This window comes from Triticum aestivum, chromosome 1D (genome assembly GCF_018294505.1).
Source record: "Triticum aestivum cultivar Chinese Spring chromosome 1D, IWGSC CS RefSeq v2.1, whole genome shotgun sequence".
Lineage (NCBI taxonomy): Eukaryota > Viridiplantae > Streptophyta > Magnoliopsida > Poales > Poaceae > Triticum > Triticum aestivum.
The window spans coordinates 294398734-294470822 of NC_057796.1; the positions used below are offsets into that span (position 1 = coordinate 294398734).

Consider the following 72089-nt stretch of genomic DNA (forward strand, 5'->3'; position numbering starts at 1 on the left):
CTGGCCATGGCCCGGCTCATAACGGAGCCTTTCACGCAACAGACCAAGACAGAGCGCGGCAAGAGGCGGAGCAGGTGCCTCAGTTGACGGCTTACCAGACACCCCCGGCTTATCCGACGACTTCCGTCGACGTGGGTATCCCTACGAGGACTGGAGGTGTCCCTTGTTTAGTGCCGGCTCTCCGCAATGAACGTCTACCCAAGGACTTCAAAGGGCCTAGGAAGGTGCCTAATTACACGGCTGATTTACAACCCGGAGCCTGGATCGAGAGTTACGAGATGGCCATGGAATTGCTGGAGGTCAGTGAAGCGGCGATGGCCAAGTACTTCACCATGATGTTAGATGGGACTGCCCGCACTTGGTTGAAAGGGCTACCACCGAATTCCATCGGGTCTTGGGCTGAGCTGAAAGCCCGGTTCATCCAAAACTTCAAAGATACCTGTAGGCAGTCTATGTCAATTGTGGATTTGACTAACTGTAAACAGCAGGAGGGTGAGTCTACGACACATTGGGTTCGCCGAGTCAAAGAGATAATACATTCATCTGATAAGATGGATGCCGGCTCTGCACTCTTAATGTTGGAGCAGAATTGTCGTTTCCTGCCCCTGAAGATGAAACTCGGGCGGCTTAAGCGCGACTGCAATGACATGGGTATGCTGATGGCGGCTCTCGTCAAGTACACCGACTCTGATAGTACCAAGGACCCCGCTTCAGATGATGAAAGGACAGGGAAGGGAAAGAAGAACGGCAATGGCAAGGGTCCTCAGCATAACCCGGGGAACCAAGGAGGTGGCAAGCGTAAGGCCGACGGCAGCCTAGAGTTCGTGGCCAACGCCAGCTCACAGGGTAATAACCAGCGACGCAAGGGGAGGCCACCTCCCCGAGCCGGCGGGTCAGGCCCGACGCTGGAGCAGCTGTTGAATGAGCCTTGTCCAAGGCATGGCTCTAGGGAGAAGCCAGCTACTCATCTATGGAAGGATTGCGCAATCATGAAGGCCTTTAAGAATTCCAATGCCTTTAATGGCAACAATGGCCCGGGCGGCGGCTCAGGCGCTGGCGGTTTTCATGGCCCGGGCGGCGGCTCAAATTCTAATCCTCAGAACGGTCAAGGGGGCTTTAATCAGCAGTCTGGCCAGGGTCATCAACAGCAGCAGGGGGTTATCAGACCAATCCAAAGCAGCTTAATGGTGGACAGTATCACGTATTTACCACCAGTCTGTGTAAGCGAGATCAGAAGCTTCATAAGAGGGCTGTGAATGCTATTGAGCCGGCGGTTCCACGCTATTTAAGATGGTCTGAGCAGCCTATTGTGTGGAGTAGGGAGGATCACCCTCCCCGGGTTGATAATCCGGGTCACTTGGCCCTGGTGGTGGTCCCTTAGGTGGGAGGATATAAGTTCACTAAGGTGCTCATGGATGGAGGCAGCAGCATCAACATCCTCTATTATGAGACTTTCCGTCGTATGGGGTTGATTGATAAGAACCTCAGCCAGTCCAATACTATTTTCCATGGTGTGGTGCCTGGTAAGTCGGCTTATCCAGTTGGTAAGATCGAGTTGGAAGTGGCCTTTGGAGACGAGTACAACTACAGGGTGGAAAAATTGACCTTTGAGGTGGTCAAGATAAGAAGTCCGTATCATGCCATATTTGGGCGGCCGGCTTACGCCAAGTTCATGGCACGGCCGTGTTACGTGTATTTGCAGCTTAAGATGCCGGGTCACAATGGGACCATCACGGTTCATGGCAGCCGGAAGGTGGCCTTGGAGTGTGAGGAAGGCGATGCGGCTTATGCAGAATCTGTTTGTGCAACAGAGGAGTTGAAATTTTACAAGGACAATGTTGACCCAACAGATATGACCTCTCTGAAAAAGCCGACTACGGAGCATGAGCCGGCAATGAAATTTAAGTCGGCTGATGAGACTAAACTTGTTGATTTCGTTCCAGGTGACTCATCTCAGCAGTTTAGCATCAGTGCTAATTTGGATCCGAAATAGGAAAGCGCGCTCATCGAGTTCATCCGTGAGAACAGGGACATCTTTGCATGGAAACCTTCTGACATGCCAGGTGTACCTAGAGAACTCGCTGAGCACACTCTCAATGTTGATCCGAAATTTAAGCCGGTCAGGCAATTCCTTCGGCGGTTTAATGAAGAGAGGCGGAAAGCCATTGGTGAAGAGGTGGCCCGGCTCTTGGCGGCCGGTTTTATTGTTGAAGTCTTTCACCCAGAGTGGTTAGCTAACCCGGTGCTCGTGCTCAAGAAGAATGGCACCTGGCGGATGTGTGTGGACTACACGGACTTAAACAAGGCATGTCCGGCTGATCCTTTTGCCCTTCCCCGTATTGATCAAATCATTGATGCTACGGCGGGTTGCGAGCGCTTAAGTTTCTTGGATGCTTATTCTGGATACCATCAGATTAAAATGGCAGTTAAGGACCAGGAGAAGACGGCGTTCATCACTCCCTTTGGAGCCTTCTGTTATGTGTCTATGCCTTTTGGACTCAAGAGTGCACAGGCGACTTATCAGCGTTGCGTGCAGAACTGTCTTCATAACCAGATTGGGCGCAATGTTCATGCCTATGTGGATGATATTGTGGTTAAGTCCAGGGAGAAGGAAACCTTGATAGATGATCTGAGGGAAACCTTTGATAATCTCCGGGTCTACAAGATGATGCTTAACCCGGCCAAGTGTGTTTTTGGTGTTCCTGCAGGCAAGCTCTTGGGTTTCTTGGTTTCTAACAGAGGCATTGAAGCTAACCCGGAGAAGATCAAGGCAATCACCTCTCTGGCTAAGCCGGCGTGTATAAACGACGTCCAGCGCCTGGCGGGTCGTATCGCTGCTTTAAGCCGGTTTATAAGCCGTTTGGGTGAGAAGGCCATGCCATTGTACCAGTTGATGAAGAAAACTGATGACTTTGTCTGGAATGATGCTGCTAATACTGCTTTTGAGGATTTGAAGAGACAGCTGGCAGAGCCCCCAGTCCTTGCTGCTCCGGTTGACAAAGAGCCCTTATTACTGTATGTAGCTGCTAACACACGAGCCGTCAGTGTGGCTGTGGTGGTGGAGCGCAAGGAAGAGGGTAAGGAGCATCCGGTTCAGCGGCCGGTTTATTACGTCAGTGAACTGCTCATCGAGTCCAAACAGCGGTATCCACATTGGCAGAAGCTTGTTTATGGTGTATTCATGGCAAGCCGGAAGCTTAAGCATTATTTCCAGGGTCACCCTATCACTGTGGTTAGTTCTGCTCCCCTTGGAGATATCATCCAAAACAGAGAAGCCACAGGGAGAGTGGCTAAGTGGGCTATAGAGCTCGGGCCTCATGGTCTGAAATACGTACCACGCACTGCTGTTAAATCTCAAGCCTTGGTGGATTTCATCAACGATTGGACAGAGCTACAAGTGCCTGAAGAAAAGCCAGATAACACATATTGGACTATTCACTTCGATGGGTCCAGGCAATTGGAGGGCTCGGGGGCTGGAGTTGTATTGGCTTCCCCCAAGGGTGACAAGTTTCATTATGTGCTACGGTTGATGTTTCCTTGCACTAACAATGCGGCTGAGTACGAGGCTTTGCTCCATGGTCTTCGGATGGCTAAGGAGATGAGCTTGAGCCGGGTAAGGTGCTTCGGCGACTCAGACTTAGTGGCTCAACAAGTATCAGGCAAGTGGGATTCCAAGGACCCTCTCATGGCGGCTTATCGCCGTGAAGTTGATGCCATTGCTGGACACTTTCAGGGTTACCAAGTAGAGCACATCGATCGCAGGAAGAACGAGGCGGCTGATGCATTAAGCCGGCTGGGCTCTCAGCGAAAACCGGTGCCGCCTAATACTTTCCTGGACGTCTTGCATAACCCTTCTGTTAAGGTACCTACAGAGGAAGACTTGGCTGTCCCTGACCCGGAGGCACAGTTGGTGGCGGCTCTCCACATCACCCCGGACTGGACGGTGCCATACTTGGCTTACATGACCCGGGGAGATTTGCCTGAGGATGAAACTTTGGCCAGACAAATAACCCGGCGGTCTAAGTCAATGGTTGTTATCAATGGTGAGCTGCATCGCCGCAGTGTTACGGGAGCGTTCCAGCGTTGTGTCTCCCCTGAGGAAGGTCAAGAAATCTTGCGTGAGATTCACGAAGGGGATTGTGGCCATCATGCCGGCTCAAAATCCCTTGTGGCCAAGGCTTTTCGTCATGGTTTTTATTGGCTGACGGCTCATGCTGATGCGGAGGACTTGGTCAGTAAATGTGATGGTTGCCAGAGGTTCTCGCGACGGGCTCATGTGCCGGCTCAGGAGCTGAGGATGATACCAATCACTTGGCCATTTGCGGTCTGGGGGCTTGATATGGTTGGGCCTTTTAAAAGGTCCAAGGATAAGAAGACCCACCTCTTGGTGGCAGTTGACAAGTTCACAAAGTGGGTTGAAGCAGAGCCAGTTAGCAAGTGTGACGCAGCCACGGCGGTTCAGTTCATGAAAAGGGTGATATTTCGCTTTGGTTTTCCACACAGCATTATAACTGACAATGGACCAATCTGTCTAAAGGCGCCATGGAGGAGTTTTGTCAACGAGAGCATATTCGACTTGATGTTTCATCAGTGGCTCACCCTCAATCCAATGGTCAAGCTGAGAGAGCTAATCAGGAGATTCTGAAGGCATCAAGCCCCGGCTTTTGGTCCCTTTGCAACGGACGCCGGGTTGTTGGGTGGAGGAGTTACCCTCCGTGTTATGGAGCATCAATACTACTCCTAACCGATCTACGGGTTACACGCCTTTCTTCATGGTTTATGGAGCGGAAGCAGTCCTCCCCAGTGACATCCGTCATGACTCGCCTCGAGTGGCGGCTTATGTTGAGGCGGATAATGAACAGGCGCGCCAAGATGCTCTTGACTTGTTGGACGAACAGCGTGATGTGGCAGCAGCTCGCTCAGCGATTTACCAACAAGACCTGCGCCGTTATCACAGTCGCCGGGTTAAGTCCCGGGTCTTCCAGGAAGGTGATCTGGTGCTCCGGCTCATCCAAGATCAAACAGATGCACACAAGCTATCCCCGCCTTGGGAAGGGCCCTTTGTGGTCAGCAAGAACTTGCACAACGGGTCATACTACCTTATTGACGTTCGGGAGCATAAGATTCACGAAAGTCGGAGGAAGAGACCCGTCGGCCGTGGAACATAGCTCAGCTTCGGCCTTATTACACTTGAGCCACCGGCTCTCATAATGTACATATTTCTATAGCCATGTATATATTATGATAAGCAATAAAGCAGGACCTCTGTCCTTTTTTCTCCTCCAAAGGTAAATGTGTTGTTTCCATTACAAGATCACATGGTAACTTGGAGGTGGATCCGGCTTATGATCGTATTCGAATCTAGCCGTACGCAATATAATCACTTGGGGGCTTCCTGTTCAAACATAGGTCGTATTCGAACCAAAGAGAACATAGCTGTCGATACCCATTTGATTGGCAAAGTGCCGAGCTCATTGGGGAGTTTTCTTTGATCATATTTGAATCATAGCTCAACCCCCTTTGGGAACCGACGTGGATCGTATTCGAATCAGCGTCGTTAAACAACTCTTAAGGTCATTTGGGGGCTTCCTGTTCAAACATGGGTCGTATTCGAACCAAAGAGAACATAGCTGTCGGTACCCTCTTGATCGGCATCGCCAAACCCACTGGGGGCTATATGATCGCATTCGAATCTTAGCTTAACCCCTTTGGGACGGGTCTCTGGTCGTATTCGAACCGGAAGCCCCTAAGTTTTGATTTTCTGATTTACAACAAGTTCTTCTGGTTGTATCAACAGTGTACACGGCGGTTCTTATTCCGCCGACTTAACTTTGATTCACAGTGTTAGTCACACACAATCAGCATTATCAAGACTGGTAAACCGGAGTTGAGGTACCAACCTTATTATCCGGGTTATATAAACCGGAAGTGTACTTGAAGGCCTGTAAGTATGTTATTACGGTTAATCAAGGACATAATTGAGGACCAGTCTTTGGTGACTTAGATTCATATTCCGGGTTATATGTATGAGACTATGATTCTCAGTGCGGTAAGCCGCCTAGAGACTTGTGACTTGTTTTTCTATGCAGGATAGTTAAAGACAGCTATTTGAGCTTAAGGAAAATAAATGATCAATTATGACCCGGAAGAATATAACGAAGCAACTTCAATGGAATTAAGCATTCAACACGTGCACGATGGCACGACAAAGTTAAAATGTTGGTCCTACTCTATTACAAGACTCCCCGAGTCCAAAAGGGTGAAGCATTGTTTAACAAGCCGCCTAAAGAGTCAAGATGCTTGCCGGGTCGAAGCTTCCGGCTCATCCCTCTCCGCTCCTCCGGCTGTTCCCAAGACCTGGAAGGTTGACGATTTCCAGTCAATGCCGCTCAAAGCTTCAAATTGAGCTTCCTCGTCAATTAACCCGGCCGGGTCAATTTCTGGGGCAAAGGTGTGCTTACGAGTCGGCGGGACTAAGCTGATGGCTTCATAACGCGGAGTGGGGATCCTCTGATTCTCTGCGTCGTAGCCCGGCTGGTACTTGGTCAGATCGGTGTCATTCCCAATCAGGGTGGCCACCGGGCGCACGATCTTCACACAGGCAGCAAAGTCCTTTTGGTCGAAGGGGGTGCCGTCTTCCTTCAGCTGGGGTAACCAAGTGCAATGTCAGCCGGGTCTAGCTCTGGAAGGAAAGCCTTGGCCCGGCTCAGAGCAGCTATGGCTCCGGCTCTTGCAGAAGCTCGTCGCAGCTCTTGGAAACGCTGAGGAAGAACGGCAAGCCGGCGAAGTACGTCTGCCAGGTGAGTCGGAACCTCATTGGATAGGGCCACCACGGCCAAGGCGCGCTGTGACCCGGTGTAGAGTTGCTCCACCAGAGTGTACACGGCCTTCAACTTGGTCAGCACATTTTGATTGAGGTTGGCGCTTCTGGGACCTGTTTAACAAAGTAAGATAAGCCGCTGGCAATGATGGGAGTTATGAGACATAAAGACTATAAACTTGTCGAGAGCCGGCGGAATGACTTACCGAAGATTGCGGCGACCATCTGTGACACATGGCGCTTTAAGCCGGAGAGTTCGGCGGTTCTCTCCGTCAGAGTCTTCTCCACCTGTTCGGCCCGGCTTACCAGAGCAGCTTTCTCTTCGACCCAAGTTTTCCTGTCAGCCTCAAACTTCTTCTTCAGCTTCTCTTGAGCAGCAATACTGGATTCAAATTTGGCGTTGGCCTTCCGGGTCTCAGTTTCCTGAGTCTTCAGGCGGTTCTTCAGCTCAGAGATATCAGCCTCAAATTTTTTGCAAGCAGCCTGCACAATTTCTGGGTTATAGTATGAACAATTATTATGCAATTTTAAAGTCCCAAGCACTTTCCAAGCAAAGACACTTGGCACTTGGGGGCTAATGCATGTCGAAAGTTTCTATCTACAAATTACCGGTTCATGGAAGTAAGCCGGAAATTAAGTCTACAACATATTCTATCATAAGTCGTAGACTTGGGGGCTAGTATGGTAAAGATGATTATGCAGTAAGCAGTAGAGTGGTACCTCAGACTTCTGCTGTATCTGCTTCACCATGTCAATCTCCAAGTCCCGGCTGCTGTGCACTTGATTGACATAGCCGGAGATGATCTCTCCAATGCTCAGGTTGGCGTAGTTGGTGATGTCCAGCTTGGCCCGGCGGCGCTCTAGCAACTCTTCCTTCGCAGAGCACTTAGCCAGCGCAGTGGGTCTCCCCGGCTCGACAAACTCCGTCCGGGTGATTACCACGTCCGGGTCATCGGCCGGCTGAGCCGGACTGGAGATGTCCGGGTTGTATTAAGTCTCCATGGCTGGCTCATCAGTTGGAGTGGTGGCTTCAGGAGCAGAGGCAGCTGGCGGCTCTTGAGCTGAAACCTCCGGCTCAGGCAAGACCGGCTCTTCGACCGGCTTATTCTTCTTCGCTCTCTTACTGAGCTTTGCCTGGGCACTGAAAGAACAAAAGGTTAGTAGAAAAGTATGAGTAAAGATAAGCACAACAAGAGATGATCATCATTACCCGGGTACGGTCTTGAAAGCCGGCAGGTTCGATTGCATCGAGTCACCAGAGGAAGGTTAAGTTTCCTGATAGTTTGAATCAGAAGAATTGAGCGGTTGACATGTAACACCCACCAAAGGATGAAATGGATATAAGTTGGAGATAACCTCGGTCCGGCGCTTCCTCGACGCTTCAGGTAAGCCGGAGGAGAGGTCTGCATCTTTGTTGGTCCGGGTGTGCCGCCGGCTCTCATGAATCTGTTGCTTCAAAAGAAATTGAGGATCTTGATAAGCTAAAGGATGTGAAAATCTTACTTTCCGGGTTACTCTTCGGACTTTCAGCCTTGGCAAGGGCTCCGAGTCGGAGGAAAGTGTCATTACCTCTTCAGTCACCGGGTTACTTGCTCCGGTGTCATCCTGTGGATAGTCAAGTTAATAAGGTGGCCAAAAGACAGCAGAAAAGCGGAAACAAAAACAAGAGCCTACAGATTCAGGGGTTTACCTCTGACTCGGAGCTATCGCTTAGCTGAAGCAGCTCGGAGGCAGTAGGCCTGCTTCCCTTCTTGCGAGGAGCGGCTCTCCTGGCGGCTTTCTTAGCCTTCCTGGCCTTCTTGGCCGCCTCATGGTCATATTTGACCTTCCAGAACTTGTCATTAGCCTGAAATATACAACAAAGATTTCTTAAAGTTCAGAGGGAAATTATTCAAAGGAAAACCAAGGTGTTCAGGTCAGGGACTTACCGCCGGAGCCGGGTTAGCTTGGCAGAAGGGATTCAAGCCGGTCCTCCCACAGTCGGCTAGGCTCTCATTCAGGAGAGACTTGGTCATGTCATCCACAACATCTTCAGGAAGATCATTGGGACTGTGCCGCAGAGGGTCATCCTTCCGGCCCGTATAAGCACACATTAAGCCGGGGCGGCGGCTCAAAGGGATCACCCGCCAGGAGATCCAAACCCGGACCAGATCAATGCCGTTGAGGCCGTTGCCCAGGAGAGCCTTGATCTTGTTGATGGTGGGGATCAGAGGTTGACGCTCCGCCTGAGATAGTTTGTCTGGCAGAGGGTGGTTTGGTTCCAGACGCACGGCACGAAAGCCGGGCAAAGGGCTCTCGTCAGCCGGAGACGTGTCCTGGCAATAAAACCACGTCTGGTTCCAGTCCTTTGGATGGCTGGGCGGCTCAGCGTAAGGAAAGAGGCAGTCTCTCCGGCGTTGAATGGAGATTCCACCAAGTTCCAGGCTCGGTCCGTTGGCGCACTCATTCTGGCGGTTCAAATAGAATAGCTTTCTAAAGAGCAGAAGGCTGGGCTCTTCTCCAAGGTAGACTTCGCAGAATACTTGGAAGTTGCATATATTCGACACCGAATTGGGTCCTATGTCTTGTGGCTGCAGATCAAAGAAATTCAGCACATCTCTAAAGAACTTTGAGCCGGGCGGTGCGAAGCCCCGGCTCATGTGATCCGCAAATATCACCACCTCCCCATCCCGTGGTTGCGGTCTCTCCTCTGACGGGTCAGGGGCACGGTAAGACATGACATCCTTCTTGGGCAGATAACCCGTCTTCACGAAGTCCGCTAAGGTTTCGTCAGTAACAGTGGATCTCATCCAGTTGCATGTGATGGGTGCCTTGGGAGCTTTGGGAGGCATGGTGAAAGACGGAAGCCTATGATAAAAGGAAATGTCCGGTTCAATTATAAGCCGGAGGAAGTTTACAGTTCAATGTTTAAAGTGGCGGCTTATGAAAGGGCCTAATGACATATGGTTAAGTGCATCGGGTTATCTAAGCCGCTGGAGGTATCGAGAGTAATTCAAATTATCTGCAGCTTTATCATAAATGAGCCGGAAAATTTTACGGCGCGTGGCTTCTTTAAGCCGGAGATATGAGCCGCCATAGCTAAACAGATGCAATTTTTGACTAAGTGTGGCGCAAACAAGTTTCACAGATCACAGTAATTATTCTGGATCAAACGATCGACTGGAAAGGGAAAGTTTCTAGACCTAAAACAGGCGCAGAAGAAGTTCATAGGTTCGAACGGAGCTTTTATGCAATGAAAAGGGATCTATATACATTGGGAACGGGTGTGAAACAACTACCGCAACAGTTCTATGCAGTCCAAAGATCAAGAAAGGGTGGTAATAATGAAATCTACCAAGAAGCTCGCGATGAACGGCGATGAACACGGGAAGAACAGGAAAGAACCCTAATGCAGATCTATGCTACGGAGTGGCAAGGGCTTACGGGTGCTGGAGAGTTGCGGAGGTCGCTGCCGTTATCTGGTCACGTCAGGTTGATGCAGCGGCCTGAGTTGGTGAAGACAAGAAGACCCGCGGCGGCGGTGGCAGTGGAGCTCGAGCGGGAGCACAGTGGCGAGAGGAAGAAGAAGATGGAGACGACGGGTGACTGGAGGCTCATCGGGCCGGGCTATTTATAAAGGGAGGCTCATAAGTGGGCGCGAGAAACGAGGAGGCCATGGCATGATTATCTCACCACAAAGGCGCCTCGATTTTTGGGATGACCATTAAAGAAAGATCCGTTGGAGATGCGATAGAATAAAAAATTAACTTAATGGAAGATGACGTCACGGCGGGTTACCCGGAATCCAGAAGATGACATCACGACGGGTTATAGCCTTCACACAATTGTAAGCCGGAAGATTTTCTATCGAAAGGATTGAAGATTGACATGAGCCGGCTCAAATCAATCTGGGGCCTAATGTTGAGGATATAAACCTTAGAGTCACCCGCCAGGAGGGGCCGGGTTACTCATAATGGTCATCGCACGAAGCCCGGCGCCAAGCTTGAAGACGGCGGGCCAAAGATGGGCTTAAGACCCGGAGATGGCTTAAGGCCCGTAGTTACAACCGCCATTATGGTAGAACTTGTAGTGTAAGGCAAGAATAGTTGAGAGTCCGAGCCGGACACTCTTATGAGCCGGCCGGGACTCTGAGAGCTGCTGGGCGTCAACCTCTCTATATAAAGGGACGACCCGGCGGCGGTTTAGGGACAAGTAAGATCTCGTCGAGAGCCAGGCATAGCAGTTAAGCTCCCTGGTCATCGAAACCCTAATCAATACCACCTCAACTGGACGTAGGCTTTTACCTTCACCGTAAGGGGCCGAACCAGTATAACCCTCGTGTTCCTTGTCCCGTTTAACCCCTTCAAGCTTCCTAGCTGCGATGGCTCCGCGACTAAGTCCTAGCTCGAGGACATCTGCCGTGACAATTCCACGACAGTACTCCTCCTCTTCTAGGGTCCTCCTCGATGGAGTGCCAGGTCCACCGATCAAACATGGATGTGGTCTGCGATAAGGAGATCCACTATCACCGCTACTGTTTGGCATCGCCATTGATCCCCTACAGCGGCTTCTGAACACCACCACCACAAAGGGCCTACTACACAATATTCGTGGACGGAGGCCCTCTGTGCATACCTCATGCTATGCGGATGACGCGACAGTCTTCATGGCGCCCATCAAGAGGGACATTGATCGGCTCTCTCAGATTTTACACTGCTTTGGCGAGGTCACAGGTCTTGCAACCAACTTTCAGAAGAGTTTGGTCGTACCCATCAGATGCGGCAACATAAGCTTAGCTCCCATCCTTCGTAACCTGCTAGCCAAAAGACCCTCCTTCCCAATGAGATACCTGGGACTCCCACTCTCGGTATGGCAACTGAAAAAAGTGGACTTCCAATTCCTGGAGGACAAGGTGGCAGCTAAGCTCACTCCTTGGGATGGAGGCAACATCAGTGCAATTGGATGCATCGCCCTTGTCAAATCAGTTCTCCTCCCAAGTGTTATACTACATCACACCTCTCATCGTTCCCTTGAGCACCCTACATAGCACCAACAAATTGGAAAGAGATTTCCTCTGTGCTGGCTCGGACAAGACAATAGAGGAGTGAAATGCAAGGTGAATTGGGACTTGGTTTGGAGGTTGTACGAACATGGAGGCCTTGGAGTACTCAACACATACAAGTTTGCGCGAGGTTTGAGACTTAGATGGCCATGGTCTGAATGGAAATAGCCTACGAAGTTGTGGGTTGGCATGGGCAACCCCTGCGATGAACATGACCTCAACCTATTCTACGCATCCACCACCATCACCGTTGGGAACAGAGCATTGATCTTTTTCATTGTGTCATCCTTGCGGTTGTATACCACGACAACCTAAATGCCTGAAGGTAACACGGTGAATTAAGTTTGCTTTGGTCCATGTCCTCTGACACCGCTGAGGTTGTAGAGTGAGGGTAAACACCGGGTGGCATATGAAAAATAAGGTACCATGATACCATTGTATGGCACTGGCACAAATCATGTGTACAATCGAAGCACATACAAGAAAAGAATGAATCATTAGGTAATATCAGGAAGCACCAGGAAGCACAAAATTATGCTATCACAACCGATGTGAGACGGAATAGAAACATGAAAAATTTGAATTCCGAAACAGGAAATGGTTGTCGCGGAGATTTGGATACAAAAATAAAGGAATCATGAGGCAAATTTTGTAGCAAACATTCTGTACAATAGAAACAAATGTATTATCCCTGTAGGAAAAGATTGAAGGAAATGTATGAATTAAACAAGCAAAATTAGCATTGTGTGGCGCAAATCCTGTGTACAATAGAAGCACATGTGAGACTTGATGATGCATGGATGGAATCATGCAGACATGAATTCGTAAATTGGCATGCTTGAAACCAAGATCTAGGTACCAAAAGAGATCAACTACCGCGAGAGTATACTTTCTAGTTTTCTTGGTGCTGGATTCTGTAAAACTCTTCTCAATGAATGAATAGGGCAAAGTTTTTGCCCTCGTTGCGAAAAAATGATGCTATCAATTATAATTTATTCTCCATAAAGATCAAGATGAATTTTGATACTATGATGCTATCTCATCAAATTACTCTCCTACAAGCATCTGTACAAAGACAAGGTAATGAATCTCATGCCCGGATTTCACTGTTTTGAAACAATATGGCAATCTGGCCGTTGTGCAGGGAGTTACCGTTGGAGGAGGTGGAAGCCGCGGGCAATTTGAGAAAATGCCACATCTTTCCTGGGACTTTGCTCGTATAGCACACCTTTCTTTTTATTGGATTATATATCACACCTTTGATCAATAGCTTGAGAAAATACCACAAATTGATTTTTTTTCCTTCTTTTGCACGTCCAGGCAGTCACCTCATATTTGTTAGGACGAATTTGCCCTCAGCTCGTTTCCTGGTCATAAGAGGTGATCACAGAACGAAGCACGGCGCCGCCTCGTTGTGCCCACTCCCGGCGCCGCCGCCTTGCCGTGCGAGGTCCCCGGCGAGCCGCCGGCTCGCCGTGCCTCCTTTCCCGCACCACCACCTTGCCGTTCCTCCTCTCCCACTTGTCGCCCGTACCAGTGCAGCGCGTCCGCCGTCTATACGTAGCTGCTCGTTGCAGTACTGGCTGGTTGGAGAAGTTCTGGCTGTACATGCGGCTGCTCCATCAGTTTGCAGCTGCTCTTCCCATCTCTCAAGAAATGATGTGAGCAATTTCCAGTAGTTATCAATCCTCTCAACTGATTCAAAATGCTTGTCCTTGCACAAAATATGGACCTCCTGCCCACTCCCCCAAACAACTTTGGACCCAATGAGTTCTATCAGTTTTTCAACAGTAAAACATTTCATGTTAACCTCAAACTCCACATCATGCTGGGAAACTTGATGCTCGCTGCCATCGTCAAGCTTTGCGACAAATCGAAGAACTCTAACAATTAGTTTATAAATGACAACGTGCAACTCCGCACCTTCTTCCCTACAAAATTACATGATTTTTCAAATAGAAACAATGCGTAGGCATAAGTATTCGTCAATATGCAGTTGACAATTCACAAAACCCTTCAATTCAAAAACTTAGGTTGATCGACTAACCGTTCCAGAGCTGCGCCCTCTATCTCTAACCGTTCCGGAGCTGCACCCTCTGGCTCCATCTCCGCGAACAACACGTTCTACTCGTACCTGTGAAGCTGCCCGCTAGTTCTCCTCCTCTTCCAGCCTAATCTCCATGGCCTAGGGTTTTTCAGTACACAGTTCAGATCAAATGAGAGAGGGAGGGAGGGAGGGAGGGAGGGGGGAGAGTGAGAGGGAGGGAGAGAGGAACCTGTCAGGGCGGCGGCAGAACCTATGTGCGGACCGTCCGGGAGTACAGGATGCAGGACGAGGCGACGGCAGGATGAATCACGTCGAGGTGGCGGCACGCCTGGAAGGAAGGAAGGAAGGGCGAGGCGTCAGTTCGGGGAAGGAGGCACGGCGAGGTGGCGGCTCGCCATGGCGGAGGCACAGCAAGGTGGCGGCGCTGGGAGGAGAACCGAGGCGGTGGCAGCGGCGCTGTGCTTCGTTCTGTGTCTCGTATCGATCGTTTCGTATGACCAGGAAATAGCTGAGGGCAAATTCGTCCTAGCAAAAATGAAGTGTGGGCCTGGACGTGCAAAAGAAGGAAAAAAATCAATTTGTGGTATTTTGCCAAGCTATTGATCAAAGGTGTGGTATATAATTCAATAAAAAGAAAGGTGTGCTATAGGAGCAAAGTCCCAGGAAAGATGTGGCATTTTCTCAAATTACTCGGAAGCCAGGGAGGGAGGCCGAAGTCGGTGGAGATGCGATCATCAGGTTGATCAAATTGACTGTCGAGTGCAGTCGCTGCACTAAGAGCAACTCCAATGGGGTGACCCATTTCGTCCACCGCCGTCCGTTTGAGTCGGCGCGGACAGAAAAGTCGGTCCAACGCGCCGACCCAAACGGACGCGCGTCCGCTTTTGTCCGCTTGCCGACCCATTCCTGGCTCATTTTTTAGCCGGATTTGTGTCGGTGCAGACACAAGTCAGAAACGCGCGCTCGCCCTCTCTCCTCCCCGGGCCCGCTGGTCGGTGGCACATTGGCCTCTCCACATCCAACAGCACACCCTCGCCCGCCTGCTTCGTCGCCGACGCCGCCGGCCATTTTTCCCAAATAGAAAAAGGATACATAGATAGTTCTAGCGTACACAGATAAAAAAGATCAACTATTCGTCGTTTTCCGACTCTGACTCAGTAATGTCCTCCTCCGACGTCTGAATGTAGGCGTCAGCATGCCGCTCGTCCTCGAAGTCCCACCCCGACGTTTCTCGTAGCTTCAGTTTCAATTGAGCGGCCTGCTTCCGCGCACGCTTGTCCTCCCGATAGGCGGCTCGCTCCGTCCTCCTCGCCTCCCTCTCCGTCCTCCTTTGCTTGTAGAGCTGGCGCTCGTCGACGATGTCCTGCGGGAAGCGTTCGCGCCACACCATCATGGCTTCCACATCCATCTTGACGATGGTGAGGCGACGCTGCCGCCTCCGGTGGACACGACGATCCTCGTCGGTGAAAAGCCGCGGGAGAGGCGCGAGATCCTGCGACCGCTGGCTCGACACGTCGGGAAATTCATCTCCCGACGAGGCCTCAGGAGGCGCCACGCCGCCGCATCGTGCGCGCGGGCCGCCACCTCTGCGGTACCAAAGGTGCCGAGGATGAGGCGTTTCTCATAAACCAGATCTCGGAGGAGAAGGCGCCGGAGTGGCGCTCGCAGACTCCGCGAAAATCCAAAGCACCCAGGCGGCGCATCGACATGGTGGTGCAGAGGCGGCGAGGCTAGTGAGAGGGGACGAGACGAGTGGGCGGCGGACAGAGTGTGGAGGGAGCGCCTTCTTATAACGAGCGCCAGCCACGGCGCGCCAAAACAAGCGCGCGAACCTTTCCCGCGCGCTGGAGCGCCAAACCAGCGCGCGCTAGGCCGATTTTCACCCACGCGCGAACCTTTCTCGCGTGCTGGAGCGCCAAAACTAGAACAACGACATGACTTCTGGCATAATCTAAAGCGCACGCGATCATGAAATGGGTCGATGCGTTGGGCGCACTGCCGATCCAAATCTAAAAGAGAACAGACGCCGAGCGGACAACCGATCCAAACAGACAAAAAACGGATAAAAGCGCCGTCCGTTTAGGACAGCCCCGTTGGAGTTGTTCTAACCATGCGCCCAAGCAAACGAGGACTCGCCGACAGGAAGGAGCCATCGGTGGAACGTGGCCGCCGCGGGGAGGGGTTGGCCTAATCGCCACATGGCCAGGATGTCGGGCAATCGTGGGTTTTTTTTCCGTAACTGTTGGGAATTTGATAATTAAAAGGATATAAAAAATAAGTGCCGTCAGATGGAGAAACAAATCAATGGTCGCCGAGAAGTCTCATTGAACATATAAAGCCTCCTAGAGTACCTGCTAAACCAGCGCCATCGCGGTTTTAAACCGATCCTGCTCGCACGATATGCATCGGTGTCCACTTTCGATGTACCTTCCATCGCTGTGGTGAAAATCTGGGCGTTCGTTTTTGCGTACGCTACGTAATCAGGCCAGAGTTGATGACAGATAGGCCAGCCTTGCCCGCGGGCCAGCGTCGCAGCCACACAGTGTGTGTGTGCCTGTGTTCCGATAGAAAAAAGCAGCGGCGATAGAACGTGGGTTGGCAGGAGCGATCGCGGGTTCGCAGTGCATTTTTACCGTTCTTCTTGCACCCAGCGGCAGCCCTTCCGCTTCAGCCGCGCCGGGCCCATCTGTCGGTCTCGTGGGTGGGCGTCGCTTTTTGTCCTGCTTGCTCCTCTTTCCCCCCAATTCGCTGCCTCCTCTTTCCCCAGTCTCCCCCAATCCCCGCCTCCTCTCCTCCTCCTCAATCCGTTGCCTCTCCCCCAAGCTGCCGCCTCTCCCCTAGGCCGCCGCCCTCTCTCCTTCTCCCCCGTCTTCGGCCCCGCCCTCGCCAACTCCCGACGCTTTGCCGAGTGGAGAACCAGGAAGGAGGAGGGACGTGAAGTGGAGAAGAGGGGGTGCGATGGAGAAGGAGCCAAGCCCGCAGGAGAGCATGGAGCTCCGGCGCGCCCTGCCAGTCGCGGCTGCTCGTGGAGCTCCAGCATGTGCTGCACCATGGAGGCGCTCGTGGAGGTACTCTCACCTTCGGAACCACCTCGATCCGTGTCTGGAACCATCCTGCTCGTCTCCAACTTTTCCAGCTCACCGATGAGGACCTCGTCTCGGCCTCCTACCAGCCCCATCCGTTGGAGCACAACGCTGCCTTCTGCCTCCCCATGCGAGATCCTTGCTCGGGTTCCTTCCTCTCTTGATTAATTTCATTCTATTTCATTTCTAGGGTTTGATGTCGAGGAGGTTCCTACACCAATGGTGACAGCGGGCTCTGCTACAGGTATGCTTATCCTCTCCGCCACTCTTTTCCATCTCTCTCCTAATGATTCATTTTTTTTGTGCTCATGGAGTGCTTGACGAATTGCTTGCAGGAAGCAGGGTCTAATGATGTACAATTTGCAGCTGTTGGTTTAATTGTTCAAATGGGAGCTTCCGTAGGGGCGTGTCCTCAATTCCATTACCTTTCTAGATTATTGTTTCGTGGTTGATGCAATACTCAGTTTGGTGGTTTCCTTTTGTTTTTGCTGCAGAGAGTGGAAGTTTTAGAATGGTGCGGACAGGTTGAGAGCAATAGATGTTTTTTAAGACCTAGGTGAGCACTCCAGGTTCTATGAATTTTTCCTTCACATTACTGCAGTATTTTCATACTTCAAGGAAATATAAATGATATGGTTTCTCTCTCCCAGATTGTTACTACCGAGAATGGAATTCAAGAAGAGATACTTTTGATCTTATCTTATTACCTCTCGTATCTGATAGATAACACAAAGTTATCAGTTTAGTTGGAAAAAGAAAAAGTCCAGATCAATTGTGAGGATATGATCATTGGCATACTTACCCCCGGATGATGCCTCATTTCTTCAGAATTTGAGGCTGTTCTTGATATGCCAGGTAGGTCCGGCTATCGAGTCAATAATTATATTTTGTAGTGTGTGATGATACATTAATAATCACACTTGAATGTGTTACCTAAACCTGTCTTGCTTTTGTATTTCATCCTTCTTTGAACCGTCCAATGACTTGTGCACTATAGATGATAAGTGTGAGGTGTACAGAAACCTGCACCTTGTATTCCTATCTTGCTTTTGTATTATATCCCCCTTTGAACCATCCGACGACTTGTGCACTACAAATGAGAAGTGTGAGGTGTACAGAGACCTGCACTTCATATTTCTTACATTCCTGTTTTATTTAATGTTTGAGCCTCTTTATATTGCTTACATCTGTGATTTATCTAATCACTGAGCAAGTGTGACTGTGTATAATTGAGTTAATAAGCCCAGTTGTTTGAAGAAGCAATTTGCATTCCAGATTTTAGGATTGTACTAATTCTTCTATCCATTTTGATTTGCCCCTGCCATTGTAGAAGTATGAGTGGGTTGACTTTTCTTGATGTGTATTTTATACAACGAGCAACTACCTTGCGCCGTCTTCCAGCCGCCAACAATCCCATGACCCTGCATCAGGTCAGAAAAAATATTCAATAATTATTTCTTATGCAGGGTCATTGGATTGTTGGCTTCAGGCATACTGTACTGTTGGGCTTCAAGCATACTTCAGTTCTAAACTTATTCCGTTTTCCCTTCATTTTCTAAGACTGTACTTTTGGGCATTAAGTAGGAGTAGGTACTTATACTAAGGAGCAGATATGGACATGTTAATTTCACTTATTTTTGGAACGAAGATCTCACTTCATTTATATTAGTCCTTGACGTCTGTGTTCTTTATTGTGCAAAATTGTTCCTTTCTGGGTAGATAAAAGTGCAGATTCCACCAAAGGAAGATTTAGTAGGCTTTCTGTTACATGTTGCTAAAAGTAAATGAATTGCATTCTTTCTGTTTTGGTTCAGGACAATTTGATTTTTGGAGGACAAAGGTTAGACAAGGATGAGAATGGGATACCAGATTACAGCGATGGAGGCTCGGACATGGATCTGCTCATGCTCTCAGCAGGAATACTGGATGTTCTCGAAGCTTTGCCATACACACATGCTACTTTTGGCACTTGCGTGGGCTCCAGTTTGTGTCAATGCAATTTGCATCTGTCAGCGGATTATGGCGATCAGGCTTGGTTATTGGCCTACAGGTATGTTTGTGTATGGATGTCACAAAATTGTTATGCAGAAAATAAGTGCGTAGTACATTTCATAGATACAAGTGATCTTGTTTAGTTTAGTCAGAGCACATGCAAACAAGTAGTTCCCTAGGGTGGAGGCCTTCCACTTGCTTTTGCTAGCTGTATGAAATAGACTGAACCTGAACCTAACTACGATTGGATGTCTAAGCTGAATTGTTGCATCTGTAGACATGGAATTATGGATCACTTTTAGCTCTTAAGAACTACATACTTATGGTCCTATGTAATCCTAATTTATTCAGGCAAGCATCCCAAAAGTTCACTAATGAACAAAGCAACATCACACAGAATCTAAGTTTTAGGCCAGGTTACTGTAATGTATTTTTAAAGATGTACATTAGAGAAATTGTTTAGCCAACAATCCAATTAAATTTACATGCAGCTATATATATTTAATAATCAATCTTTTCCCTTCTCTCTATCTAATTTTAACATTGCACAATGATTTATTCCCTGTTTGTAGCTTACACTGAAATCTAAGCTCGTGTGCATGTATGTATTATGAACCAGCCCTGTCCATTGCCTTACTGGATACATAAGTCTCTCCATTGCTGTTGTCGGATGGGTTTATGTTTGCTGTTATTTTCTGTTTTGGTTAGGAACCAGGTGCTATAATGCACCAATGCTGCTTTCTGATGATGACGGCAATGCCAAACGCACCATCACCTGAGGTAGCTCATGTCTATATCTCATTTACTTATCATGATATGTACCTGGAAGTCATTCATATTGGTTTCTTAGGACCGCCTTCAAGAGCATGCTGAAGAATCACAACAAAAACTCCCCCAGTGATAGTGCCACTCCATGAGACATCCATATCAAACTGAAACTCAATTTCCTCGCATTAGCCAAAGCATGCCATCACATATTCTTTGCTGTTGTTTTGGAACTATTTCAGTATGGGTAAGTTCTTTTTTTAAGTGTACTCTATATGTTGGTGACTTATTTCTTAAATTGATTGTTCTTTTACAAAATTGAGCAAAAAGAAAAGAACAAAGAAAAATTGTTTAGCTAGATAGGCAAAGCCGCTGATGTTTACTTGTTGTTTGTTCTAGACCCTTGATGGGCCATGCTTTTCTCTGCTTTTTGCGTTCCTGGACTGTAAGAAATCTTGCGGATGTGCTCTCTATTTTCCTGTTACTTTCTCCCCCACTCACATTTAAATTTGCTAATATATTAGTTTTCAAACATGACGTATACATATCCAAGGATGAAGAGAAGAAGAAGAATTGGGATTGTCAATTGTGTATTTGCAATTGTACAGATCCGAGGTGCTATACTTATCTGCATTTAAATTTGCTTTTTCTTGGAACTATTGGCATGTAGAGGAGGCTGTGTTTTATTTGGTGGTCCGTTAGGCACATAAGTAACTGATTTTGCCTTTTTCACAAAACAAGCTGAGCTTCTGGTGTATATGGGCCCAGCTCCATGTTTTTATTGCCAAAAAAATCAAGTACAATGTTAAATGTGCTGGTTCACATGCCAATTGGTCCTGTTCTTGAGGCCTTAATCTTACTATCCTATCTGAATATTCCTTTTATGACAATTCATAGGTCTATGCGATTGGCGGGGATGGAACCATGAGAGGAGCAGTGGCGATATTCAAAGAGTTTAAACGGCATGGTTTGAGGATATCCATTACATGGATCCCAAAAACTGTGGACATTGGCATCATAGACAGGTCGTTTGTGTTTCAAACTGCAGTGGAGATTACTTAGCATGCGATCAACCGGCACATGTGGAGGCTGTGAGCGCTGTGAATGGCATTGGTTTTGTCAAACTTACGGGAAGGAGCACATGACACATTACTCTTCATGCCACCCTGAGCAGCCGAGATGTTGACTTCTGTGAATCTTGAGATTGATTTCCACGTTGAAGGGAAGGGAAGCCTGGTTGAGTTCCTGTATGGAAGGATAAAGAAGAAGGGGCATATGTTGTGGTCGTTGTTGCTGAATGCGCTGATCAGGAGTTAATACCCTGGACTGATGACCCAACAGAGTTAACTTAATCTGAACCTCCTCTGTTTCCGCTATATATCCCTATTTTTCTGAACTTAACAACCGAACAGCATTATATATTAGATCAGCACACAAGTGAACTGGAAATCATTTTATTCAGATTGTTGGTACCCTCAGTGTAAAATTATTCCTTATTGGTTGGGGATTTGGAGACGTAGTATCTGGTTGATGAAGGATTTTTTATCTCCTAAGCTCCACACATTCTCTTCCATCGAACACAACCGGCACGGTCAAGTGGTGTAGCAGTTGACGGTCGACAGCTAAAATCAAGGCACCGCCATAATTTAGGCGGAAAGACCACGGCTCTTCCATCTACACCAGGTTTGTTTGTTTCAGCCCTAACATGTTTAGTCATATAGTTGTCGACAAACCCTGACATGATTCTGCTACAACACAGAAGGATTGGGAAAATATTAAATTTGGTGTGAAGACGGTGTTGATTTCTATGATGTTTCGTTCGTGAAGGATGCCAATGTTATTCATGAACTCAAGGACTTCAGGAAAAGTAATGCTTCTGTCATCTATGGAAGTCTTGGAAATCTATAATGGGAGCTTACTCAATATTTAATTTGTTATTTTAATATCCAGGTGCTAATGCGGATATACATTTCATTCTTGAAATCGAGAGGGCTGATTCAACTCCAAACCTGTGGTCAATTATTGCTGCTTCGGATGGGGTAAGGCCCTTAACATTGCCTGTACTGTTAGTTCATTCATGTTAAATCAAGTAGCAACTCCTTCCCACGTGGAAATTACCTTAGGTCGCCTGTTTCATGAGAACTAAGGTCAAGAAATGATTTATTAAGGAGCTTTGGTTGTAACTGAAATTCACTGCAAAACTGCATATGGAAACATACAATATTTTTCTCTCTCTTAACTCACCTCAAAGTAAAGGACTTCTGGAGATAAAATTATTGATTGGTAGGGCCTTGGTTTATTAACTATTATATATTTTTAGAAGCTGAAACCCAAATCATATGTTGTTTTTTCTTTGGGATGAAACAGATCATACGTGTGGCGTCGACTAAGACCGTAGTCTGATCATACAAGGCCTTATTGATTGTTGATTCTACTTCCATAGTCTGATATATTCGAGGGGCAGCCAAGATCAGGCAAGAGGACGATGTTTTGATTGTTTCGACAGAAATTCTACTGGCTGAAGCTCAAAGACCGAAGCCCCTATCCCAGTGTTGAAAACTTCAATCAACCCGTAGCTAAAGCTAGAATCAAGTAGAGGAGTGGCTACTCTGAAAACTCTTGTTCTGATCACTTCCAGGTAATTGTCTAGGATTCGTATCGTCCCTTTCCAGCTATGACGGATGGTATACTGCATACTAATGAGGATAGATGATTTATGTTGATGAACTATTTTAGATAGTGACACCGAAGTGTTATTCTATGGATAGCCTTCAGATGTTCTTTTGCATTTTTCCTGTGCAAAGATATATATTAACGAACAAACAGTGCGTACATGTTACCCTTTTGTCGGCGAAGGCGTATTAGCATGCCTAGCTGCCAAGTATAAATAGTATGTGCATCACTCAGTAATAGAGCATCCTGGTGAAATAGAGTATCTCACAAAAATAAATGCTGATGTGTGCTGATACGTTGCTAAACCTACATGATATGGACTCACTTCTCTTTATTAATTGTTGGTTTACTTCGATGCCCTGCAATGGCACTCCTAGGAATGTTAGAGCAACTCCAACACGCCGACCCAAACTGTCCACGCGTGTTCGTTTGGATCGTAACTAGTACAATTCGCGGCTCGACGCGCCGACACAAACGGACGAGCGTCCGCTCTTTGTCCGTGCGCGACCCATTTCAGACCCAAATTCGGGCCGGATTTGCGTCGGTGCGGACACATAGTGTATGCATGCGACGCCCGCCCTTGTCCAGCCCCTTGGACCACCAGTCGATGGCACATCCACCCCAATTTCCCTTCCTTTCCCAGGAAACCTCCCGCTCGCTTGCTCTCCCGGCCGCTTGCCATGGGTGATTCGCCTCCACCATGAACATGCCCTACACTGTCTGCAAAAAGGTGGCGCCGCCCAAGAAGGTGCTGATGTATGCGCGACGGGTCGTTCCACCAAGAGGGCTGGCCGCCGACATGAACTATGGGCACTGGCATGACCGCTGGCATGAATTTAATGGAAAATAAGTATTTATTAAGTTGGTTCTTAATCAATCTCATATGCATGGTTTAAATACTTGCTCACTCCCGCCTTTTGTGCCATGGGTGCCACGAGTCATCTAGCATGAACAAAGGGCAAGCATATGCTTTCGCCTTCAAATGCACTTTCAAGGGATTGAGCCTGATCGTCTACTCAATATAAGCAAGTTGCAAGAGTCCCTTATTATATAACTTAATATTAGTATAAATGCCTACCAAGACTTCTGTGTTTATCATCCTTTTGGATCTTTTGCAATCCCCTAAGACCATCATGTGCATTTAACTGTCGGTTATTTGTTGCTTAGACTGTTATTTAACTATCACTCTTACAATACTTGGTTTACACTCGGCCTTTGTGCCATTGGCGCAACGGGTCATCTAGTAAAAAGAAAAGATCAGATCAGATTACTGACGTATAGAGTTTCCCATAAATAAACTCCAGTCAGACTACAACTCCAATCAAGTACGTATCCAAGAACGTGTGTGTATTGTTAGACGTGATTTCGGTGCTTCCATGGCCATATATACACATCCCTTTGGCCTCTTCTACTACCGTACTCTCTCACAACAGGCGAACAACCGACGTATTGTGCATCTCTGTTTCGAAACAGAGAACACCCGATCGACGGATTATGGCTGACGAAAAGCAGAACACAGGTAAGCTCGTCCACGGAACTTGTGCTGTAAATTTCCAGGTTATCTCATTCTACAGAATATTTATGGAAAATTGCAGCTTTCATATCTCTAGCACCTATATGAATTGCAACTGGTTTAAATTTGGCTGATCGTCTTCTTTTCATTCTGGAGCTATATTTTGAGTATGCTAAGTTGGTCTCATCAGTTAACAAGTTTGAATTTACGTGGAGATCCATGCAAACATTTTTTTTCTTTTTTTTCTTTTCTAGTTTAATTAAGTCATTTAGACGTGCAATAACTAGAGCAGAGTGTGTGTGCGCGTGTATTGTGTTGTATATTAGTATAAAATAAAACATGAAAAACCAGCGCACCAATATACCCAAAGTAAATGCGAGCGATCGAGTTATGGAAAGAGAAGCCAATGAAGCTGCCCACCATTGTGCAAAACAGGCCACAAGGGAAAGGAGGTGATATCTTTGGATTAAGGCCCTCTTCGGGATCGTCAAGCTCTGCGGAATACGGGGGCGGACAGGGCGCCACTTTGGCGACTCCCGGAAAATATGATGCGGGTCGCTCCGCTCCACCGCTCGAGAAGCGGAGCTGCGGTGTCGGAGAGCTGCCGAACAGGCTCTAATTACATGCTAACCTAGCTGACTGTATTGAGCTTCGCTGTAATTCCCCTGGTATTTTTTTTGACAGTTTGTAATCCCCCTGTTTGAGTAACATAAAGTTCTTGCCGAGCCAAGTTCAAAAAAGAAAAAGAAAGAAGCTCTTGCCGAGCCAGAAACGCGAGCGCCGTCCCCAACCAACCGCCCCCCACCCACAATTCCCGTCGAGCGAGGCGAAGCCGCCGCCGCCGCCTCCTCCACCATCCCCAGCTGCCTCCGTGACCTGATCCACCGCGCCGCCGCCAGCCCTAGCTGCCGCCTTGACCCATGTCCGCCCCGCATACCCCCGCGATCTCCTCTGAACTCCTCTAGGTCTAGGGCATAGCCTCCTCCGGCGCCGCCTGCCCCTGTGCCGAATCAATGGACCGTCATCGTCCTGGTCAGGATGCCCCACCACCACCTCCACCACCTCCTCCTCGTCTGGCCCCCCTTCCAACGCATTGCCAGGTACAATCTCAGCCACCCCAACCGAGCCCCAGTGTGCCTAGCCAGAGAGATACACTTCCTTCTGATTCGGTTGAAATCGGAAAGAGCCCTCAGAGTTATCTTTATGATCCCTCTACTGAATCTCGAGTGATAGTGACACCACAACCAAGACTGGTGTAAGCAAGCGTCGTCATCGATTTCATAATTCGTGCTTTCTGACAAGGGTTTCTGGCAAAATAAACAATTTCTTAACTTCTGTTACTGTATGCTGTTTTTACCAGGGTTTCGAGCACTGGTCGCTTTTCATTGGAGTCACAGTCGGATTTTAGCTCAAATAGGTGCTATATATGTTGGCACGAGGATGGCAAATTTAGTTTGCAAATTTAGATTTTACACATGGCAAATCAAACGTTTTTCATGGCAATCTATGTTGGCGCGAGGATGGCAAATTTAGTCAAATTTAGTTTGCAAGCACGGCAATTTCCTGGCAAAAAAAAAAATGAACTGGGGTGAATTTGCCATGCTCGCCAGCTAAACTTGCCATCCTCGGCAAACATAATTTGCCATGAAAAACGTTCGATTTGCCATGCCTAAAAATCTGATGTTCCCTAGATATCTCATATCTGGGTCCATGTATAATGGGTGAAGTACTACCAAGTAGTCGCTTTATATTTAACAAAAAGATAAAGATTTGTCCATAATTCTCTTGTAAAAACATTGTACTCGTTTATCAATAGGGTGCTTATATGATTGATTATTCTCCTAAAATTGTTCAAAATCATTTGCAATCTGTTTCAGTTGTAATGATGGTAGTGACGATGATGTGGATATTGGAGATCCTTTTCTTACCGATAGATTTGGAAATTTGACAAGTTGGAGGTTGAGTGATTTGGAGGCAGCAGCAGATAATTATCTTGAAAATGAAGAAAGTGAAACAGAGCTAGAAAAAAAAGAAATATTCCAAAAAGGAAATGCTAAAGCGTGATGCTGACCGTAAGAAACAGTGCATGGAATATGCTTTACAGAAATATAACAATGACGAGGATCTTGCTGGGGTTTGTGCTCTTTCCTTATAAATTCATAACTCTTTATTTCGAGCACATTTCCATGTTTTAATCTGAGAAATATTTTCAGGAGATGCGTTTTGTGTTTGATGAAAGTAAAGACAAAGTTATCATTATTGAAGGAAACATGAACTCCTATGAACACTTCAACTTTACAGCTAAGAAGGCTGGTTCCACCGTTCTATTTTTTGCTGAAGTGACCCGAGACAAAGGACAACTGTGTAATGTTCTTTGCTGCAAGCCTTTGGATTCTGATGACAATGGTATGCTTTCTTTATTGTACGTGACTACTAGTCATATAGTAGTGCTATATAATGGGTTGCCTGAAATATGCTGCTTTGCATTTACTAATATGTTAGGAACTGTTATTTGATGAACTGCTTTGCCTCTAGTTTGCATTTCAATCTATTTATATGTACTTGCCGTGCTTGGATTGGATTTGTTAATCTTAAATATGTAAAGCCATACAAAGTGACTCCTTAAGTAGTAGTATTACTATAATTCGATTAATATGAATAGCTGAGCAAGTTTTTGTGTGTAAATTTACTACTGTTGTCTGATGTTTTGTCATGTGGGGATCAACATACAGCAGGTGTGGCGTAGATGGTTAGGTCTCCTAGATCTGTCACCTTACCGGTTGTTGTTTTCATATCTAGTCAGGATTTGTATCTGATTGGTACTCTACATGATTTGTTCTTAGGCAAGAGCCTTACATAACATTGAATCCCTGTGTGTGTCAAAAAAAATAGATACAGTTATGTTTGTATTCGAATTGAGTCTTGCCTTAAGCCATCCTTCACATAAGGAGGCAATCACCATGGTTTGAGTCTGTTATCTTCCGGGTTCTGCTTGCTGGTGATGACACTTCCGCTAGCGTCTGGTCGGTCCTCAAGCTCCTACTAGCGTGGGGTAGGCTCTCAAATGAAGGAGCCTTAACACCATGGCATTGGAGAGCATTATGTCTTGGCTTTGTGTTACAATGATCCGTGGACGTCGCATGGAGCTCTGGCAGAAGTAACAGTAGGGTACCGCCCCTCAGCATCAACAGCAGGTGCAGGAGCGCATCGGCTATTTGGTCACCTGGATGGCACACTTCGGAGTCCATTGCCCAATGTTCCAGTTCACCGTGCACCGGGCTTGAATAAGGCTGTTCCCCTGAATCCAGTTGACCTTTGCACTGTTCCAACATCTCGAGGCAAAAGGGCATTCAAAATACAAATGGTCACGTGTCTCAAGTATCCCCAAGCTGCAAAGAACACAATTAGAAATTTAGAATTGGAGTCTAGGTGCCAATATCCCCTCTGATAATTATAAATATCTGGTGCGCAATCTGTCCATAATCAAAGCCAGGCAAAAACCTTATGCTTGGGCAAGCACTTGCTCTTCCAAATCTTGGGGAAAATTGGGTCTGCTTGAAGACCATCAAACAGAAATTTATAGAAGTTAGCTGCAGGACTTAGCAAAACTAACCCTGAGCCCTGTAGCCTTAGCGAAATCCTCCAAAGTATTCATGAGAATCTGCATCCGACCAGATGAACCATTCATGATAACCAAGGTATCGTCTGCATATTGAACTATAGGAAAATCATGGCCGGGGATGTGAAGAGGAGCAGAGAGATGGCCACTCCTAAAATGATTATGTATCATAGATTATTTTGTTTATTCGTTGGAAGCATGTATTTCGTTTTCCAACTTCCTTTACCAGCTGGTGAAACGGGCTAGCTAAATCAGGACTCCAGTTCTAGTTAACATTCCGGTAATAGTGGAGAACACAGAGTTATATCCTGTTATTCTTATTAACATTCTGGTAATACCATGAATGAATACCATGCATATGTGCGTGTTCTCTTACTTTTAGGAAATAAATAGTACTCCCTCCGTCCCAAAATATAAGAACGTTTTTGACACTATGCTAGTGTCAAAAACGTTCTTATATTTTGGGACGGAGGGAGTAATATGCATTGGGAAGTCTAGGGTTTTACAGTTCGAAAACCTAAGCATCCACCATACAATATATGAAGATGCTATGTATTTAGCGAGATAAGCAAGAGCAATCAATATGTTTTCTCTGGCTATTCTCATTTCAGCTCGCTGCCCAATTGTGTAGTCATGCCGTCTATCTTCACACAGTAGTTATGATGATGTAGATGAAAGTTTGGTAGCATATTACTAAGTCATAAACTTAATATATTATTAAGATTTATATGCTTCAAATCATTGTCTCTTTTGTCATGATATTGAAAAATGAAGTCAATATTTTTGTTTTTGAAGGACATTGCTTTGGTTGTAAGAATCAAGGTTATGTGGACTTGAGGCATCCAGCTGGCGAAAGTTTGTATGTTGGAGGTCATGTGGATTGCGAGTTCCCATTTATGTGGGATAGTATCAGTGAGGTACTGTGAATCAAGTGACATCTTTTTTTCCTGCTGTTTTCTTGCTACAGTTTTTCTATATACTGCATATATTTTGGTTGTATATGTAGGACATGTATAATACGTCTATGCATTTGATTGTATTTCACATTTGCAGGATGACTCTGATTGAGAGGGACGATGTCCTAGATGGCCATAAAGAATGTCTGATGGGGACGTTGATCTTCTTCTGTATTCTCATTTTAACGTCTATGTGGTGCCACACTTATTTGGAATTGGAGGGCGTGTATAATACGTTACACTAGCTATAATTATACTTTCATAAAGCACAAACGTTCTGTCTTGCAGCGTGACTGGGCCGCACACCGTCCGATTTGTTTGAGGCAGCATATGCAACCATTCATACTAGATCCTTTCTCTTGTCTTGTGGTGGTATTCTGTGACAACCAGCAATTATTTTAAATATTTTAATATTTGCACTGGAAATTTCTGAATCACATTCAGAGTTGTCTTAGGAAGTATAGTACTAGAGTATTTTAATGTAAAGATGCGACTACGCAGCGGCGCCGCACCAGCGCCTTCTCATCTGGCGGTTCTTCCACATTTATGTATGCAAACCAATGCATCAGCCTGACATCAACAAAGATCACTTTAATTTTAAATTTTAAGAGTAAATCCTAAATTCAGTTGATGATCTACTTTTATTGTTAGCCTTCTCGTAACAAGATTTTTGAAACTAGATCCCATTTTAACATGTTTCATCAAAAAAATTCGTTGATAGTTGCCAGATTATGAGTCACTTGGTTAGATTAAATTAACTCAGTTCCCAACCTTTTTTACATTCTAGTTGTCACTTTTTAATTGTGCCTGAGTTGCCATTTTTATTTCATATAGGTTGCCAAAACAATTATACACTAGTTGTCATTTTAATTCTGTCTGAGTTGGCATATTCATTTCATATAGCTTGTAAAAACAAATACACACTAGTTGTCAATTTTAATTGGCCAACTTGCTATTTTTATTTCATACTAGCAAACATGCTCGTGTGTTGAAAAATATTACATCTCCTAGCCTCATACTTGATGACATTAGCAAACTCCTTAAAATCCTTCACACCGCCACATGAGAAAACAACATGATAAGTAGGTTGTAGTACTGCACTGCACTCTTGCGCGTTTGAGTCCGACCCGACAATATGAAAGGCATACCAAGTTGCGGGAGCAAAGCGAAGGCTCACCACACATGGTGTGGGCGGCGCGACGGTGAGAGTGGAGAGGGCTCGCCAGAAGATAGCAGCGGGGGGTGGGTTGGTCGTGGCCTTGAGGAGGGAGGGTTTGGGCAAGGGCTGCTTGCAATTTGGGTGTGAATTTGATCCACATAATCAGGGAGAATTTGATCCACATAATCAGGGAGCGCAGGAAGGTTCGCCTGCTTGGCAGAACATTTAATCTTAACCCTTAGATTAGATCGCAGGCCATCAGAGTAATTTGGACTGTTCGATCTCATTACGTGGAGAAGTTCATGCGGTGTTGGTTAATTCGTGTACATAAAGTTTGGGTGGCTGTAGAAAAGAAAATGTTCGCTTTTTCAATAGTAGTGAAGATATGGCTAAATGGGGCATGACGGGATCATTCAGGATACTAATCGTAGTTGGTTGTGTTGAAGATGCGCTCTCTCTGTAATTTGATGCAGTTTCATAATTTTCATCCCACTTTTTCATATGGAAATGCCCCACACTATATGTAACGACGGAGCCATATAAGAAACCGAAGTACAATGCTAGCAACATAATTATGCCTGCATCACTTTGAGATAGCAATTCTAATGTCTTCCAGCCATATCAGTGACCTTATAAACAATATGCCGATTTATTAAATTTGTCTATGTAAGTAGAAACATGAGAACACCCGCAAAAAAAAAGAGAGTAGAAACATGAGAAGAAAGCCATGAACTGGACTCAGCTTCGTTCAGATTACTTTATATTTATAGGTAGCTCTCACCCTTTAGATAAGAAGTTCAAATTACTATTTTTTTTAAAAAGTTCAAATTACTCAATGAAAACTGTTATATTTAATAGAAACTATTATCTTTAGCTCTGTTGTGCAGATTGATGAGGTTACCAGCTCATACATGTTTCCCTCTTCTTCGGGCGTCCCTTCGGGGACGGCCCCGAACCCTTCGCCTCGCATGACGGCCGCCCTAGTTGAGATCCGCGGCCGCACTCGCTCTCGCACCGCTGCCCTCCGCGCCCAGAGCGCCTCTCGTGTCTTGGGGTCAAGCAGCCCCCCGATGGATGAGTGATGCGGATCCTCTTCTGGAACATCCGCGGTTTCGGTCAAGATGGCCGACGCCGCCAACTAATCGAATACATGCGAACTGAGCGAATCGACATTGTGGCCATTCAAGAAACCATGCGTACGGAATTTTCCGTGTCGGAGCTCGAGCACTTGAGCTCCGACCTATTTGCTTGGCACTGGCTCCCTTCAAGTGGGAGTGCGGGCCACTCGGGTGGCATCCTCCTAGGGGTGAAGGATGCCACCTTTGAGGTAGGCAGCATGGATCGGGGCGAGTTCTACGTGAGCATGGAGATCTTCGAGCGAGCACTGAACTTCAAATGGGAAATTATTGCGGTCTATGGGCCGGCCGACCACCGCCGTTCGGAGGCTTTCCTCGGTGAGCTCAGTAGGAAGGTTGCAGCTGCTCAGCTCCCGGTAGTGGTGGGAGGTGATTTCAACCTCATCCGGTCGGAAGAAGACAAGAGCAATAACTTCGTGAATTTCCCGCGGATGCAGATGTTCAATGACTGCATTGCGGACATGGGGCTTCGTGAGCTCGATCGTGTCGGGGCCAGGTACACTTGGACAAACCGACAGGTTGATCCGACTCGCTCCGTTCTCGACAGGGTCTTCGCTTCCCCTGAGTGGGACATTCGTTGCCCCCTAGCTTCGCTCCGGGCGATTACGCGGATTGGCTCAGATCACGTCCCCCTTCTCCTCTCTTCGGAGAATGAGCGTCCTCCCCTTCCGCCCCGATTTCGTTTCGAGACCTTCTGGTTGCGCCAGCCTGGGTTTTCTGCCGTGGTGGGCGCGCGATGGCGCGAAGCGCGTGAGGCCCCCCATCGATCCCTTTCGGCCGTGGACAACTGGCACTTCTGCGCCAAGCGGTCACGACAATTCATGAAGGGTTAGGGCGCAAACGTAGGCCGTGACATCCAGGAGCGTAAAAAAGCTCTCCTTCATGACATCCAGGCGCTAGACCTTCGGGCTGACGCCGCTGGCCTCTCGGCTGACGAGTGGATGCTTAGATATGATTTGGAGGACCAGCTCACGGTCATCTACTCAGACGAGGAGGCCTACTGGCGTCTGAGAGGTACTCAGAATTGGGTCCTTAAAGGGGACGCCAATATCGCCTACTTTCAGGCCATTGCGAACGGCCGCCGTCGCCAGAACTCCATCCCCCTTCTTTCGGACGGGGAGCACCTCCTACAGAGTCCCGAGGACATCCGGGCTCATGTAGACGGCTTTTACAGAGACCTATTCTCTGCTTCCCCTCGGGGAGGTCTTGCCCTGGCGCACGATATTTGGCCTGCCCACAGTTGTGTTTCGCCTGCGGACAACGAGGCCCTCACGGCTCCGTTTTCCGAGGCGGAAGTCTGGGCGGCTATTAAGAGCATGAACCCATCCTCGGCCCCGGGTCCTGATGGGCTCCTTGTGAAGTTCTTACAGACCTTCTGGGAGGTGATCAAGCCTGAGGTGATGGCACTATTTGACGAGTTCTTCGTCGGGTCCATCGACCTCGCCCGGCTCAACTTTGGTGTAATCACCCTCATCCCCAAAGTGGCGGGGGCCTAGGAGATCCGCCAATTTCGCCCGATTACGGTGATTAACGTCATCTTCCGCATCCTCGCAAAGGGGTACGCCATTAGGGTGGCCCCTATTGCCGACCAGATCACTCACCCGGATCAGTCAGCCTTCATCCAGGGCTGTTATATCCTTGACGGAGTCCTGGTGTTTCACGAAGCACTCCATGAGGTTCACTCCAAACACCTCAAGGCTGTCTTCCTGAAACTAGAATTCCACAAGGCGTATGACACGGTTAGTTGGTCTTTCCTTCGGGAATGTCTTCTCCGAAAGGGCTTCGATGATCGGTGGGTGACTAGGGTGATGCAGATGGTTTCCTCAGGCCGGACCGCGGTGAACATTAATGGGGAGATCGGCCCCTTCTTCCCCACCCTCTGTGGGGTGCGTCAGGGCGACCCCTTCTCCCCGTTCCTGTTCAACATGGTGGTCGATGCCCTAGCCGCCATCTTGGATAAGGCCAAGGCGGCAGGCCACATTAAGGGGATAGTCCCGCATCTTGTTGGGGAGCACGGGGTCTCCCTTCTCCAGTATGCGGATGACACCATCATCATGGTGGAGGGCTCGGAGAGTGATATTTCAAACCTCAAGTTCCTTCTGCTGTGCTTCCAACAGATGTCTGGCCTCAAGGTCAACTTCGACAAGAGCGAGGTGATGGTCTTCGGATACTGCCAAGACGAACGCCAGAGTATAGCGGATCGGCTTAACTGCCAGCTTGGGAGCTTCCCCACGACTTATCTGGGGATACCCATTAGTGATTCTAGGCTCACGGTGGCTGAACTGCGCCCCACGGTGGGGAAGCTTCAGCACCGTATCGAGCCTTGGCAAGGTCGGTGTCTCTCCAAAGCAGGTCGTACGGTGCTCAGCAACCCGTCCCTCTCCAGCCTGCTCTTGTTCATCATGAGCTTCTACAGCCTTCCGGAGACGCTTCATCACGAGATCGCCACTGTTCAGGGCCGTTTCTTTTGGACCGGTGAGGGAGACAAGCAGAAGTACCACATGGTTAGGTGGTCTGAAATCTGCAAGCCTCGCGACCAGGGCGGCCTCGGGATCATGTCTTCCAAGCGCATGAACATTGCCCTCCTGACTCGGTGGCTTTGGCGGATTGCCAACGGAGATGGTGGCCTGTGGCTTCGCATCATTCAGCAGAAATACCTCTGAGGCCAGCCTCTCGCCTTCTGCCAGCGGTCTGGGGGTCCCAGTTCTGGCAATCCGTCATCCAGCTCCTCCGTGTCCTCCGGATTGGGACTTCGATTGAGGTCGGATCAGGCACCGCGACCTTGTTCTGGTTCGACAGATGGACTGGCGACTTACCCCTTGCGGCCCGCTTTCCCGACCTATTCTCCATTGCGGTGGCCCCTCAGATATCGGTCGCAGCAGCCCTTATTGACTTAGGGCAGCTCGCGTTCCGGAGGCCCTTTGGTCCGGCTGAAACAGCCGATTGGCAGGAGCTGCTTGACTGCATTGCGTTGCACGCGCCTGATCTTACGACCGAAGATGACAGCTCCAGATGGTGTCTAGAGCCTTTTGGACAATTCTCCACCAAGTCCCTGACCAGGCCATTGCTCCCTCGCCTGGCCATGAGGCGCTCACCCTCATCTGGGAGATTCACCTTCCCCTGAAGATTAGGATTTTCTTGTGGCAATGGATCCGCGGCCGCCTCCCATCTGGCGTCGAGGTCCTGAAGCGCAATGGTCCGGGTGATGGGCGATGCCCGCTCTGCGGGCCGGAAGAGGATTCGAATCATATCTTCTTCACCTGCGTGTCCGCGCAGTTCCTATGGAGCTGTTTCCGCGAGATAGTGGGTGGAAGCTGGGACCACAACAACTTCCCCGCTCTCTTCGCCGAACTCCAGGCAATCCTACCCGCAGTGCGCCACATTAGGTGGCTGGCCATTGGGGTGCTGGCCTGGACGTTGTGGACTGTTAGGAATAAACTTGTGATTCAGCGCATCCCTCTGTGTCGTGCTACTGACGCTTTGTTCAAATGGTCTGGTTACTTGCAGCTTTGGCGGCCGCTTAGCCGCCCCAGGGAGAGAGACGCCATCACCTCCATCATCACCCAGCTTCGCGCGATGGCTCTCCGGATGGCTCCATCGCTTCCCCCTCCACCCCCGGAACCAGATTAGATCGTCGTCGCCATCGCCATCGCCACCGCCTTGCCGTTTTGTTTGTTGTCTAGTCGTGTGCTCATGCTGGGCTTGTTGTGCTGTGCCCATAGCGGAACTTGGGTCTCTTTGTCTGTGTGTTTGTGTTTGTGTTGGACCGTGCTTGCGGTGGCTTTGAGTGAGTGTGTGTGGTGTGTTGGTGTGACATTGATAACTTTGTGCTTGGTGGTTGCTTTATTTATAAAGCGGGGCGAAAGCTTTTTCGGTAAGTGTCCTGACCAACAGGAAAAATAACTGATCTTTTAAAGTACCAAAATATTAACGTAACAAAAAGGTAGCTATACCCTATGACTAGTCGGCTAGCAAGAGCCACCGCCCCTGAGGGTGAGGACGAGGTGCAGCACGTCACCGCCCTTGATGTTGTAGTCCTTGGCAGTCTTGTCGTCAGCGAGCTGCTTGCCGGCGAAGATGAGCCTCTGCTGCACGGGCGGGATGCCCTCCTTCTCCTCGACGCGCTCCTTGATGCGGTCCACCGTGTCGGTGGGGTCGATGTCGATCTCAATCTCCTTGCCGGTGAGCGTCTTGACCTTGATGGTGGTGCCGCCGCGGAGGCGGAGCACCAAGTGCAGCGTGGACTCCTTCTGCACGTTGTAGTCAGCAAGCGTGCGGCCGTCCTCGAGCTGCTTCCCGGCGAAGATGAGCCGCTGCTGGTCCGGCGGGATGCCCTCCTTGTCCTGGATCTTGGCCTTGACGTTGTCAATGGTGTCGCTGCTCTCCACCTCCAGGATGATGGTCTTATCCGTCAAGGTCTTCACGAAGATCTGCATCTCTCTTTCCTGTTTTGGCGAGTCCTCACGATCGTCCGTTTCGCTCGGTTGCTTTGGAACGATGGGGCTGTGCTGCTCGGGTCGTGGATATTTATATCGATCGATCGAAGAGGCTTTCGAGTCGGGTCGGGAGTCCGGCCCGCGATGACACGCCGTGGCATGATCCGTCACGGACTCCGCCGTGGTCATGCCGTATTCTCAAATCAGGTAGTGTTCCGATCGGGTTCCCATAAACAAAGTTGTGTATTGGCGCTACAACTACAATATACTCCCTGCATATATACCCTTGCCTCCGCCGCGCTCCTACCGTACTACTACCTCTCATAGCATCACGACGATGGCCGAACAACCCGACTGGCTGAAGCTCCCGTCGGACCTCCTGGAACCCATCGGCCGGAGGACGCGCGATGCCGTCATGGGAGTCGCCACCTTCCGCTCCGTCTGCCGGGCGTGGCGTCGTCGGCGGCCGCTCTTTCCTATTTTGGCGAGTCCTCACGATCGTGTGTTTCGCTCGGTTGCTTTGGAACGATGGGGCTGTGCTGCTCGGTCGTGGATATTTATATCGAATCGATCGATCGAGGCGTTCGAGTCGGGTCGGCAGTCCGGCCGGTCCGCGGCGACATCGCATGATCCGTCACGGACTCCGCCGCACACAACGTGCTGTTCGTGGTCATCTCGTATTCTCGAAATAAGTAGTGTTCCGATCGGGTTCCCATAAATAATAAGTTGTACTGGAGCTACAAACATACTACTTCTGTGCATATATACCTTTGCCTCCGCGGTGCTCCTGCCGTACGTCCCCTACTAGCAGCACCACGACGATGGCCGAACAACCCGACTGGCTGAAGCTCCCGTCGGACCTCCTGGAACCCATCGGCCGGAGGACGCGCGATGCCGTCATGGGAGTCGCCATCTTCCGCTCCGTCTGCCGGGCGTGGCGCGCTGCCGTGAGACCAACGCCGCGCCTCCTGCTTCCCGCCGCCCAGGACAGCGCCGCTCCTCGCGGCGGCTCGGAGTACGCGCTCGTCTACCCCTTGTCACGTGGCTGGTCCATCGTCGTCGATACCCGCGACGTCTCCTGTCACCTCAAGCACCTGCCCACGGCCGCTACGGCCGCGCTGCCCAATCTCAACGCCGTCCGTGACAGCAGCGCCACGTCCGAGATCACGCATCTGGGTTATGAGCACGCTCCCGATCGTGAAGAACCCAAACTCAGCGCCGTTCATGACGGCAGCGCCGCGTCCGAGGTCACGTATCTGGGTTACGAGCAGGCCCCTGATCATGAAGAGCCCAATCTCAACGCCGTTCATGACGGCAGCGCCCCGTCCGAGGTCACGCATCTGGGTGACGAGCACGCTCCCGATCATGAAGAGGCGCCTACAGACATGGGTGATGGTGTGCACGAAGATGACTGGTATCGGACGTTCAAGATCAAGATGACTGCCTTAGACCCTGTTACTTTGTTCTTGAAAACGTACCTCGAATTATCACACTACTTCACATTTGCCGCCCATGTACCGCCTACTACCCCGGCAGCGAGCACGGACGGGGTGGTGATCATGGCGTACCACGCTGTGCATGGACATACGGGGATGGTTTTCTGCCGACCAGGAGACGCGGCCTGGACGAAGGTAGCTAACCCCAATTCAGAATACGTAGCCTTCGCTGACTTTGCCTACTCCGAGTCCGAGGGCAAGATGCTCGCCTTGGACAACAAAGGCGTCACGGTGGTGTTCGATGCCGAGACACTCGAGGTCCTCTACCAGGTCGACCTGCCGCCGGCGACCTCGAACTTTAGGTACAAGCATTCCGGCGGCGATGCTACGGATGAATTCAGTTGCCTCCGCCTTGTTGCAGTGCCGAGCAAGGTGCTTTTGGTCAAAATATGCATCAAGTCCTCTAGGCCGGAGGGGTTCCAAATCTTTGAGTTATCGTCCGGGTCAGAGAAAGGTGACGGACGGCCGGTCTGGCGCAAGGTGGCCGGCGGCGACATCGGTGGCGACCACGAGCTATTCCTTGATGGCTACCATGCCACCTTTGGCGACGATCGTGACGGCGGTGGGACACGGATTTATTATTTTCATGATGATTACTCGTCTGCAGTAACTAGTTGCGCTGCGGCGTACTGCTACATTATGAAGAGCGCGTGTACATGCCATCTCGGGAGAACGGTGACATATATACAACTAGGCCTAGTTGGTTTGTCCCCATAAATCACAAGTGGACATGCAGCCACGCGAGGTCGGAATCAAAACCACCCATTCCCACGAGATTCGTGCAGCTTTAATACATCAAGTGTGTATATTGAATTCCATCCCCGTATAGAAATGGTATAGCTCGCTTATTACATCTGACAACGCCAGGAGATGGCCCACAAGGAAGCCTCATGCATTGAAACGAGACGCTTGTTGATTGCATGTGAAATCCAACAGCATTGAATACCTCTTATTCATCCATGCAAACTGGCGAGAAGAGGAATGCCATGCGCACAAGCCAACCATCAAAAACTCCTTCAGCCTGACCCCATTCGTTTAATGAGTCACAAATTAATTAATTCCATTTAAATGGATGGCAGGACATCAAGGCACCCAACATCTTTTAACGAAACCTGTAGACCATCCCTTATCCATCCGGCAGCTCCTCTCTAAGGCCCTGTTTGGTTAGAGGGACTAGACTAGAAAAAGTCCCTTTTAGTTCCTATGTAACCAAACAGGAGGGATTTTTTCTTTAGAGACTAGAAAAAAAACTCTATTAGAGAGTCTTTTTTCTTTAGTCCCTGGGACAAAAAAAGTCTAGTCCCTGGCAACCAAACACCCCCTAATTCATCCCGCTTCTCTAGTTCTTTCACTTTGTTCATATGCATAGCTAGCTAGAACTCATCCATGGAGATGTGGAGCTCCTTTCGGAAGAAAAAATGAAGATGTAGAATTTTAGTTGTACAGATGTTCATATCTCTCTCAAAAAAATTGAAGATGTAGAATTGTAGTTATACAGAAGTTCATCTCTCTCTTGAAAAATACAATGAAGATGTAGAATTGTAGTTGTACAACTGCTCCTAATGTAATAGCTTAGCTTTGCAAAATTGTCAAACAGCAAGACACAGTCGAATGAGTGCATGCTACACCGTAGTTATACGGACACAAAAGAAGCTTACGCAAAACAAACTACAGCAAAAACGGCAGGCCCACACTTGTTAAGTGCCATCAAGGCGTACAGGTGAGTCAGACACGTTTAAACGCCGACCAATGCCTAGACCACCATCCCATTTAAGATACCTATCGCATACACATATTCATCAAATTAACTCACCGTATCATTTTGGTATTCATTAATTCGCTATATTAAGTGCTAATCTCATAGCATGCATGGACTGCCCAGATTTCAACCTCGCGTGGCACCATGTCCCAAAAATCCGCGTCCCTAGCTAAGATAGCTAGTTTGTTGTGCAAAGAAATGACCTTTGAAGCCACGTTTTAGTTGTTAATTCATAATAATTGTCAAATCAAACATTACGTAGTTGGTGAGTGAGCACTCGGTTTCTGATTGTTTTTTTAAAGGAGGATAACCCCGGGCTCTGCATCAGAACGATGCATGTGACCAATTATTTTTTTGAATTGACTTGAGGTACATCTTTGTGTTTTCCTTTATCCATCGATGAGAACGACAATGCACACCACTAGAACAGAACCATCGTCCAGTGGCTGGAAGGAGATGAGCTCTCGCGACCCTGGCAACCTGCCCGCGCGCAATCCCCCCCCCCCCCCCCCCCCCCCTCCCGCCACGCCCATGGGCAGTGCCCAAATCCTACCCGGCAAGGCATGGGTAGATTTTGTGTTCATGGGTATGCCCACCTTACCTCGGTTGTCACATGTGTAATAAATACTAAGCTACCGAGTCTTTGTATGTAATTAGCTTTGTTTCTCACCCCATCCCCCTCTCAACAACCAATTTCTCAACCATAGAAATCTCTCGGTGGCTGGAGTCTCCACCATACAATGGACTGACAATTACGCCACCACCCATCGACATTGTGTTGAGCAGCCTGATGGGTACCCATTTGGTATGGGCATGAGCATGGGCATGATATTTACCACGTGACTGCCACGCTGGTGTACATGTTAAACTTTTTAAAATGAACTCTACGTGATTTGAACCCACGCCCTTGGGTGTAGCAAAGGGCTCGCTAACCAGTAGGACATTAAGATAGTTATATAAAATGATGAAGCAGATATTATATATTACAAGATAAAGATTCAGTTCATTAGGGCCTCAAGAAAAAAGATTCAGCTAATTCTTTTAAAAGTGTGTTCAAAAAAATATGGAAAGGGAGCATCGCACGCTGACCATTATCTATATCTATATCTATATACTTACATCCATATATACCTATACCTAATAATAAAGAGGCTATTGCTTCTGGCGGTACGTCACGAAAATTGCCACAAAATTGTAAAATATTACCCACCAATGCCATCTATAAATTTTTTTTTGAGTCTAAACACACTCGACTTTATTGATTATAAAAGTTCATAGAAATACAATGTAGATCCGGCGGATTAAGGAGCCATACATGACGTCCTAAAAAAAGGCCTAGAGTATGTTTAGCGAGGCTATGTGCCTCAAGATTAGTTTCTCTTCCTTCGAAGATGAAGGAACAGCGAGAGAACTGCTGAGATGTAAGATTGATCTCCTTAATAATGCTAGAATGTAGCCCATCCATATTTTCATGGATATCTTTGATCACATCTTGACAGTCTAAACCTATCTGTATGTCTTTAAGTGATAAGTCAAGAGCAAGTGAGAGCGCTTCTCGATAAACCAATGACATCTATAAGTGATAAAAAAATGTTTTACACAAGGCAATCCACGCCTGGGCCAGCCCATGCAGTAGGGACCTCCTATACTGCGCTCTGGCGCTGGGAGAAGACGCAGCGCCTGTTTGGGCCAGCCCATGTCTGGACGGTCTTTTTAAATTTCGTTTATTAGTATTATTTTTTATTTTTCTACTTTAAATATTTGGGACCTAAAAAATGTTCCAAAAATTAAATTTAATTTTTAAATAAAATGTTTGTCGATTCAAAAAATGTTTGCGATTTTGTAAAAAATGTTTGCTTATTCAAAAAATGATTGTAATTTAAAAAACAAATGTTCGGGAAATCAAAAAATGTTCATGATTTTTATAAATTTCTTGTATTAAAGACTGTTAATTAAATTGAACAAAATTTTGTAAATTCAAAAATATTCATGAATGGAAAAATATCCTAAAAATTCAAAAATTATTCATGACTTACGAAATAGTTTATTCATTAATAAAATGTTCACTGATTCAAAAAATGATCTTGCATTTCAAAAAGTGTTCGTTAAACAAGAAAAATGTTTGTTATATCAGGAAAATATTTGTGAGTTTCAAAAATTATTCCACCAATTTCAAAAAAAATCGTAGATTCTAGAAATGTTCGCTATTCAAGAAAATTATTTTAAAAAATGTTCACATTTTTTAAATTTTTTTTGAAATAGTATAATTTTGTTATGAATTCAAAATGCGTTCTTTATTTTAGAAAATGTTCAAAAATTTGTAAAATTGTTCACGAATTTAAAAAATATTCATGATTTCAAATATGTGCACGAGTTTAAAAAAATGTTCCTGATTTCACAAAATTGAGAGTGATAGTGTATCTTGGTGATGCATCAAAATGTGGTCATGACCATTGGAAATTGTAAGGCAGATTTTAGAACCCCAAGGATTCAATGGTATATGGATATGGAAAATATAAGATTTCCAATCCTAGTGGGGAAAGGCGGGGAACAAATACTCAATAGGATAGGATCCTTGGTAGGAACTTTTGGTAATAGTTTTCTAGCAAGGGTATGCTGATATGGCAGCCACGTCGTCAGTTTTTTACCTTCCGGGTCGGCTTTGGCAAGTCCCATTCATAGCGTTGTATTTTATTTTATTTTTCCTCCATAAAAAACCAGCCACTTTGTAAAAAGGTCCCCATAAATAAGTTAGTTAGCGAGCAAGCAAAGGGTACGCTAACATGGCAGCCACGTCATCGGCTTTTTACCTTCCGGATCGATTTTGACCTTCTTTGATCAAATTAATGAGTTACTGGACTAAATCCGATCCCTTTTTGAGTTGTTGGCCTAAAATGTGCAACCAATTACTCACTCTTTCAAAACCAATCTTATGTCTTCTTTTGTTTTGAAATAATTAAAGTTTTAGAATTATCCTAAGTCAAACTTCATTGAATTTGATTAAGTCTCAGAAATAGAAGCTTACAGCTCGCCAAATAGTGGGATCATCGGTGATATAAAACGTCTTCTCCACTAGGATGGAAACTTTACCATCTCGACCATATGTCTCTCGTGCAACGGTGTAGCTCATGATCTTCTTTTTTTCTTTTCCAAAAATGATCCAGTCTATTATTAAAGTTCATCAGAAGTATAAAGCACCTTAAACATAATAAAAACTACATCAAAATTCTAAGAAAAAAATGACCATTGCCGCTCTCAGAACAAGCTACCGATGCGTCATTGCCACCGCTTCCTGAGACCACCGAACGACCACTACCGCCGCCAGAACAAACCGCCGACATGCCACTGCCGCCACTATCGGAGCCGGTTTGATCTTGTTGATGACAGCTGGGAGGTCTTCGTGTACGTGCCCCTAAGGACCAATATCTTGAAGCCGCAATTGTTGAACCCTTAAACAGATTTAAAGTATCCGATACCAAATCTTGTCACATAACAAGAAACCCAAATCTCACCGCTCCAAGAAGACTACACGAATCTACGCCGGGCCTCCGTTAAGTACATCCATGAACGAACTCGAGAAAGATCAGAGGTCGAAATACAAACTCGAATAAGAAGCGCCGCCGTCCGTAAACTAAAAACTCATAACCTAAACCAGGCAACCGGGTTCTTCTCCTCGCCGGAGCAACAGAGAGAAGACGAATTCATGGGTCGCCGACAAAGAGAGGTGGCTCATGGTTTTCCTCAGCTTGGTTATCACAACAATGATGTGGTTTATGGTCTTGTGTGGCTTATGGTCCTGCTCAGCTTGGCTTATGGTCCTGCTCAGCTTGGGTATCACAACAAGCGCACTACGGTGTGGCTTAGATCCGGGTCCCTCATTCGCTGTAGTCTAACCACAATGGTTAAGCAATGGAATCTTTTATTCTTGCATTTTCTATTAAGTCTATATAAAAATATATAGACATCTATAACATCAAATTTACTGTGAGAATATATTTTCATATTATATATATTTTATATTGTAGACCTCAATAGATTTTTCTTTAGACATGGTCATTTTTCTTAAGAAAATCGTAGAACTATAATTATTTTGCAACAAGTAAAACTTGTAACAAGCCAAAAGACTTCAAGTACATTTAGGAAAGGAGAAAATAGCACACATAAACTATTTATTCGTTCTTACACACTGATGCGAGTACGTAGGTAAATACACACGACACGTCCACATATGACTGATCACGGCACAGCGGCACTTATTTATGGCTAACTCGGTAGCTAGCTCTACTACTTGTGCATCAGCTCACGACTAGTGGCGCGTCGACGCGTCGGCCATCGATCAGGCGGTCGCCGAGCCGCATGAAGCGCAGTTGCAGGCCGCGCCGCAGGAGCAGTTGGCCCTCCTGTTCGCCCGCCCGGACGGCGTCCCCTCGCGCCCGCACGCGCACGGGTTGCATCCACAGTGCTCGCCGCACCCGCACGTCGTGTGCTCCCCCGCCGCCGCGCCGCTCCTCGCCGAGGTGCACCTGCAGCCCGTGCCGCCGGGGCACGGCACGGCGCACCCGCACTTGTCGTCGCAGCCCATCTCGATCTCCGGCGTGCCTTGTTCGCAGTAGCTCTTCTCAGTTCACCACTATGACCACACTGTATGTATGCCAGAGCACGGGGCTGTAGGGGGTGCGCTGCGCGACTATATGAAGAGTGGGCTTAAGCGGCGGCATGTCTTTCGGACGTCGGAGCTGCCGGCGTGTGGCAGTGGGCGAGGACACGTGGGTTACACGGCAGGAACTAGGGATGATGCGGTGGCAGTGGCACCTACGTACGTCCGCCACGGCCGGAGACGTGTACAATACCTATGAAAACGGCCAAGCCACGGGCATATATACAAAAATGCTACACGTACGGCCTTTTACGGGACTGCTACAAACCCTTCCATAAAATCTCTCAAGCGGTCAAGCCCCCCTGATTTTCACCCGTGTGGGGCCCCTCACATCCCCATCATCCAATTAAAATATGCCAAATCAGAGATCAGCCTGTAAACTTAAGTAAGCTTCCGTATGTCTAGCAAAACTCGGCATATATATCCGGTAGATGGATGGAGCAGTGGTTATGAAAACCTGGACCCTCGTCGTAATCGTTGGAGCTGGTACCACGGACGATAAGGAAGAAGAGCTCAATTCGTGAGCTCAAAAGATACACCCTCATGAACAACGAAATTTTTAAAAAATATCAGGGAAATAACAGACTGGGCCACAAACCAACTAGGTTCGTACAACTTTGACTTTTTGTCTGTAAACATCAATATATTATGTCGAGATTAAAGCATCTCTCTTCCCAGTATAAGAAACCGACGAACCCGGCTAGGTAGGAAAAAAACTAACTAGGGCACAAACCAACTAGGCTTAGTTGAATAATAATCGTTGTAGTCATCCTCCGGTGGCTCGTATATGCACTCCATCTTGTTATCATGCATGTTGTAGCAGGATCCCCAAACACACCTTGCAGTGCCGAAGAGCTCGTTATCAACATGATATATTCGAGTACCGCTCCCATCATCGCTGTTGCTAAAGGTGGCATGGTAAGCATCCATGAATATATCGTAGTTGCCTATACCTTCGTCCTCTGTCACCTTGCGCCAAGCGAGCCTGTTATCTTCCTCAGACTCGGACGCCAACTCAAAGACACGGAACTCGTATGATTCCATCAAAACCTTGACCAAAAGCAGCTTGTGTGGTAGTGCAACAAGGTGGAGGCACTCAAGCTTCTCTGGGATGATACCACCGCACAACCTGAATGCAAAGTTTGACGTCGCTAGTGGCACATCGATTTGATAGAAGATCTTGAGAATCATGGCATCGAACACTGTCGTGACACAATTTCTGTCCATGGCAAACATCTTTCCATCAAAATAGGCAAAGTCGACGAAGCAGTTGTTGATTGAATTATCGTTACCTATTATTGTCCAGGCCGTGTCCCCGGGTCGGCAGAAAACAACGCCATTACTCACGTGCAACCAGTGATACATCATGATCACCATGCCTTCCGTGCTACATGCCGGCGTACCAGGCGGCACATGAACGGCAAAGCGAAAGTAATTTGAAAGTTCGATGTAGTTGGAGTACTCAACAGGACCGTATCGGGAATGGATCTTGATCTTAAACTGCTGATAATGATACCGGGGACGCGGACACGGTTTGTAGAAACTCAAGTAGAAACTACACATGTCGGAAGAATGCGCTTCATCATCCGTCAAGTAACTGCCCTCCTCGGAAGAAGGCACTTCTTGATCATCTATGGGATTATCGTTGGGTTCTTCGCAAACGTGCTTCTCATCGGAAGAAGGCAATTCCACGTCCGACAAATACTGTTTGGATCTTCGCACGAGCTGCCCTCGTCGAATGAAGGCGCTTCTGTATCTGTCAAGTACTCCTCGTTTTGGTCTTGATCTGTGGGTTGATCGACGACTGAAGGACGCGTTTTCCGATCGGAGTTCTTTACGGGATCTTCGGAATAAAAAAGCAATTCCAGGCCAGAGAGGTGCTCATAAACCAGATGCGTAATCCCGGACGCGGCGCTACCATCAAAGGCGGCGTTGAGCTTGGGCAGCGCGGCCGTGGCGCCCGTCGCGAGGTGCGAGAGGTGGCTAGAGACATCGCGGGCGTCGACCACGATGGACCACCCACGCGGCAAGGGGAACACGAGCATGTAGTCCGAGCCATCCTCAATGCCCGCGATGTTCTGAGGGGAAGGAGGCAGGAGGCGAGGCGTTGGTCCCACGGCGGCGCGTCACGTCCGGCAGACTGAGCGGAACGCGGTGAGCCCCTCGACGGGGTCGCGGGTCTTGTGCGCGATGAGATTCAGGACGTCGAAGGGGAGCTTGCAGAGCCAGTCGGGCTGCTCCTGGTCGGCCATCGTCGTGTTGCTTTCGCTTCCGATCGAGAGGCTGAGTTTCTTATTTATCGACTGATCGAAGGGACGCGAGTCGGAAAACTTGATCAGAGGAACCGATCGAAATTTAGTACTCCTACCAGATATATACGTACGTGTGTGTATTTTTTTTGAAACGGAGACAAAAGACTTGCCTTATATATTAATTATAAGAGGAGAATAGAGTTTGTTGAAGATACAACACCCCAAGATACAAATTTTTTTACTCTCGTGGCATGATTGAACCCAATTTTTTTGCACCGGCGGCCACCCATAGAGCCGCGTCTTTCTTGATATTCTGAAGTATGACCATTGATGGCATGCACTTGTGGTGGAAGACGCGAGCATTCCGCTCGTTCCAAATGGCCCATGAGATTAGCATTGCAAGCGAGGCCATGGCCCTCTTGTTAGGAACAAGAGTGTCAGAGAAGCCAATCCATCATTCCTTCGTGGATCGTAGTTGTAGTCATGTGGAAGTATCAAGGTCTTCCCAGTTGCAGCCAAGCCTTGACCATGCCCCAGAGCCTGAGCGTGAACCTGCACTGAAAAATTAGATGATCCACTAATTCCTGCACTTGTTTGCAGAGAGGGTGTAACGCCCACGATGCGGCTATATCTCCCACGTGACGAGGCACGACTTAGAGGCATAACCGCATAGTGGTTTTGTCGCAAGAAGGGTCATCTTCACACAATCCCATGTAATGAACAAGAATGGGATAAAGAGTTGGCTTACAATCGCCACTTCACACAATACATAAATATCATCATGCATCATCCAAAATACAATCATATAGACCGACTACGGTCAAAATCCAGATGAAAATAAGACAACCCCAAATGCTAGATCCCCGATCGTCCCAACTGGGTTCCACTACTGATCATCAGGAAAAGACACATAGTAATGACCACGTTACTCGTCGAACTCCCACTTGAGATCGACGCCATCATCTGCACTGGCATCGTCGGCACCTGCAACTGTTTTGGTAGAATCTGTGAGTCACGGGGACTCAGCAATCTCACACCCGCGAGATCAAGACTATTTAAGCTTATAGAAAAAAGGAGGTGCAAAGCGGTGGATCTGCAGCGGCAAAAGCATATATGGTGGCTAACTTGCGCAAATGAGAGCGAGAAGAGAATCAACGGAACGGACGTCATCTAGCAATGACCAAGAAGAGGTCCTGAACACCTACTTACGTCATACATAACTCAGACCGTGTTCACTTCCCGGACTCCGCCGAGAAGAGACCATCACGGCTACACACGCAGTTGATGTATTTTAATTGGGTCAAGTGACAAGTTATCTACAACCGGACATTAACAAATTCCCATCTACCTCATAACCGCGGGCACGGCTTTCGAAAGATAATACCCTGCAGGGGTGTCCCAACTTAGCCCATACTAAGCTCTCACGGTCAACGAAGGATAAACCTTCTCCCGGAAAGACCCGATCAGTCTCGGAATCCCGGTTTACAAGACATCTCGACAATGGTAAAACAAGACCAGCAAAGCCACCCGAATGTGCCGACAAATCCCGATAGGAGCTGCACATATCTCGTTCTCAGGGCACACCGGATGAGACATCCTACGAGTAAAACCAGACCTCGAGTTTCCAGGAGGGGGCCCCGCAGTCTGCTCAGTTCGGACCAACACTCGAAGGAGCACTGGCCCGGGGGGGTTAAAATAAGATGACCCTCGGGCTCGCGAAAATCCGGGGGAAAAGGCTTAGGTAGCAAATAGTAAAACCAAGGTTGGGCCTTGCTGGAGGAGTTTTATTCAAAGCGAACTGTCAAGGGGGTCCCATAAATCACCCGACCGTGTAAGGAACGCAAACTCAAGGAACATAATCCCGGTATAACAGTAACTAGGGCGGCAAGAGTGGAACAAAACACCAGGCATAAGGCCGAGCCTTCCACCCTTTACCAAAATATATAGATGCATTAATTAAATAAGAGATAATGTGATATCCCAACATATCCATGTTCCGACATGGAACAAACTTCAACTTCACCTGCAACTAGCAACGCTATAAGAGGGGCTGAGCAAAAGCGGTAACATAGCCAAACAACGGTTTGCTAGGAAAGGATGGTTAGGGCTGACATGGCTAAAATGGGAGACATGATATAGCAAGTGATAGGTAGCGGCGCATGGCAATAGAGCGAACAACTAGCAAAGCAAAGATAGAAGTGATTTCGAGGGGTGGTCATCTTGCCTGCAAGGTTCTCAGAGTTGTCGAAAGCTTGATCCTCGTAAGCGTACTCGACATGTTCCTCATTCACGAACTCGTCTCCCGGCTCTACCCAAGACAAGAACACAAACAAACGGAACCACAATCAACAACGAGGAATGCGCAAGCAACATGATGCAAAACATGTATGATATGCAAGATATGATATGCGATGCATATGCGTGCTCCGGAAGGAAAATGATTAACATGGCAGTAACTTGGCAAACCAAGCATGCCACTGGAAAGATGAGATGATTTCGGTCGAAATCGATATAAAGATCACCGGAATCGGATGCACGGTTTGCAAATGGCAAGCAAAACAAGAATGACACGAATCTACGATTAACAGCATGATAGCACTTAAAATGCAACAAGTAGCAATGCTACATCACCCTAACATAGCAACAAAGCACATGGAAGTAATCTACAGGAGATGCTTGACAAAAGATGAACACTGAGCTACGGCTAGTTCACAACATATCAAGCTCAAACAAGCATGGCAAAAGTGCAAAAGATTACAGGTTCACAGACTTAGTGAAAAACTGGACATGGCAGAAATCAGCATCAGGTAGCTATGTTCAGAGCACGAAATCAACATGCTACAGGAACTTAACATAGCAAAACAAGGCATGGTAGTGTTCTACTAAATGCACATGACAAAAGTCCCTTACTGACCATAAGCCAAAAAGGACCAGAAGGTATGATAGCAAGCATGTAAACATAGCAAGTTTCGTTATCAGGTTTCAGACTTGGCAGAAAACAGAGCATGGCAGAAATATTAATATGGAGGTCTTTTTGTGAGCTTGATGCACTCACTACAGAGCAATGCATGACAACCAAGCATACCTACAGCAACATTACATGTTTATGAAGCTATCCATGGCAAAAACAAATGCATCGCATGTATGGATCAACTACAATAAGCTTGGCAAAAATGCATGTCATGTTAAGAATCTGCCAGAAATATTTTATATCAAAAGTAGAGCAAGATCGAGTCATGCTATGGCACTCCATAATTGCAACCAATTACAGGAATGGATCAATTACAACTATAGCTACAAAACATCCTTACTGAATATCTCCAAAATATGCATGGATCTCTCTGTAGCATCAAGTTTACATGGCAACAAAATTACAGCAGACGAGGACTTAGAGAAATCACTAAGTCCCTGAAATCAGAAATATGACGGGGCCTACTTTGCATGCTTGTGCTAGTCACCACATTTATCACAAAAATACATGGACTACATCATTGAAAAGATAGCATGGCATACTTCAAAACACATGTAGAGCTCATGCTCAAAAGATGCACAGAATAAATGATACAAAAATGACAAATCTCCAAGTTCTGATAAGAACCAGAGATTAACAGCAACTAGCCCTCTTCCAACGAAGATTTGGGCATCAACATGACCTCTAAAGAACCTGGTGCAATTGAACAAAATTAAGAGCATCACGAGACGAACAATTTTACATATTACACGCGCGAATCGGAGTTACATGCAAGGAGTTATGGCATCGGGAACAGGAGCACATGCGGATAAAATTTCCAGACTTAGAAAAAAAAGGAGGGGCGAGGTCAACGCGTACTGTAGCTCTGGATCGGGATCTGGCCGTCCTCGTCCTCGAGGGAGCTCGAGCTCGCCGACGGGCTACTGGAGAGGGGAGGCGACGGCGGCGGGTCGCCGGAGGGAGGAGGAGGCGGGGCCGGCGGCGTCGGAGGAGGAGGCCGACGGCGGGCACGGGCGGCGGAGGAGGGGCGCCGGCGGCGGCCTCGGGAGGCGCGTCGGGCGGCGGAGGAGGGGCGCCGGCGGCGGCCTCGGGAGGCGCGTCGGGCGGCGGCGGAGATGGCGGGGCCGGCCGGCGGCGATGGCGGCGGCGGCGGGTCGCCGGACGTCGGTGGCGCGGGCGGGCGCGGAGGCGGCGGCCGGCTCGGGCCCATGAGGGCCGGCGATGGGCCTGCGGGCTGGCAGCGCGGTGGAGAGGCCGGCGGGACACGTGGCGCTCCACGATTGGACGGGGCGCGGCGGCGGACGTTGTCCGGCGCGGGCGGACGCGTCCGGCGCGGCGCGGAGGGAGGAGCTAGGGTTCGTCTGCAGTTGTAATTTCGGGATGCCCAGCAATTTATAGGTAGAAGGAGCTAGGAGGCTCCAAATGAGGTGCGGTTTTTGCCCACACGATCGTGATCGAACGACCTAGAGCATGGAAGAGAGTTTGGTGGGTTTTGGGCTAGTTTTAGAGGGGTTTTTTGCTGGACACTCAAATGGACTTTGCGGATGCCCGGTTAACCGTTGGAGTACCAAACGACCTCCGAATGGAAAGAAACTTGACCGGTAGTCTCCGGGTGGTATAAGAAGACCACTTGACAAGCCTCGGTCAATTCCGAGAAAGTTTGACACACGCACACGAAAGAAAACTAGAGGGGTGCACCGGAGGAGATAGGAGCGCCGGATTGCAAAACGGACAATGGGGAAAATGCTCGGATGCATGAGACGAACACGTATGCGAATGCAATGCACATGATGACATGATAAGAAAAGGCATGACATGACAAAATACAAAACGAAAGACAAAACCCGACAACGGAGGGAATAACATAACACATAGCCGGAAATGGCAAGAGTCGGAGTTACAAATATGGCAAGTTACATGCGGGGTGTTACAACACTCCACCACTACGAGAGGATCTTGTCCCGAGATCTAGGACTGAAAGAACTCCGGATATTCGGAACGGAGATGGTCCTCGCGTTCCCAGGTGGCTTCCCGGTCGGAATGGTGCGACCACTTCACTTTCAGGAATTTGATTGACTTGTTGCGAGTCTTGCGCTCAGTTTCTTCAAGAATAGCAACGGGGTGCTCATGACAAGACAAATCTTCCTGGAGGTCAATCTCTTCGAAGTTGATAGTGCGCTCAGGCGTCTTGAAGCACTTGCGGAGCTGTGACACGTGGAACACATCGTGCACGTTCGCGAAGTTGGAAGGAAGCTCAAGTTGATAGGCGAGGTCGCCTCTTTTGCCAATGATCTTGAAAGGACCCACGTATCTAGGGGCAAGCTTCCCTTTGATACCGAAGCGACGAGTGCCTTTCATTGGAGAGACGCGGAGGTAGACATGGTCTCCGATCTCGAAAGCCAAATCACGATGCTTACTATCATAGTAACTCTTCTGACGCGATTGCGCGGCTTTGAGATTATCACGGATGACTTTACACATTTCTTCAGCTTCAGTGATTAAGTCATTGCCAAGAAGTTGGCGTTCACCAGTCTCTGACCAATTGAGAGGAGTACGGCACTTTCTGCCATAGAGAATCTCGAATGGGGCCTTGCCCGAACTCGCTTGGAAGCTGTTGTTGTAGGAGAATTCAGCATAAGGAAGACAATCTTCCCATTTCATGCCAAAGGAAATGACACAAGCCCTGAGCATATCTTCAAGAATTTGATTGACTCGCTCGACTTGGCCACTAGTTTGAGGGTGGAAAGCTGTGCTGAAGCGAATATTTGTGCCCATGGCCTTCTGGAAGGAGTCCCAGAACTTAGAGGTGAAGATGCTTCCACGATCTGAAGAAATCAATTGTGGAATGCCGTGCAAAGAGACAATTCTGGAGGTGTAGAGCTCTGCCAGCTGAGCTGCTGTGATGGATTCTTTGATAGGAAGGAAATGAGCCACTTTAGAAAGCTTGTCAATGACAACGAAGATAGCGTCATTTCCGCGCTTGGACTTGGGAAATCCAGTCACGAAGTCCATTTCGATATGATCAAACTTCCATTCTGGGATAGCAAGAGGTTGGAGGAGACCAGCTGGTCGTTGGTGTTCTGCTTTCACTCTTCGCAGACATCACATTCATTCACGAATTGAGCAATTTCTCGCTTCATTCGAGTCCACCAATACGACTGCTTGAGGTCATGATACATCTTCGTACTTCCAGGATGAATGGAAAGGAGAGAATTGTGCGCCTCGTTCATTATGACTTTCCTTAGATCACCTTTCGGAACCACAATCCGGTCCTCGAAGAACAAAGTGTCTCTGTCATCAATGCGATAGCACTTGTATTTGGAAAGACCCTTGTCGATACCACGTTTCACCTTCTTCACCATGGCATCAAGGAGTTGTGCCTCACGAATTTGATCTTCCAAAGTAGGAGATACTATGAGGTTGGCAAGAAAGCCTTGAGGAACAACTTGGAGATTCAGCTTGCGGAAAGCTTCACAAAGATCCGGTTGGAAAGGCTTGAGAATTAAGCTGTTGCAATAAGCCTTCCTGCTTAAAGCATCTGCAATGACATTTGCTTTGCCTGGAGTATATTCGATACTCGGATTGTACTCTTGAATCATTTCGACCCATCGAGTCTGCCTGAGGTTGAGGTTGGGCTGAGTGAAGATATACTTGAGACTCTTGTGATCAGTGAAAATGTCCACTTGTCTTCCCAACAAGAGATGTCTCCACGTAATCAATGCATGGACAACTGCCGCCAACTCAAGATCGTGAGTGGGGTAGTTCTTCTCGTTGGGCTTCAACTGCCGAGAGGTATAGGCCACAACTTTCTTCTCTTGCATTAACACAGCACCGAGACCTTGGAGAGAAGCATCACAGAAAACTTCATACGGCTTGGATTCATCAGGAGGAGTCAAGACAGGAGCTGTGACTAGTTTCTCTTTGAGAGTGTTGAAAGCAACGTCACACTCAGGAGACCAGACATACTTCACATGCTTCTGTAGGAGGTTGGAAAGAGGCTTTGCAATCTTGGAGAAATTCTCAACGAATCTTCGGCAATAGCTTGCAAGACCCAGAAAACTGCGGAGCTGCTTGACATTTTGAGGAGGTTCCCAATCCAGAACTGCGGACACCTTCTCGGGGTTAACAGCGATGCCCTTGGCAGAGATGATGTGACCAAGGAAAAGAACTTCATCGAGCCAAAACTCACATTTGGAGAACTTCGCATAGAATTGATACTCTCTGAGCTTGTCGAGCACCAATCGCAAATGTTTGGCATGATCCTGCTTATTCTTGGAGAAGACCAAGATATCATCGAGATACACCAGAACGAATTCATTGGTATAGGGGTTGAAGATGAAATTCATCATCCGAGAGAACACTGGAGGAGCATTGACAAGGCCGAAAGACACGACAGTATATTCATAAGAACCAAAGCTTGTTCTGAATGCTGTCTTGGGAATATCTTCTTCACGAATGCGAATCTGATGATAACCCATACGAAGGTCAAGCTTCGAGAATACTTTAGCACCTTTGAGTTGCTCAAATAGCTCATTGATGTTGGGAAGTGGATACTTGTTCTTGATTGTCTTCTTGTTCAATGGACGGTAGTCGACACAAAGTCGGTCCGTGCCATCCTTCTTCTTGACAAAAAGAACACCACAACCCCATGGAGAAGAACTCGGTCTGATCAAACCCAGACGTTCTTGTTCATCGAGCTGCTTCTTCAATTCCTTCAGCTCGTTGGGTCCAAGCTTGTATGGACGCTTGCAAACGGGTTCAGTGCCAGGCTCTAGTTCGATAACGAACTCAACTGGCCGATGAGGAGGCATACCCGGAAGCTCTTCTGGAAAGACATCTTGATACTCGCAAACGACTGGAATTTGAGAGATGGCATTCAATTCGCCCTTCTCATTGAGAGAGAAAAACCGAATGGTTTCATCACGAGCGGCAAAAATAATCACATCCTCAGACGAGTGTGTCAATTGAATTTCCCTGGCAGCACAATCAAGTTGAGCCTTGTGCTTAGAAAGCCAGTCCATCCCGAGAATTAGATCAATATCCGAGTCACCAAGAACAATTGGAGAAGACTGGAATCTATAGTCGCCCATCTTGATGGAGACATCGGGAGCAACCAAACTAGAAGACAAAAGCTTACCCGGAGAAACAACTTGCATAACTTTGGATAAAATCTCTGTGTCAACATTGTGCTTCGATGCAAATGGGTATGACAAGAAAGAATGCGATGCACCAGTATCAAAAAGAACTTTTGCAGGAATATCATTAACAGGAGAGATTACCCATTATCACATCAGTAGATTCCTCCGCTTGAGCTGCATTCATCATGTTCACCTTTGCAGACTTTGGATTATGCTTGACCACTGCATTGCTGGAAGATCTGACAGGAGGAGGAGGAGGAAGACGCCTCTGGTTGAAGCACTTGTTAGCATAGTGACCTTTCTGCTGACATTTGTTGCAAGTCACCTCTGAGAGTGGACGGTGATAAGGAGCATTGGACTTTGGAGCTTGATTCTGAGACTTGTTCTGATAGCCAGAGTTGGAAGAGTTGGAAGAACCATGGCCACCTTTGTTCTTCTGCTGGTAAGGCTGACGAAACGGAGGAGGAGGAGGCAACCAGAACTTCTGTTGCTTAGCTGTCACAAGTGAGGAAGAAGAAGACTGAACTGCGTCTCTGACTCTCTTCTTAGAAGCCTCACACTTGAGCTGAGCAGCCTCTTGCTTCAGTGCCATATTGTAGAATTGATCAAACTGAGTAGGCTCAACAAGAACGAGAGCTAACTGCAGATCCTCTTTAAGGCCACCTCTGAAGTGATAGATCATGCTCTTCTCATCAGGAACGTCTTGTTTAGCGAAGCGAGCAAGTTTCTGAAACTGAATGTTGTATTGATACACAGACATGTTGCCTTGCTTGAGATTGCGGAACTCCTCACGCTTGCTCTCAACAACACTTTGTGGAATGTGGTGCGCTTTGAAGTCCCGACAGAAGTCAGTCCAAGTGATCACACGACCTCCTCTGGAATCTTTGTATTGTTGATACCAATCAGCAGCTTGGTCCTTGAGCTGGAAAGAAGCGAACTTGACAAAGTCCTCAGGCCTGACATTGCTACATTCAAAATGCTTGTTGATGTCCACGAGCCAATCATCGGCATCCGTGGCCTCGGCACAGTAGCTGAAAGACTTGGGCTGATTTGCGAGAAACTGGTTGAGAGTGGCAAAGTGAAACTGATTGTTGCCTTGACCTTGATTGCCTTGATTGCCTTGCCCTTGAGTACGTTCTTGCAAGAGTTGCAGAATCATCTGAGCATTGGCGTTGGTGGCTGCCATGATTGCTTGCCATGCCTCCGGAGGTGGAGGTGGTGGCGGAGGGTTCGCTTGACTCCCTTCATTGCGATCCGGATTCTGACGCGTTGGCGGAGCCATCCTGAAGAGGGTGACATCCGTTAGCATCTTGATAGACAAATAGATAAGTAGAATCAACGGATAGAAATTGCAACATATAGTCTTCACAATAAACATTCGAACGAAGATGAACGAATGAATTCCGTAGTAAATCATCACACTTCCATAAGTTGAGAAGCCACTTGAAAAAGATATGGAATGAACATATGAATTCGAAGCAACTCGAATACCACAATACAAAATAAAACAAAGTATTGGCTTGCAGAATAAGCCGGAACAAACATATGATAGATATTTCGTCCGAAGTTTTCGTGGTGGGGCCCACACGGGCTCAATCGTACAGCACCATCATGTACAAGGCTGTGCACATGACATACGAAGCGTCCCCGAGTCGGCAAAGCCATGGACTCTTTAAGACACAACGAGACCACTGTAAAATCAACCGTGGAAAGGCGGACCACTAGACGTCGAACCCCAATCTCATATCATGCGTCTGTCGGAAAGATATCCTAAGGCTACTTGAATTCCCACTTATAAACTCCCGAAACTTTCTGGTTATGCAATCTGGTGTAGGGGATACAGGGGACACAAAATATATCACCCAAACTAACAATCCCTAGATCCAGCTGTATCCATCCGTCAACACATAACCAAGAAACCTTCGGAAATCGTTTACCTCAACCTTCGAAAAACATCCGTTATACAAGTTATGGCAATACTCCCGAACTCCCGCCCCAGTACTGGGTGGCGTCGAGGTGATCTCACCAACAACTGCATAAAAGAGATTTCGATGTCGGCGAAACTCAGGTATTCCAGAACTGCAACGATAAAATTGTGACGACAACACCTCGGAGCTCAACTCCCCGGGACACTGCCACAACCCCTAAATGTCAGGAGGCACCAAGAACAATGTTCTCGTCACAAATCCATCGGAACGATTCCAAGATACCCGCGTGATCCTAAAATTTTTTTAGTGAAATTTGAGGAGAGAGTAGTCAAAACTTCTACGTCAGGAGACCTCACCAGAGCGACGAAGGGACTGAGGAGTAAAAAGAATCCTACTCTCCGATATATATAATCCTAAGACTCAAAACATTTTTGTTCTAGACTCAACAACGCCAGCGATTCGATCAAGCAGGGGGCTCCTAAGTCGGGGATGGCTCTGATTACCAACTTGTAACGCCCACGATGCGGCTATATCTCCCACGTGTCGAGGCACGACTTAGAGGCATAACCGCATAGTGGTTTTGTCGCAAGAAGGGTCATCTTCACACAATCCCATGTAATGAACAAGAATGGGATAAAGAGTTGGCTTACAATCGCCACTTCACACAATACATAAATATCATCATACATCATCCAAAATACAATCATATAGACCGACTACGGTCAAAATCCAGATGAAAATAAGACAACCCCAAATGCTAGATCCCCGATCGTCCCAACTGGGCTCCACTACTGATCATCAGGAAAAGACACATAGTAACGACCACGTTCCTCGTCGAACTCCCACTTGAGATCGACGCCATCATCTGCACTGGCATCGTCGGCACCTGCAACTGTTTTGGTAGAATCTGTGAGTCACGGGGACTCAGCAATCTCACACCCGCGAGATCAAGACTATTTAAGCTTATAGGAAAAGGAGGTGCAAAGAGGTGGAGCTGCAGCGGCAAAAGCATATATGGTGGCTAACTTGCGCAAATGAGAGCGAGAAGAGAAGCAACGGAACGGACGTCATCTAGCAATGACCAAGAAGTGATCCTGAACACCTACTTACGTCATACATAACTCAGACCGTGTTCACTTCCCGGACTCCGCCGAGAAGAGACCATCACGGCTACACACGCAGTTGATGTATTTTAATTGGGTCAAGTGACAAGTTATCTACAACCGGACATTAACAAATTCCCATCTGCCTCATAACCGCGGGCACGGCTTTCGAAAGATAATACCCTGCAGGGGTGTCCCAACTTAGCCCATCATAAGCTCTCACGGTCAACGAAGGATAAACCTTCTCCCGGAAAGACCCGATCAGTCTCGGAATCCCGGTTTACAAGACATCTCGACAATGGTAAAACAAGACCAGCAAAGCCACCCGAATGTGCCGACAAATCCCGATAGGAGCTGCACATATCTCGTTCTCAGGGCACACCGGATGAGACATCCTACGAGTAAAACCAGACCTCGAGTTTCCAGGAGGGGCCCCGCAGTCTGCTCAGTTCGGACCAACACTCGAAGGAGCACTGGCCCGGGGGGTTAAAATAAGATGACCCTCGGGCTCGCGAAAACCCGGGGGAAAAGGCTTAGGTAGCAAATGGTAAAACCAAGGTTGGGCCTTGCTGGAGGAGTTTTATTCAAGGCGAACTGTCAAGGGGGTCCCATAAATCACCCGACCGTGTAAGGAACGCAAACTCAAGGAACATAATCCCGGTATAACAGTAACTAGGGCGGCAAGAGTGGAACAAAACACCAGGCATAAGGCCGAGCCTTCCACCCTTTACCAAAATATATAGATGCATTAATTAAATAAGAGATATTGTGATATCCCAACATATCCATGTTCCGACATGGAACAAACTTCAACTTCACCTGCAACTAGCAACGCTATAAGAGGGGCTGAGCAAAAGCGGTAACTTAGCCAAACAACGGTTTGCTAGGAAAGGATGGTTAGGGCTGACATGGCTAAAATGGGAGACATGATATAGCAAGTGATAGGTAGCGGAGCATGGCAATAGAGCGAACAACTAGCATAGCAAAGATAGAAGTGATTTCGAGGGGTGGTCATCTTGCCTGCAAGGTTCTCAGAGTTGTCGAAAGCTTGATCCTCGTAAGCGTACTCGACAGGTTCCTCGTTCACGAACTCGTCTCCCGGCTCTACCCAAGACAAGAACACAAACAAACGGAACCACAATCAACAACGAGAAATGCGCAAGCAACATGATGCAAAACATGTATGATATGCAAGATATGATATGCGATGCATATGCGTGCTCCGGAAGGAAAATGATGAACATGGCAGTAACTTGGCAAACCAAGCATGCCACTGGAAAGATGAGATGATTTCGGTCGAAATCGATATAAAGATCACCGGAATCGGATGCACGGTTTGCAAATGGCAAGCAAAACAAGAATGACACGAATCTGCGATAAACAGCAAGATAGCACTTAAAATGCAACAAGTAACAATGCTACAGCACCCCAACATAGCAACAAAGCACATGGAAGTAATCTACAGGAGATGCTTGACAAAAGATGAACACTGAGCTACGGCTAGTTCACAACATATCAAGCTCAAACAAGCATGGCAAAAGTGCAAAAGATTACAGGTTCACAGACTTAGTGAAAAACTGGACATGGCAGAAATCAGCATCAGGTAGCAATGTTCAGAGCACGAAATCAACATGCTACAGGAACTTAACATAGCAAAACAAGGCATGGTAGTGTTCTACTAAATGCACATGACAAAAGTCCCTTACTGACCATAAGCCAAAAAGGACCAGAAGATATGATGGCAAGCATGTAAACATAGCAAGTTTCGTTATCAGGTTTCAGACTTAGCAGAAAACAGAGCATGGCAGAAATATTAATATGTAGGCCTCTTTGTGAGCTTGATGCACTCACTACAGAGCAATGCATGACAAACCAAGCATACCTACAGCAAGATGGCATGTTTATGAAGCTATCCATGGCAAGAACAATTGCATAGCATGTATGGATCAACTACAATAAGCTTGGCAAAAATGCATATCATGTTAAGAATCTGCCAGAAATATTTTATAGCAAAAGTAGAGCAAGATTGAGTCATGCTATGGCACTCCATAATTGCAAACAATTGCAGGAATGGATCAATTACAACTATAGCTACAAAACATCCTTACTGAACATCTCCAAAATATGCATGGATCTCTCTGTAGCATCAAGTTTACATGGCAACAAAATTACAGCAGACAAGGACTTAGAGAAATCACTAAGTCCCTGAAATCAGAAATATTACGGGGCCTACCTTTGCATGCTTGTGCTAGTCACACAGTGATCACAAAAATACATGGACTACACATTGGAAAGATGGCATGGCATACTTCAAAACACAATGTAGAGCTCATGCTCAAAAGATGCACAGAATAAATGATACAAAAATGACAAATCTCCAAAGTTCTGATAAGAACCAGAGATTAACAGCAACTAGCCCTGCTTCCAACGAAGATTTGGGCATCAACATGACCTCTAATGAACCTGGTGCAATTGAACAAAATGAAGAGCATCACGAGACGAACAATTTGACATATTACACGCGCGAATCGGAGTACATGCAAGGAGTTATGCATCTGGGAACAGAGCACATGCGGATAAAATTTCCAGACTTAGAAAAGAAAGGAGGGGTCGAGGTCAACGCGTACTTGTAGCTCTGATCGGATCGTGGCCGTCCTCGTCCTCGAGGGAGCTCGAGCTCGCCGAACGTGGCTACTGGAGAGGGGATGGCGACGGGCGGCGGAGTCGCCGGAGGGAGGAGGAGGCGGGCGGGCGGCGCGGAGGAGGGGGCGCGGCGGGCCGGGGCGGCGGAGGAGGCGCGCGCGCCGGGAGGCGCGCGGCGGCGGCGGGGGAGCGGGGCGGCCGGCGGCGAGCGCGCGGCGGCGGCGGCGCCGGCGCGGGGCGCGGGCGGGCGCGGAGGCGGCGGCCGGCGGGCCCGGGGGCGGCGGCGCGGTGGAGCCGGCGGGACACGTGGCGCTCACGATTGGACGGGACGTCGCGCGGGCGGACGCGTCCGGCGCGGCGCGGAGGGAGGAGCTAGGGTTCGTCTGCAGTTGTAATTCGGAATGCCCACCAATTATATAGGTCGCCCACACGATCGTGATCGAACGACCTAGAGCATGGAAGAGAGTTTGGTGGGTTTTGGGCTGGTTTTAGGGGGGTTTTTGCTGGACACTCAAATGGACTTTGCGGATGCCCGGTTAACCGTTGGAGTACCAAACGACCTCCGAATGGAACGAAACTTGACCGGTAGTCTCCGGGTGGTATATTAAGACCACTTGACAAGCCTCGGTCCATTCCGAGAAAGTTTGACACACGCACACGAAAGAAAACAAGAGGGGTGCACCGGAGGAGATAGGAGCGCCGGATTGGAAAACGGACAACGGGGAAAATGCTCGGATGCATGAGACGAACACGTATGCGAATGCAATGCACATGATGACATGATATGAAAATGCATGACATGACAAAATACAAAACGAAAGACAAAACCCGACAACGGAGGGAAAAACATAACACATAGCCGGAAATGGCAAGAGTCGGAGTTACAAATATGGCAAGTTACATGCGGGGTGTTACAGAGGCCAAACCACGTTGGCCACCTCTTAGCAATCTTGCAGCACACCGATTTCTGCCAAAAAGATTTGACTAGCCCACAGACTTTCACGTTCATAGCATTGGGAGTACCAACCCAGTGATCTGAGCCTTAGGCGAAGCCGCGAGTAAGGTCGTTGGTGGGTTGTGTTTCCAGGTGATGTCGTCCTCCATGTCTCCATGAAGCTGGAAGTCACGCAGAGTGGCCAAAAGCTTCAGAAACTCCGTGAAGTGCGTGATGGTGAAGTTGGCTGTCATGTTGATTCTAGATATCCAAGCATCATCCTTCAAAGCCTCTCTAATTTTCCAATTTTTCCGCTTGGATGCCTTGAAAATTAACGGTGCAATGTCTTTGGGCTTCCGACCCATCGCCCAAGGGGCTTCCCAGAAGGGCGTGCGAGCACTGTTTTCAACTGTAATGGTCGAGGAGGCATAGAAAAAGGTACGATCAGCTTCGTCGCATGGGTTACCCAACCCGATCCATAGTTTCCCCGGCTCCTTCCACTGAAGCCATAACCATCGCAACCTGAGCGCCCTTGCAAACTTGTCCGTGTTGAGCGCCAAGCCCACCATATTCAAGTGGGCGGCAGACAGTGTCCCAGTTCACCTTACATTTGGTACCCGTTGTTTTGTCCTTGCCCGCCCAAAAAAAGGCCCGCTGAAGCTTGTTAAGGCTTTGGATGGTGCATGGGGGAACAACAAGGGGGGTGATAAAGAACGTTGCTTGGGAAGAGAGCACAAACGTGTGTGTATTTTTGAGGGGCTAGCTACACGTGTGTTTGTTGGACGAAGACTACGGACTCTAATTGATGTCCGGCATCGGCCACACATCTGGATTCTGGATCGAGAGTTCTTTTATTACTCTTGACATCACTTTTGCCCTATGTACGTGATAAAACCTTATTGAGTACTGTATTTTTTTCTAAAAAGAAAAATCTTAATTATACATCGGTTGATGTACACAATTGCTATTTGCGTCAAAATTCGTGGGGCAGAGGATGTGGTTACGAAGGAAGAGGAAGGGGGTGTGTCGTGGAATTCTCACGGCAGATGTCCTCGAGCTAGGACTTAGTCGTGGAGCCATCGCAACCAGGAAGCTTGAAGGGGTTATGCGAGACAAGGAACACAAGGGTTTATACTGGTTCGGCCCCTTACGGTGAAGGTAAAAGCCTACGTCCAGTTTGAGGTGTTTACTGATTAGGGTTACGATCGCCAGGGAGCTAAACAACTATGCCCGGCTCTCGATGAGATTGTTGTCGCCCTCTAACCGCTGCCGGGTCGTCCCTTTATATAGGGAGGCTGACGCCCAGCAGCTCTTAGAGTCCCGGCCGGCTCATAAGAACGTCCGGCTCGGACTCTAAACTATACTTGCCTTATACTACAAGTCTACTATAATAATGATTGTCACTACAGGCCGTAAGCCATATCCGGGTCTCAGCCCATCTCTGGCCCATCGTCTTGAAACTTGGCTCCGGGCTTCTGGCAATGACCATTCGAAGAGTAACCCGTCCCCTCCTGGCGGGTGACTCTAAGGTCTATATCCTCAACATTAGGCCCCAGATTGACTTGAGCCGGCTCGTGTCAATCTTCAACTCTGCCGACAGAGAAAATCTCCGGCTTACCATTCATGTGAAGGCCATAACCCGGAGTGACATCATCCTCTGGACTCCGGATAATCCGCCGTGACGTCATCCTCCATTAAGTCCGTCTTTTACTCCGCCAGATCCGCAACGGATCTTTGCTTTTACTGTCGTTCCAAAAATCGAGGCGTCGTGAGGGGGAGATAACCACGCCGTGGCCTCCTTGAATCTCGCGCCCACTTATGACTCTGCCTTATAAATAGGCCGGCCCAACGCTCTCTTCTCACGCTCTCCTTCTTCCTCCTCGCGCTGTCGCTCCTCTGCCCGAGCTCCGTCACTGCCGCTGCATCACCCTGATTCGGACCAGATTCACGGCAGCGACCTCCGCTCTTTCCAACTCCGGTGAGTCTCCTTTGCCCTGTCAGATAGATCTACTGTAGGGTTCATCTTGTGTTCTTCGCGTTCATCACCATTGCCGCAAACCTCAGTAGCTCTTGTAGTCACCGCACTCGGTTGATCTTTAACCTCGCATAGAGTCAGTGCAGTAGATGTTTGAGATCCATTTCACCTGCAAAAAACCCTCTTTTTACTGCATAAGAACCATGTTCAATCCTCAAGAACTTCTCCTGCTTCTGTTTTTTAGGTCTAGAAAATTTTCATTTCACCCGACCATCTTGATCCAAAAAAGTTACTGCAATGTGTGAAACCTGTTTTACCACACTTAGTAAAAACTGCAGCCCTTGAATCTTGGCGGCTTACATCTCCGGTTTAAAGAAAACTACGCTCCGTAGAATCCTCCGGCTTAACTGTGGTAAGCCGTAGATGACCAACTTACTCTGAATGCTCCTACGGCTTAAATAATCCACCATATCTGAATATATATCATTAGTCCCCTTCATAAGCCGCCACCTTAGTTTGAATGATATAACTCCGGCTTATAATTAACCCGGATACTTTTTCTCTTTATCATAGACCCCCAACCTTCACCATGCCTCCCAAGGCTCCCATCACTTGCAACTGGATGAGATCCAACCTCACTGACGAGACCCTGGCCAACTTCGTTAAGTCCGGATATCTGCCCAAGAAGGAAGTGATGTCCTACCGTGCCCCTGATCCGTCAGAAGAAAGACCACAGCCGAGGGACGGGGAGGTAGTGATCTTTGCGGACCATATGAGCCGGGGCTTCGCACCGCCCGGCTCAAAATTCTTCCGGGACGTGCTCAACTTCTTTGACCTTCGGCCTCAGGATATAGGACCCAACTCCGTATCCAACATCTGCAACTTCCAAGTCTTTTGCGAAGTGTACCTTGGAGAGGAGCCCAGTTTGCTGCTTTTCAGAGAACTGTTCTACTTAAACCGCCAAAACGAGTGTGCGAAACGGGCCAAGTCTGGAATTAGGCGGCATCTCCATCCAACGGCGTAGGGACTGTCTATTCCCTTACGCAGAGCCGCCAAGCCACCCCAAGGAATGGAATATGACTTGGTTCTACTGCCAAGATACGTCCCCGGCTGACGAGAACCCGCTGCCCGGCTTTCGCCCAACACGCCTAGAGCCGACTCATCCGCTATCCGACAAACTTACTGCTGCGGAACGCCAGCCTCTGCTTCCAACGATCAATAAGATCAAGGCCCTGCTAGGCAACGGTCTGAACGGAATTGACCTGGTCCGGGTCTGGATCTCATGGCGGGTGATCCCATTGAGCCGCCACCCCGGCTTAATGTGTGAGTACACCGGGCGAAAGGATGACCCGCAGAGGCACAGTCGCAATGATCTTCCAGAAGACGTTGCTGAAGAAGAGACCAAGGCTCTGTTAAACGAGAGCCTGGCAGACTGTGGAAGGACCGGACTAGCCCCGTTCTGCAAGACCAATCCAGCCCCAGCGGTAAGCCGCTGACTTTAACCTTTCAACTTATTTTGCATGTCACCTTGCTCTGAACCATTTTAAGAATTCATTACTGTATTTCTCAGGCTGATGATAAATTCTGGCGGGTCAAGTATGACCATGAGGCGGCCAAGAAGGCCAGGAAGGCGAAGAAAGCCGCCAAGAAAGCCGCCCCTCGCAAAAAGGGAAGCAGACCCACTGCTTCGGAGCTACTGCAATTAAGCGACAGCTCCGAGTCAGAGGTAACCCTTAAACCTTTGAACTCTTACCATATTTGTTGTTTGTTGCTGTCCGCCTTATCAACATTTTGCTTATTGACAGGATGACACCGGCGCCAGTAACCCGGTGGTTGAAGAGGTAATGTCACTTTCCTCCGACTCGGAGCCTTTGCCATAGCTGAAAGTCCGAAGAGTAACCCGGAAAGTAAGCTTTTCACATCCATTAGCTCATCAAGACCCTCAATTTCTTTTGAAGCAGCAGGTTCACGAAAGCCGGCGTCACACCCGGGCCCGCAAGGACACCGACCTCTCCGCCGGGTTACCCGACGCAACAAGGAAGCGTCGCACTGAGGTTTTTTCTCACCTGTACCCTTTTCATCCGTTGGCGGGTGTCATCCGTCAGCCACTCAACTCTTCTGACTCTAATTATCAGGAGACCTCCCCCTCTTCGGGTGACTCCATGCAGTCAAGTCTGCCGGCCTTCAAAACTGCACCCGGGTAATAACAATCTCCTTACATTATCTATCTGTATTTACTCTTTGTATGCCTAACACTTCTGCCTTTTCAGTGCCCAGGCAAAGCTCACCAAAAGAGCAAAGAAGACCAGGTCAGCCGGAGTGCCGGACTTGCCTGAGTCGGAGGCGACGGCTCAAGAGCCGCCAGCTGCCTCCACCCCCGGAGCCACCACTCCAATGGACACGGCGCCTGAGGCCCGTGCCCCGACTACCAAGACAACAACCGAAGCTTCAGCTAACCCGGAGGCCTCCGGCTCAGCTCCACCAGCAGACGACCCGGACGTGGTAATCACCCGGACGGAATTCGTTGAGCCGGGGAGACCGACCGCGTTGGCCAAATGTTCCGCGAAGGGGGAGTTACTGCAGCCCCACCGGGTGAACCTGGACCTCTCCGGCTACACCGACTTGAGCATTGGAGAGCTCGTTTCTGGCTACATCAACCAAGTCCACAAGAGCCGGGACGCCGAGGTCGCCATGGTCAACCAGATCCAACAAAAGTCCGAGGTACCCTTCTGCTGTCTTTTTACTTTCCTGCCTAGTTACCTTTGCCATGCTAGCCCCCAAGTCGATGACTTATACTTGGATATGTTGTAGACTTTAAGTTCCGGCTTACGCAACTGAGCCAGTAGTACGTAGATAGATACGTTCAATATGCATTAGCCCCCAAGTGCCAAGTGCCTTTGCTTGGAAAGCGCTTGGGACTTATATAACAACTGTTACTAACCCGAAACACATGCAGGCTGTTGGCAAGAAACTAGAGGCGGACCTTGCAGATCTTAAGAGCCGGCTGAAGACACAGGAGATGGAGACCCGGAAGGCAAACGCCAAGTTTGTCTCCAGCATCGCCGCTCAAGAGAAGCTAAAGACCGAATTTGATGCTGAGCGGAAGGCTTGGGCTGAGGAGAAGGCCGCACTGGTGACCCGGGCGGAACAGGCGGAGAAGGCGCTCTCTGAGAAAACCGCCGAGCTCTCCGGCCTAAAGCGCCAGGTTTCCCAAATGGTAGCCGCCATCTTCGGTAAGTCGCCTCACCGGCTTTCATCAAGTCTGTATATGTCATGATTCATCCTTATCACCGGCTTATCTGATCTTGTTAAACAGGTCCCAGGAGTGCCAACCTCAATCAGAGCGTGGTCACCAAGTTAAAGGCCGTGTACACCCTGGTGGAACAACTCTACACCGGGTCACAGCGCGCCTTAGCTGTGGTGGCCCTATCCAACGAGGTGCCAACCCATCTGGCCGAAGTCCTGCGCCGGCTAGCTGTTCTGCCACAGTGGATCCAGGAGCTACGCCGAGCCTCCGCAAGAGCCGGAGCAATTGCCGCGCTGAGCCGGGCCAAAGCATTCCTGCCGGAGCTAGACCCGGCAGACATCGCCCTGGGTTACCCAAGCCTGAAGGAAGACGGCTCAGCCTTCGACCAGAAGGACTTCGCGGCATGTGTGAAGGCTGTACGCCCAGTGGCCACCATCATCGGGAATGACACCGACTTAACCAAGTATCAGCCGGGGTACAACGCGGAGAATCAGAGGATTCCAACCCCTCGCTATGAAGCTCTCAATCTGATTCCTCCGGCTCGTCAGCACACCTTCGCCCCGGAGATTGACCCGGCCGGGTTAATTGACGAAGAAGCCCAGTTCGAAGCTCTCAGCGGCATCAACTGGAAGTCGCCAACCTTCGAGGTCTTGGGATCAGCCGGAGTAGAAGACAGGAACGAGCCGGGGACTTCAACGCAGCAGGCATCATAAAGCGGCTGGCGGTTCACCGAACTACGCTCCATCCTTGGGACTTGATGAATTTTGTAATAGAATAGGTGCAACATTTTATCTCTGCCGTGCCATCGTGCACGCAATGAATGCTGAAATCCCTTGAAGTTATCCTTTTGGTGTTCCTCCGGGTCGTAATTATCCCTTTGTCCTTCTCAACCTTAAAAGGTGCCTTTAAGTATCTGCATAGAAAGGTAAATCACAAGTCTCAAGGCGGCTTACCACCCTAAGAACCAGGTGCTTGAGATGGATAACCCGGAATATGAATCAAAAAAGACCGGTCCTTGGTTACACTCTGAACATAGCCGTGATAACACACTTAACGGCCTGTAAGCATACTTCCGGTTTAAATAACCCGGGTAGCACGGCTGGCATCTTAACTCTAATTTACTTGCCTTGATGACACCCATGATGTTCAAATTAACAAAATAAACCCAAAATTAAGCCGGCAAGTGAGACCCGGCCATGCACACTGTCATAATCAGAGAAAACTTGTGATAAATCAGAACTTAGGGGCTTCCAGTTCGAATACGACCAGAGACCCGGCCCAAAAGGGGTTAAGCCAAGATTCGGATACGATCATATAGCCCCCAGTGGGTGTGGCGATGCCAATCAAGAGGGTACCGACAGCTATGTTCTCTTTGCTTCAAATACGACCCATGTTTGAACAGGAAGCCCCCAAATGATTCTTAAAACTCTTTAACGACGCCGATTCGAATACGATCCACGTCGGTTCTCAGAGGGGTTAAAACTGAGATTCAAATATGACCAAAGTTAACTTCCCAATGAGCTCGGCACTTTGCCAATCAAATGGGTATCGACTGCTATGTTCTCTTTGGTTCGAATACGACCCATGTTTGAACAGGAAGCCCCCAAGTGACCTTACTGCTTACAGCTAGGCTCGAATACGATCATAAGCCGGATCCTCCTTTAAATCAGCATGTAAAAAATAACCCACGCATAATTGGAGGAGAAAAAAAGGACAGAGGTCCTGCTTTATTGCTTATCATAATATATACATGTCTGAGATAAATATGTACACCACGAGAGCCGGTAGCTCAAGTGTAGTAAGGCCGAAGCTGAGCTATATTCCACGGCCGACGGGTCTCCTCCTCAGATTTACGCGAATCTTTATGTTCCCGAATATCAATGAGGTAATATGACCCGTTGTGTAAGTTCTTACTGACCACAAAAGGCCCTTCCCAAGGTGGGGATAACTTGTGTGCATCTGTTTGATCCTGGACAAGCCGGAGCACAAGGTCGCCTTCCTGGAAGACCCGGGATTTGATCCGGCGGCTATGATAACGGCGCTGGTCTTGTTGGTAAATCGCCGAACGGGCTGCTGCCACATCACGCTGTTCGTCCAACAAGTCCAGAGCATCTTGGCGCGCCTGTTCATTATCCGTCTCAACATAAGCCGCCACACGAGGTGAATCGTGACGGATGTCACTGGGGAGGACTGCTTCTGCTCCATAAACCATGAAAAAAGGCGTGAAGCCTGTAGACCTGTTAGGAGTAGTGTTGATGCTCCATAAGACGAAAGGCAACTCCTCCACCCAACAACCCGGCGTCCGTTGCAAAGGGACCAAAAACCGGGGCTTGATGCCCTTCAGAATCTCCTGGTTAGCTCTCTCAGCTTGACCATTGGATTGGGGATGAGCCACTGAGGAAACATCAAGTCGGATATGCTCTCGTTGACAAAACTCTTCCATAGCGCCCTTGGATAGATTGGTGCCATTGTCAGTTATGATGCTGTGCGGAAAGCCGAAGCGGAAAATCACCTTTTTCATAAATTGAACCGCCGTGGCTGCATCGCACTTGCTAACTGGCTCAGCCTCCACCCACTTCGTGAATTTGTCAACGGCCACCAAGAGGTGGGTCTTCTTATCCTTGGACCGTTTAAAAGGCCCAACCATATCAAGCCCCCAGACCGCAAAGGGCCAAGTGATTGGGATCATCCTCAACTCCTGAGCCGGCACATGAGCCCGTCGTGAGAACCTTTGGCAACCATCACACCTACTGACCAACTCCTCTGCATCAGCGTGAGCCGTCAGCCAATAAAAACCATGACGGAAAGCCTTGGCTACAAGGGATTTTGAGCCGGCATGATGACCACAATCCCCTTCATGGATCTCCCGCAAGATCTCTTGGCCTTCCTCAGGGGAGATACAACGTTGAAATGCCCCCGAAACACTGCGATGATGTAACTCGCCATCGATGACGATCATTGACTTAGCCCGCCGGGTGATTTGCCTGGCCAAAGTTTCATCCTCAGGCAACTCTCCCCGGGTTATATAAGCCAGATATGGCATTGTCCAGTCTGGTGTGACATGAAGAGCCGCCACCAGTCGTGCCTCCGGGTCAGGGATAGCCAAGTCCTCTTCTGTAGGCAACTTAACCGAGGGGTTATACAGGACATCCAGGAAAGTGTTAGGCGGCACCGGCTTTCGTTGAGAACCTAGCCGGCTTAAAGCATCAGCCGCCTCGTTCTTCCTGCGATCAATGTGCTCCACTTGGTATCCCTGGAAATGCCCAGCAATGGCATCAACCTCGCGGCGATAAGCCGCCATGAGAGGATCCTTAGAATCCCAGGTGCCCGATACTTGTTGAGCCACCAAGTCTGAGTCACCAAAGCACCTTACCCGGCTTAAGCTCATCTCCTTAGCCACCCGAAGACCGTGGAGCAAAGCCTCGTATTCAGCCGCATTGTTAGTGCAAGGAAACATCAACCGTAGCACATAATGGAACTTGTCACCTTTAGGGGAAGCCAATACAACACCAGTCCCCGAGCCCTCCAACTGTCTGGACCCATCGAAGTGGATAGTCCAATAAGTGTTATCCGGCTTTTGCTCAAGACTCCGTCCAATCATTGATGAAATCCACCAAAGCCTGAGATTTAACAGTAGTGCGTGGCACATATTTGAGGCCATGAGGTCCGAGTTCTATAGCCCACTTAGCAATTCTCCCTGTAGCCTCTCTGTTCTGGATAATATCACCAAGAGGGGCAGAACTGACCACAGTGATGGGATGACCCTGGAAATAATGTTTGAGCTTCCGGCTCGCCAAGAACACACCGTATACGAGCTTCTGCCAATGCGGGTACCGCTGCTTGGACTCAATGAGCACCTCGCTGACATAATAAACCGGCCGCTGAACCGGATGCTCCTTACCCGCCTCCTTACGCTCCACTACAATAGCCACGCTGACGGCTCGTGTGTTTGCCGCTACATATAGTAGCAAGGGCTCCTTATCAACCGGAGCAGCAAGGACGGGGGGCTCTGCCAGTTGCTTTTTCAAATCCTCAAAAGCGGTATTAGCTGCATCATTCTAGATAAAGTTATCAGTTTTCTTCATCAACTGATATAAGGGCATAGCCTTCTCACCCAAACGGCTTATAAACCGGCTTAAAGCAGCGATGCGACCCGCCAAACGTTGAACGTCATTTATACATGCCGGCTTAGCTAGGGAGGTGATAGCCTTGATCTTCTCCGGGTTAGCCTCAATGCCCCTGTCAGAAACCAAGAAGCCCAATAGTTTGCCCGCAGGAACACCAAAAACACACTTGGCCGGGTTAAGCATCATCTTGTAGACCCGGAGATTATCGAAGGTTTCCCTTAAGTCATCTATCAGGGCTTCCTCCTTGATGGATTTAACCACAATATCATCCACGTAAGCGTGAACATTGCACCCGATCTGTTTATGAAGACAATTCTGTACACAACGCTGGTAAGTCGCCTGTGCACACTTGAGTCCAAAGGGCATAGATACATAGCAGAAGGCTCCAAAGGGAGTGATGAACGCCGTCTTCTCCTGGTCCTTAACTGCCATCTTAATCTGATGATACCCGGAATAGGCATCCAAGAAACTTAAGCGTGCACAACCTGCCGTAGCATCAATGATTTGATCAATACGGGGGAGGGCAAAAGGATCAGCCGGACACGCCTTGTTCAAGTCCGTGTAGTCCACACACATCCGCCAGGTGCCGTTCTTCTTGAGTACGAGCACCGGGTTGGCCAACCACTCCGGGTGAAAAACCTCAACAATGAACCCGGCCGCCAAGAGCCGGGCCACCTCTTCACCAATAGCTTTCCGCCTCTCTTCGTTAAACCGTCGAAGGAACTGTCTGACCGGCTTAAATTTTGGATCAACATTGAGAGTGTGCTCAGCGAGTTCTCTAGGTACACCTGGCATGTCAGAAGGTTTCCACGCGAAGATGTCCCTATTCTCACGGATGAACTAGATGAGCGCGCCTTCCTATTTCGGGTCCAGATTTGCACTGATGCTAAACTGCTGAGACGAGTCACCTGGAACAAAATCAACAAGTTTAGTCTCATCAGCTGATTTAAATTTCATTGCTGGTTCATTCTCCGTGGTTGGCTTTTTCAGAGAGGTCATATCCGTTGGGTCAACATTGTCTTTGTAAAACTTCAACTCCTCTGTGGCGCAAACAGACTCTGCATAAGCCGCATCGCCTTCCTCGCACTCCAGAGCCACCTTTCGGCTGCCATGAACCGTAATAGTCCCGTTGTGACCCGGCATTTTGAGCTGTAAGTACACGTAGCACGGCCGTGCCATGAACTTGGCATAAGCCGGCCGTCCAAATATAGCATGGTATGGACTTCTTATCTTGACCACCTCAAAGGTCAGCTTCTCCACCCTGTAGTTGTTCTCATCACCAAAAGCCACTTCCAATTCGATCTTGCTGACTGGATAAGCCGACTTACCGGGTACCACACCATGGAAGATAGTGTTTGACTGGCTGAGGTTCTTATCGACTAGCCCCATACGACGGAAAGTCTCATAATAGAGGATATTGATGCTGCTGCCTCCATCCATGAGTACCTTTGTGAACTTATAGCCTCCCACCTGAGGGGCCACCACTAAGGCCAAGTGGCCCGGGTTATCCACCCGGGGAGGGTGATCCTCCCTACTCCACACTATAGGCTGCTCAGACCACCGCAAGTAACGTGGAACCACCGGTTCAACAGCATTAACAGCCCTCTTGTGAAGCTTCTCGTCTCGTTTGCACAAACTAGTGGTGAACACATGATACTGTCCACCGCTAAGCTGCTTTGGGTTGGTCTGATAACCCCCCTGCTGCTGTTGATGGCCCTGACCAGACTGTTGATTAAAGCCCCCTTGACCGTTCTGAGGACCGGAATTTGAGCCGCCGCCCGGGCCATGAAAACCGTCGGCGCCTGAGCCGCCGCCCAGGCCATTGTAACTCTTAAAGGCCTTCATGATCGCGCAATCCTTCCACAGGTGAGTCGCTGGCTTCTCTCTAGAGCCATGCCTTGGACAAGGTTCATTTAACAGCTGCTCCAGCGTTGGAACTGACCCGCCGCCTCGGGGAGGGGGCCTCCCCTTGCGTCGCTGGTTATTACCTTGGGAGTTGGCGTTGGCTACAAACTCTAGGCTGCCATCGGCCTTACGCTTGCCTCCTCCTTGGTTCCCCGGGTTAAACTGAGGACCCTTGCCGTTGCCATTCTTCTTTCCCTTCCCTGCCCTTTCATCGTCTGAAGGGGGATCCTTGGTACCATCGGAATCGGCGTACTTGACAAGAGCCGCCATTAGGGTACCCATATCGGTGCAGTCGCGCTTGAGCCGCCCATGCTTCATCTTAAGGGGCACAAAGCGACAGTTCTATTCCAACATTAAGACTGCAGAGCCGGCATCCATCTTATCTGATGAATGTATGATTTCCTTGACCCGGCGAACCCAATGGGTCGTGGACTCACCCTCCTGCTGCTTACAGTTAGTCAAATCCACAATTGACATAGATTGCCTGCAGGTATCTTTGAAGTTTTGAATGAACCGGGCTTTCAGCTCAGCCCAAGACCCAATGGAGTTCGGCGGTAACCCTTTCAACCACGTGCGGGCAGTTCCGTCTAACATCATGGTGAAATATTTGGCCATGGCCGCCTCACTGACCTCCAGCAATTCCATAGCCATCTCATAACTCTCAATCCAGGCTGCAGGCTGTAAGTCCGCTGTATAGTTAGGCACCTTCCTAGG

At 48.4% G+C, this 72089-nt stretch overlaps 2 protein-coding genes, 1 long non-coding RNA gene and 1 pseudogene across 5 annotated transcripts; 2 read left to right on the forward strand and 2 right to left on the reverse strand.

Moving 5' to 3' along the window:
• The first annotated feature begins 16644 nt into the window (after window positions 1-16644).
• On the forward strand, window positions 16645-22654 carry LOC123181550 (uncharacterized). 3 transcript variants are annotated; one of them, XR_006491766.1, is made up of 12 exons: window positions 16645-16976; window positions 17182-17235; window positions 17327-17547; window positions 17642-17846; window positions 18322-18421; window positions 18806-19041; window positions 19692-19763; window positions 19834-19995; window positions 20646-21431; window positions 21508-21615; window positions 21699-21787; window positions 22116-22654. It is a non-coding gene; the product is annotated as an uncharacterized lncRNA (long non-coding RNA). The 3 variants fall into 3 exon arrangements; XR_006491765.1 differs by lacking the exon at window positions 18322-18421 and adding an exon at window positions 20273-20363; XR_006491764.1 differs by lacking the exon at window positions 18322-18421 and having other exon boundaries at window positions 16646-16976.
• A 3152-nt stretch (window positions 22655-25806) lies between these two features.
• Window positions 25807-29055, forward strand: LOC123159004 (uncharacterized; annotated as a pseudogene).
• Window positions 29056-34748: 5693 nt separating this feature from the next.
• On the reverse strand, window positions 34749-35443 carry LOC123181548 (ubiquitin-NEDD8-like protein RUB2). Its single transcript, XM_044593828.1, has one exon. The coding sequence runs from the start codon at window positions 35427-35429 to the stop codon at window positions 34773-34775; it is 657 nt and encodes a 218-aa protein (XP_044449763.1). The 5' UTR covers window positions 35430-35443; the 3' UTR covers window positions 34749-34772.
• A 7187-nt stretch (window positions 35444-42630) lies between these two features.
• LOC123168617 (EC protein I/II-like) lies at window positions 42631-43162 on the reverse strand. Its single transcript, XM_044586504.1, has one exon. The coding sequence runs from the start codon at window positions 43075-43077 to the stop codon at window positions 42832-42834; it is 246 nt and encodes an 81-aa protein (XP_044442439.1). The 5' UTR covers window positions 43078-43162; the 3' UTR covers window positions 42631-42831.
• Between the last annotated feature and the right edge of the window lie 28927 nt (window positions 43163-72089).

Coding starts and splice junctions, on each gene's coding strand:
- LOC123168617 (XM_044586504.1), bottom strand. CDS start 43,077: ATGGGCTGCGACGACAAGTGCGGGTGCGCCGTGCCGTGCCCCGGCGGC.
- LOC123181548 (XM_044593828.1), bottom strand. CDS start 35,429: ATGACCACGGCGGAGTCCGTGACGGATCATGCCACGGCGTGTCATCGC.